The sequence below is a fragment of the Argentina anserina genome, chromosome 4 (assembly GCF_933775445.1).
Source record: "Argentina anserina chromosome 4, drPotAnse1.1, whole genome shotgun sequence".
NCBI lineage: Eukaryota > Viridiplantae > Streptophyta > Magnoliopsida > Rosales > Rosaceae > Argentina > Argentina anserina.
In genome coordinates this window covers 3,529,313-3,601,401 of record NC_065875.1, presented here as the reverse complement: position 1 = coordinate 3,601,401, position 72,089 = coordinate 3,529,313, and the positions used below count along the sequence as shown (strand labels likewise).

Below are 72,089 nucleotides of genomic sequence, written 5' to 3'. Positions count from 1 at the left end.
TGTTGATCAGTAACAGTAAAACTGATTCGGCATTTGAGGTTTTACGTAATGTTTCTAATAACTTCTTATCCAATCTAGGTGATCGACTAAACAAGTGAAGGATTTGCTTTCGGTATTTTGGAACTTACGCTCAGGAAAATAAAGTGAGTAAATCTCACTATGATGAGTCTACCCTAGACAGTGATTCATAATTACGCTTTATTTCAAAACGATCGAACCATGATATGTATATGATATAGTGGGTTGTGTGCGTGTATAAATGGTAAAATCGATACATGTATATAGGTTGCTATATTATATACTGTCATGTTCCTATTTCAAATGAGTTTATTATAACATTGATATATATTTTATTTGAGCATGATTCGTTCGGTTTTTGTACAATAACATGTGAGGATTGTTTTGTACGTGGTTTTAACTTGAGTTATGTTAAAATGTTTTTCTGTCTTCGGACGTGTTGGCATGTCAGAACCTAGCCTTGGCCGGGCAACAGTTACGATTCAGTTAGAGCTCTAGTCTATTTGCCGGTGTACTGGCATGAGGGGTAACATATGGGTTACCGACTTATGAGTACCCATATTTTTTTTGATATTAGGTAACATATGGGTTGCCCAATGTGTGACGGCGTACTGCATGAGGAGTAACAGATGAGTACCTGGGTCTCATGAGTAGGAGTATTATAAATGTATTTGGGTAAATAGATGGGTTGCCTGATTTCTCATGTGCACTTATATTTTTAGATATTAATGGACAATTAGATTGGTCATCCTGTGACTCATGAGTACATTTATGATTTTAATGTTTTCAGTATTCTCCCTTGTTTTTCCATGCGTGTTATACTGTTGTTTTACTCATACGAGCTGCAAACCTTACCGGGTTTGTGTTTACAATCCCGATGCATCTATTCGATGGTGCAGAGGATAGTTCTGCAGGTGTGGATTAGCAGAATTGGAGGACTACTCTGAAGATTTCAAAGTTTTTTTTATTTTATTTTATGGTGAGGATTGAGAAGATTTTACATTCCATTTGATATAATGCTTGAATTATAAAATTGGTTTTGTAATAATCAATTAGACTAAGACGTATTATGAACTCAGTAACGATACGCTGTGACGATAAGATGATTTCGATTTATTGAGATTGTTTTTGAGTTTTCATGGCTTTGAGTTTTATACTTGAAATTTCGGGATCGTGACATTCAATGCCTTTTTTCCTTTCTTTCTTCCTATTTGCTCGAAAAACCCTACTAAACAAATAAAGAAAGTAAATAACTAAAATATATACTAAACTAACAAGTAAAGCATGGGGAAATATGACACAAATAATATATAATTATGCTCCTATTAGACTCATGTTAAAACAACACGTACAATATAATCAAACTATGATAATATTGTACCAATAAACCAGATTACCGAAATGTACATTTTTTTTCCTTCTGGTCCGTTCCGCCGACATTATCAAATACCCAGATTCAATAAACCAATTTATCATAAGGTACATTTTCTTATTTAATGATTCATGTGTGCCGTGAGTTTATCTTGTTATGACTTAATGATTTTCAATCTTGTGCTCATGCTATATGTTCTTCAATTCCCTAAGTACGATTTACATATAGAATTCACCTTTAGTACTATTGTTAACATGTTAGGTAAGTGAGATGTTTAATATGTTAGTAATTACGTACTAAATGACATCCATAGTCAATTTGTTATCTAAAATGTCCTAAGTAATTAAATAAGAGATTGAATCACAAGTGGTAAGATTGATAATTGCATGTTAACTTTTTAATTTCTATGCCCTAAGTAAGAGATTGCATGTTCATATTTCAATTTAGAGATGTCCCAAGTAATCTATTTCGATGTTTTAGAGTTTTCATGACTTCGAATTCGAATTTTTATCATTCTAATTTTGGGGTCGTGACACTGCAGAAGTTGGGGAGTACCCTGTTAAAATAAAACCAACAGAAGCTAGAGTTGATTATATGGTCATTTCAACAATAGAATTGCTGAGTTTGTGAGATATTGTAATTCATGCAACTTTAGCTCAAAGCTAGCCTCTAATTCGCTAGCTTATGTGACCCAGGGCCAGAAAAACTGTAATGACTAATGACAACACCTACCTGAGTATTAAAAAAACAAAACAATAAAAAAAAAACTGAAAATTGAACAAATGATCCATTCTCAGTTGCGAGAAGGTTTCATGCACTCATCATCTGCTGGGGAGGTAAACTTGCTAAGTGGACCAACAGTGCAAAAACAAAATTGTTGCAGCCAGGACTACAATTGGATACATATACAGATTGCAGAAACGATAACCATCTCTTGCCTTTAACGTACGCCAGAAGTTCAATGTACGAATAAGAAACAGGTGAAGGTTTATGGACAAATGGTCACACCTTCCAAGGAAATGTCGGATGTGCCAAAATTCCTATGTTTACCATCGGCTACATTACTGAGATGAAACCCTTGATTGGGGAGCTGGTTGATGAGAAGAGTCTCCAATTGGCAAGCCAAGCTCTTCCCGGGGACAATGAAATAAAGGAAATTAGCCTTTTGCATTCCTTCCTTTGAACGATGTTTGCGCACTCGACCCTCCAAATCATCGGTCTACAACAACAAGTTAGATGCATTAAACCGGCTACTTGGCAAAAGCAAAGTCAAGTAATGAAAAAGGAAACTAGACCGGTTTTTAGTCGTTTACTGAAACAAACCCATCACCAACATCTAGTAAATTATCAACCTGATACTAAATTTACTGGCTAAATTTTGCATTTGAACAACAGAGTTTAAGTGAACAATGTACCTGTCCAACATATAGTTTCCTGTCGGGTCTGAAAATCACATATACACATGAAGCACCTACGGTTGATGGAGGTGGCTGTTCCCTGACATGAATTGGAATACACTGTATATCAGTAAGTTGTGATGTTCTTTCATTGCCAAGCTCAATCAGCTTCTTTTGGCAAATCAAGGTGATTGCACTCTCAACCTCCTTCTGTAAGACCTCCATACTGTTCACTGAACTGGTCCCCTCGAGAATTTGAACTCTAGCACTACTTGATTGAGACTGAGACCTATCAAAATTATTGAAACCCATGGAACAGAACTCTACTAGTTTTGAGTCAATCTTGCCTCCAATTACCTCAGTCACATAAACTGAACGGTACAGACCTTGAGCTCTTTCAATTATTGTTTCAGGAATTCCTTCCTTCTTGGCTGTTTCAAATGCAAGGCTTTCTCTACATATGCCATCCATCAATTTCCAGGTTGGTTTTGGTTGTCCATCAACATATATAGTTCCCATTGCTTTGTGCACCGTATTTTTTGTATTTAGTGGCAAGCTAAATACCCCGTGCAAATGAGTGGATATGATACCTAGACATCCAATTGTATCAAGAGTTTCAACAATACTACCGGCAATACATGTTCCCTTAGCTGTTTCTGTTCCTCGACAAATTTCATCTACAAGTACAAGGCTTCTTTTAGTGGCTGCAGAAACAATAGACCGAATTTCTGCCATTTCCACCTGAAACATTGAAACTAGTAAGATCAGCAGTATGCATTGCTATAACTATTGAGCATCACCCCTGTTGCCAGCATGAATAATTTAGCAAATTAGGAGCAACTGGACCTAGCATAAAGGTACCACATTGCCTACTGATGATAGGCAACAAAAATATAAGAATATGATAATACCGTACCTGAAAGGAACTTTTCCCATCAGCGGGGCTGTCATAAGATTTCATGTGAAGCATAATAGAATTAAAATAAGGAATCGAGGCAGACTGTGCAGGCACCATAAACCCACAAACTCCAAGTAATGCAGCAGCACAAATTGATCGTAGCAGACTTGATTTACCACCACCATTGGGCCCAGTTAAAAGAAACAACGATTGCATATCCACAGTGTTATTTACAGCGCTGCCTTCTGCTACATCCAACCAGTATGGTGATAGACCAACTATCTCCATTCTATTTCCTCCCCTCACTGGTTCCACAGTCTGCGTCCAGTGCTTTTATATCAGATTCAAATTATCAAAAAAAAAAAAGGAATGATACATATATTAATAATGTGGATACACGAGTCAACCAAAAGAAAAAACACTTTGCAAAGACATCATAATGATTTCAATACTACCTCAGACCAACTGGACTCTCCAAGGGCAGGAAAAACCCATTTCCTTCTTCTCCCTTCACTGCCACATATGTATATCCAAAATTAAAGAACAATGCATATCATTAACTCATTAAGCAAGTGGTCCAGGTTGAATAAGAGACTATTTGTGGTACAAAAGTTTCACTTACACCAAAAAGGATGCAAATATGGTGGGCACCTAACATGTTGCTAACAGCTTATAAGCATGTATATTTATCAATCTTCGGTTGGCTAACATCTAACACTTATTTCTTTTATCAACTAACTTTTTTTTTTGGTCAACTCAACGAACAATTGAGAACCTGCAATTTTCTAGTTCAGTGAACACAAATCCAGTACAACAACCTCCAGACCTTATCTCACTGCAACAAGGGACTAAATGTTATCTGAAACTACGTGAAAGAACAATCCACGGAATTGAAGCAAACCAGAAATTTAAAACATCATACAAGTATTGAAGAAACTAAAGCCATAGAGAACCAACCTCACATGAGCAAATAATGCTTTTGCAATAACTAGAAGCATTGAGGCAAAGACAAGGATATTGATCTTTGCTTGTAAGTCAGAAGAAAGTTCTCTCAACAATTCCAAAACCTTTGTCTTTGCTTTTGCACCTGCTTCATGGTACCTAGAAAGAGCAAAAAAAAAATTATTAGAAAGAAGTAAATAACTCAAAAGTAGGGGTCCCAATCAGAAGCACTAATCTCTCATCATATAAGTCGCACACCTAGTTAAAGCATCCTCCACTTTCATTGTAGTAAACCACTCTTCTCCAACCTTTCTACCTTTGGAATCTATAGCAGGTTTAAGCTGCTTGATTTGTTCTTCCCCAGGGGTGCCGGCCCAAACAGCAGGAGCAAATCGTTTTCCCTTAAACCAAACAGCTTCATGTTCCCTTGCATATAATATTTCTCCCTTCGGGCCTCCAAGTGGAGCTGTGGTAGCCTTTATTCTAGTTACAATGGGCATGAAATCTTCAGTGACCTGCAAAATGAATTTGTTTATGATGTGTGAACATGAAAATATGTAGAGTGGTATTTACCTACTGACCAACTGACCAAGGTAACCAAGGATTTATATTGCCACTCATCATTGGACATAAAATCATGGCCTAGAATCAAATATAAAACCTTCAAAAAATATTCTTAACTTCAACAATTGATATTAATCCAAGGTTGAGAGACACAAAATTTATGGTCACCCGACCAAGTGAACACATATGCGTACGGAATAAAGTAAAATAAGTACAAGGACAAAAGTAAAGATATATTATATTTGAAGACAAGAGAATACTAAATCATATATAAAATATGTTAATAAAAGAATGATGATACTTATAAAATATTGAGTAGACACATGGGAAGAAAAGAACTTAGCGTGTTTTTTTAAGAATTATATATTTTATAAATTAAAATTAGAGACATGCAACATTGTCATGCACAGTTGATTCTGGAGACTTACTGCTAGGGATAACGCCTCAGCAGCCTTCTCCACTTCTGCAAATGCCTCCTCTATGTGGATTCTCTTTATACGACCTTTCCAAGAAGACTCCATATCCTCAAAAAAATCACTAGGAACAACAGGAAAGGAACTAAGGTTTTGATCATGTTCACCATCTAGTGAGATCATTTCACCAATTCTCTCAGAAGCACTTTCACATTCATTAACCTGGCCAAAACACATTAGTATTATAACCATATATAACAATGACTTCAGATCTATACATAAGAATTAGAACCATGATAATAAAGTTATACATTCTTCAACCATTAAAATAGTGTGCTTTCCTTCTGAAATTACAAAAATAAAGGATATACCAGGTTTTTTTAAATGCTGCATGCTCTATAAAGAAGTTGGAAATGTAATTTTGTATAACATGTTAAAACCTATTAAGTTTAATGTCGGATATAGGATGTTTCATAGATCTAATTAGTATTCTGCTATGACCACATTCTACAGTATTCGTAACCTAAGATGGAATAACACAGAATTTGAGCAGCAAATTAAGCCTCCTGTAAACTGACTGTAAGAACATAATGGATAGGTACATATATAGTGATTATTGAAGCTTGAATACTATAATCTCATGGAAAACAAAGCTTCTACTTCTCAGGAATCAGGAGTAACGGTTCAACTTACGAATGGCTCTACTTAAACTGACTGTTGTCAACAAGGGACGCTAAGAAGGAAACAAAACATTAAATAACTCAACCAAATGGCTCTACTTACGAATGTCTCGAACTCAATTTTCAGCCCAGTCGCCACCCATGTAGGATCCATCAACAACTTCAAAATCTTACCCAGCTCAGGATTTTTATGCATGTGCAGTATTTCATCGAGAACATTTTTAATTCTGCAAAACTCTATATGATTGGCCTCCCTGAGTTCCAGAAGTTTCACCAGCTGAGGAATACAAAACGAAAGGATTATAGATTATGCAAATACAATCACACAAAGAGAGACCACTGCATAAAATGCATAAATATGTGTTTGTGTTCAATCAGGTATGCCTATTCCTAAAACATACATCAAACAGACTGTCACCACATCAATCTTCTTTTCTATCTCTATTACATTTATGTGTATTAAGATGCAATGCAAAAGAATGTGATTTTGAGCCATATCTCACTAACAAGGTGAGAAGATAACCTTTGCAGGTGAAACACAAGTAAACTCAGGAATTGAGCAAGTAATGCTGCTCATAAGCCTGCATGTTGCTGAAAGAAATATAAAAACACTTGTCAGAAAACTATCACATAAAATATTATTCAGGGACTGGATAAAACAAAACAGGTTTGACAGAGAAATTATATCACAACTCACCTTGAATTGTGGAAGATATATCATAAGAAGGAGGATTAAGAAGAAGATCTCTAACATACCTGAAAATCAGGGACCAAAAAACCTAAGCAAACATGTATAAGAACAAATTGTATACAAGCAGCCACACAGGCATACCATAATGTGAAGCAACTAGAAGATTAAAATGCTTGGCCAAAAAATAAAGAGCAGAATAAAAATTATCAAACAGTGATGATATACACAGCGTGCACAAAACAAGCATGCACACACAAAACCCTCCAAAAAAGAGATGGTATAGTATACTGGTTTAAATAAATGGAACAGAAAAGAATAAAAAATTGCACTTACAGGGCAGGTAGGCCTGAGCAGTTTGAAGGAAGCAACACCTTCAACAAACAAGGAATTCCCTCCGTTGGTATGGCACCTGGAAATATATAAAAACATAGATGATATCAAACTAAAACATGAAAGTGTCTTCCTATCATGAAACTATTATCAATCTGACTGATGAAAACTAACCAATTTGAGTAGCCGTTCCTAGGGATAAAGGGTGGGGTCTGTTTTCTGAAGACACAGTGACATTCCTAAATGCGACTTCATTATCAAGGCCATATAAATCTTTAACCTGAGATTGGCCAAATTAAAAACATACGTACGTAACATATCCATGCAATTATTTCACATATATGCTAATGAAACGAAAGTAGGATCCGCCAATTGAGAATGAAAAAAGTTGTTAACCTTAGACAAAAGCTCAGACACAGGATTGCCTTCAAACCATTCAAAATGCCTACCACTACACTCTCCCCATAGAAGGCCACCCTCACCAAATTCACCCCAACGACAGGTGCCTGTAATGGAGTCTCTTGATAAAATTAAAAGTCAAAAAAATACCAAAAAATAATAGAAGCACAAAATACTGACTATATAAAATGACTAAAAATAAAATTTTCATATACAGATTGAAGAGAACGAAGAAGGAAATTGTCATATAGGGTTCCAGAAAGCATCTGCAAGGCAGAAAACCTTCAATGGCATACAGTAACAAAAACATACTTAAGAGGTACCAATTCCAACATTTTCACACCATCTATCAATTCCAACAGAAAGGTGAAAACCTTCAACTAATATTGGACACCATCTACTTATCCCATACTTAAAGAGTTAAACACCAAGAGACAGAAAGGCAATCAATAATAGTATCGACATTTTCCTACATATAAAAAGAAGTTTAGATAACCTGAGAAATTGTTCCTCAATGATGTATGCAGGAATAAATGGTGGTACCGACTAGTACGGAGCTTAGCAACCAAGGCTTCTTCAGTCAAACCATCCTCTGACGAATAAGTTTTCATGGTTTCCAGTACAAAATTGATGCAATAACCTCTTGCCGAACGAGATATTCCTGCCACATATTTTACAAATATTTATACGCATGTCATAGTTATACTCAGAGAAACATACAGCCATTGATTACTAGGCAAAACAGAAAGAAATCAACTTACATCACTGATAAAGTGACACCATTTTACTTATTAATATTTTAGCATATAAGAACAAAAGTTCCACGAAAAAGGACACATAAATCTGAAAAAAATAAAAATCAAGGCTTATAGTTAATAACTAGTGAAATAATTTTTTGATGTAAGAAATATGTTCATACCAACTACAGGCATTGGTTCTGGAAAGTCAAGATCGTGATCAACCCCAACAAGCCCGAAAACATAAGGACTACCAGGATGTGCATGCCTGAAATAGTCATGAAACTCAGATATGTTTCATGCAGTCATCTACAAAAAAAATCGAAAAGATAGACTTCTTCCTACAGATAGAAACTATCACACATCCAATCTCCATTTTTCTAACCATTTATGACATGACCGACAATCATGACAACATCTACTTTCCACTTCAACAAAAAAAACACTAGATTAAAAACATAAATTAGGTGGCACCATTTTTGAATTTAACGGAGAGTAACATGTATCAAGGGGTATTCAAAGGAAATGTGACCAATGAGAATTTTCAAATATTCAACATCACCCAGAATGAGAGTGTCAAATCAGAAGAGAGCAACATATGCTTCCTAGTTGGAGTATGGGGTGTGTGTGTCCCTTTCTCCAGAACAGAAAAAAATATATAAGGTTAATCACTTGAAAGAAATATCTAGAAAATCATGTCACATGCTTTTGTCATAGATGTTCTGTTTCTTCTCAAAATAAGTATACAACACAGATAGTTCAATGAACAAGTCGAAGATTAAATTATAACAAGAGTTATCGACAAGCAAATGGAGCAATTACCCAGATATAAAACGACCTTTACGGGAACGCGCTTGTGTTGGACCCTGAACTTCTTCCACTATGCACTACATGGACAGATGAACCAAATGTAAACATTCAACAAATCAGACTGATGATAGAAATAAAGCTCTGGCATGCTTGCAAGTTGCATGACACAAATATGACTAGAGAAGACGGTAAATGCGCTAAACCCAATACTGAATGTAATGATAACTGCAGGGATGAAACCCAATGCAGCATGCCTTCAGTTTTGCACAGGTGAACATGTACTATACAGGGCTTTAAGACTCCAGTCCACCAATGAAACACAAAATGATGGAGGCCAGAAGCAAAAGCTGAAATGTACATTCCACGATAGTATGTGGATATATTAAACAGAATCTACAACACCAATTTTGAATTTCATGACTACAAATAATAAAAAGTACATATCAATAGAAGACAATACTCACCACTGAAAACCCATTCCGTGTCAGATCATCTAGAGTTTGCCGAAGATTCTGCAAATCACATGCAAGGAAACATTGAGTCCCGAATACAGTAAGCAGATGGTTTTGGACTTTTGCACACTATATATCTATTTACACAGACCAATTTGTAACAATTAAAAAAGAATGAGCTATTCAGAATGTGTGAGCAGAACGAAACATAAAATGTACATAACTATAGAAGTTCATACCACAACTGGGCATCCAGCTCTTGGGATACTATCTGAACGCAGACCCCCAAAAGGATTCAGACCTGCATATTCAACCAATACACAAGCATCTATTCCTAAGGCTTCGTAAAAGTCACCAACCTGGAGGAAAAAAATATTGATTAATTTTAACACTAAACACTCTGCATCCACCACTAACTTGAAATAAATAAACATCTAATGAAAGCTTATTGTCATCAACACTCCCTAGTCAATCTACACTCCATTCTTAATTGCTTTAATATAACTGTCCTTTTGATCTCATAATACTCTCCCCTTTTCCTTTTGACCACCAAAATCAGAGTGCATCATCAATAGTTGAAATGATGAGTTACACGCAAGGACTGAAAACTAAATAAAAGAGTGTAGATGACTATTGGGCAGTCTTAATGACACTATATTAAGAAAATCAAAAACTGAAAGAAATTCAATTATATTTGAAATGTAAACAATTCTAAATGAGAAAAGGCTTCTAACAAGAAAGAGAGCTGATAGAGAATAGTTTCATACCCTGCAGAGCAAAACTTCATGTGGAAACTTTGACTTGAACTGCAAGATCTCCCAATTGAGCGTTCCCTCTTTCAGACTAAAGCAAAGAAGTTTTACTCGGTGAAATTTTACAAACAAACAAACAAACAAAAGGGTATTTTGCCTAGTCTAAGACAACTGCCTTTTATTCTTTCAATTCAAACAAAGCCAATAAACATCAACATCAGAGGGAAGGTAGCAAGCACTAATGGAGACCATTTCAGAATGTAAACTTGAAAATTGTTTATATCAGAATGTACTTTTTTAAAAGATGCAGTACCCTTGAGACCAATTCCAAGACTTTCATTTTAAAGTGACATTTTTTACATCAATGTACCATCTTGACGTGGAAAGGCAGATAAGCTAACTGTTTTCAAATACATTAACCAGACCAAGCCTTCTCATTTTTAAACTTCAAACTTGAAAACATATCAGGTATGGCAACCACTGGTGTTTTTCATAATCCCCAAACCATTGTAATACTGTAATAGTGTGATTTGAAGAAAGTTTACTTTCGTTTCATAATGTTATGAGTGAGATTCATAAGAATAGCCGAGTAGCTATAAACAATTTAGTAAAAGAAGATCTGACCTCCCATTTTTTAAGTTGACATCCAAGCCTAGCAAATTAGAATAATCTAGCCTTTTCACCAGCTGGACAGTTGAAGGCTTCCTGCACATCTGCATCCTCTGGAGATGAAAACAAACACAATGACCTTAGAAATCCTAAGCCTGATGAAAGCCTGTAATGGAAGAATAGAAACTTGTCTGAGTCACTTGTTAAAGTATGAAGTACCAACCTCCTTCCACCACAGTATGTTAGAAACAGCTCTTTCATCCACATAATTAGACAAGGCACTGAGTTTCTTGGTAGTTTTCCTGCTTCCCCGTAAAACTTTTTGTTCTTTGAAACAAAGAATCCTCCGAAACTGTCCACTGTTTACATTTGTAAAATAACAAAATTCTTAATAAAACATTTACATAATCAAACCCTCTTTTCCCTTTACATTTCCTCTGTTTCCAACAAAATGAAACCACCGATTCGATTCAATTCAATTCTTTTACTTTCATTTCTTTCTGTGTTACATAGCTATTAAAACCGCGAACCATTCATACTTTTTCAAAGATACTATCAAAAATCAACAGTAACAAGAACCCATCTTTCAAAATCGTCATAGAATGAACCAAACTCAACTATAGGCAATCTTATTTCCATCAGAATGAATAAAACAAAGTCTCAACCATTATTCAAACTTCCAAAGAAAGTATGAAACTTTATTCAAATCCAAACTATAAATTCAACTCGATGAGGCTACAAACAGCAATAGTGCTAGAGAGATAGAGAGAGAGAGAGAGAGAGAGTACATGAGTATCGGAGAGGGGGCGACGGAGGTGCATCTACGAGGAGGAGGGCGGAGAAGAAGAGCGAGAGGACGGCAGCGAGGGAGAGCAACGACGCCGTTTCGAGTGGCCAACCAATACATAGAGAGGAGGTGGTGGGCGGGCGGTGTATACAGGCTTGTTTAGAGAACTAGAGGATTAGATTGTTCGAAGTGTTTTCAGGGGTTAAAGCTGCGAGGCCTGACGTTTCTGGCGGGAAGCAGCAGAAGAAGAAGAAGAAAAGTGAGAGACTTTTGGGGGACTGAGCGACTTGTGTCGGAGAAGTGAAGAGACAAAGGACACTCAGTTTGGCTGTGTTCGCCTGCGGTCATGTCCATGTACGCTTCACCTGTCCAAAAATACAACAAATTTTTTCGCACAAGAACATCAAATTGGTACTTTTTCTCTTTTTTTTTTGTTACACAAAATGGTGGACCGTTAGTCAACCATTCCGGGCCTAGAGCATATCAAGGATTCAAGGTGAAAGAGAATTTTTCAATTTGGCGTTTTTCACATGCGGATGATCGAACCTAAAACCTCTTTACTATCAAGAGTATTTCAACAGCATTTGCCTAACAAACAGACCTATAATGTTTTTCACCACTAGACCAAAACCCATGAGTTACCCTTTTCTCACTTTTGTGACCACGGATATCTTTTTTTCTTTCCTCTTTTAAATCCCTTTTTAGAAAAGTGCACTTTATGAGTTTTTGGATACCACGTTTCAAAACATCAAACTTTATGTAGATAAAATTTCGGATACAACAATATAGGACTAATATTGTAATAACCCTCGTTTTCAAACAATATTTGAATTGAATTGAATTCTATAAGTTAGGAAATTCAACTAAAATGAAATTGGTTGTTTGCAAACTTTACGAAACGGAAACGGAAACGTTCCGAAAACGTTTAATAAGAAAACGTTACGTTTCCGAACGATTATATCGACTTTTATTCCGTCGATCGGTTGCGAAAACTTCCTTCACGAAAGTTGTAGAGCTCGTCGATACGAGTTCGAGAGTATGTGACGCGTTCTAATCGGACGACGTACGTAAAAGTTATTAACGACGGAAGTTAGTTTCCGATTTTGGGAATGAGTATAAAAGGAATGTTTTAGAGCTAGGGTTCCCATAATTGGAAACCCATCTCTTCGGCCCGCCTCCCACTTCTCCCTTTTCTCTCTCTCTCTCTCTCTCCCCGACCTTCACTCTCTCTCCCCGATCTCCGGCCTCCACCTCTCCGTGGCCTGCACCGCCTCGCCCTACGACGTCGCAAGGGCCTCCGCATCGGACCCCCGAGCTCGTGACGCCGCCTCGCCGCCGGGAAGCAGCGTGACACACCGAGCCCTGCTCGATTCCTGTAGCCGTTTCTCCGGCGGAAATCCGACGTCTCCAAGGTCAAATCGAGGTGAGGTTTAGTTAGGTTGGTCATTGTGATGTTGTTGATGTATTTTTGGATCGATTTGTGGCGTTTTGGTGGGAGATCGGCGGAGGGGGAGAAGAGGAGATACCGCCGCCTAGAGGCGGCGCGTGAGGAGGCTAGGGATAGCCTAGGGGTAGTCGGAGGCCGTAGGAAGGTAGAGGAAGAGGAGGGGGAGAGTTTGGAGGCGGCGGTGGCGTAATACGCGCCGTGGTTAGCCTCGGCGCGTGGGCCCCACGCGCGGCCCGCCGGAGGTGGCGCGTGCGCGCCGCCACGTGCGGCGGTGGGAACAGTTTTGACAGAATGGTATTTTGGTAATTTACTGTGTACGGTAAATGTAAATGTAATTTTTATTTACTACGGTAAATGTAATTAAATTTTACCTTCGGTAAATGAAAATATAAATTACTTTCAGTAAATGTAAAAAGTAATTTTGTAAAAGGGTAATTTAGTAAATTTTATTTACTAAATTTGTATTGACATTTAAATCGTACGTATACGTACAGAAATACGTATTAAAATTTATACGTACAGAAATACGTATATAATATTTATACGTACAGAAATACGTATATAATATTTATACGTACAAAAATACGTATTAAAATTTATACGTACAGAAATACGTATATAATATTTATACGTACAGAAATACGTATTAATATTTATACGTACAGAAATACGTATTAATATTTATACGTACAGAAATACGTATTAATATTTATACATACTGAAATACGTATGAATATTTATACGTACAGAAATACGTATATAATATTTATACGTACAGAAATACGTATTAATTGCATATTTGTACAGTATCCGGGAATAGTAACAGTGAATAGTACCACTGAACAGTAACTTCGTAAAACCGAAAATTGCTGAACAGTAACCGATTATTACTGTTTCGGCATTTAAAGGTTACGAAACGATTCTAAATTCTTTTCTTATCTTTTCAAGGTGATCGTTAAACCGAGGAAAGGAATTATTATTGGGAATTGTGGAATTACGCTCGAGTCGTTAAGGTGAGTAAAATCTCACTGAATTACGTATCTACCCTCGTGGTGATTCAACATTTTTGCAAGTGTGTGTTTTAAATGAATTACAACATGTATATAATTTAGTGGACTACATATATAATGTATAATGGTGATAAGTACATAAATATATATAGTTCATTAAATTACATACTGTTATTAAGTCATTAAAAATAGTCATTTCGGTGACGGAAAATTGTGCATGTGCATGTGATTTAAGTGGTACAATATGGTGAGAGATTATTGTACAAAATTTTCAGGTGTTTATGAAATATGACATGTATAGGATATAGTGGACTATGTATATATAGTATAAATGGTAAATAAATACGAATATATATAGTTCGCTATATAATATACTGTTATGATTTTTCTTGTGGTGATATTGTGAAAGTTTTAAAACGTACAATATGATGAGTGATTATTGTACATGATTTTATCACGGAAAATGTGAAATATTGTGATTTGTCTTCGGACGTGATGTGAGGTACAATATGATGTGAGATTATTGTACATGTGAGGCAAGTCGGAACCTAGCCTTTGGCCGGGCGAAGGTTACGATACAGTTAGAGCTCTAGTCTGTCTGCCTTAGTACTGCATGTGAGGTAACGGGTGGTTATCTGCTCATGGGTACTCATTTTTATTTTGGATGTTGGGTAGCGGGTGGCTATCCAATATCAACGGTGTATTACGAGAGGGGTAACAGATGTGTACCAGCGTTCTTGGTACCCGTATTATAAATGCATTGGGTAACCAGAAGGGTTACTTAATTTCCTCATGAGCGTTTTATTTCATATTTCTTTGGGTCAACCAGATGGGCTGACTTTTGACTCATGAGGGCATTTATATTTGTTGTTTTTTTTATCTTTCGCATATTTTGATATGCGAATTATATTTTGATTTTACTCATACGAGCTATAAGCTTACCGGGTTTGTGTTTACAATCCCGGTGCACCAATTCGATGGTGTAGGGGATAATTCCGCAGGTGCAGATTAGTGGAGGTTGAGTGACGACCACAGAGGCTCGAAGTCGTTCGGATCCTACTTGTGGTGAGATTTTAGCATGGATTCGTGTGTGAGGATTTGTGTAATTTCATTTGTGAGGATTATTACATTTCCATTTTGTGTATGGATTATAATTTGGGTTGTAATAATTGGTTGTCTGAGTTGTATTGAGAACTCAGAATTGATCCGCTGTTACACTTTAATGATTTCGATTTATTTGAGATTATTTTGTGTTTAACGACTTTAGAATTTCGAGTTTTTAAGCTCGAAATTTTGGGGTCGTTACAAATATAGCGTCTCATAAGCATGAAAAACATGTGACTTAAACTTTGCCCTAGGTGCCTCATGTCTTGGGGTCATGGAATATTCTTGGCATGAGATCCTTTTCCGTAAAGGCAGGGTAGAATCTGAGATTTCAAGACCTGAGGCGAGATCCAAAAATGGTGCCCTCGTGTTTAGTAAAAAAAACCTATAAATAATATAATATTGAAATTAACCATTCATCTAAATTCAGAAAATCATAATAATTATTTATATGTATCAATAATCAATTACATTGGGAGAGAGATAAAACCATTTAGAAAACTCAGATACCATGTAGAATATGACTCTTCTTACATTAAATGAAGATTATAGTTTTAAAGTGCAAGCATATAATTACAAGATCCTCATGATTTGCATAACGAATATACAAGATGTTATTAGCAATATACATTTAATGACTTAATTCCAAGGCTTTGATTAAAGGAGGAATGCGTGATTATGATTTAACATATTGCATATATATGTATTCCTATGTATCCCTCAAAAAAATTGGGCAAGGTTTTGGGGCCAGAGGTGACCGCTGCTGCAGCCTCACCTCAGGTCCGGGGCTGGGTAAAGGTTTGCGTCGTGCACGTCAAAGACTCATTGATGATACTTCTTGCCCTTTTGGGTCCGAAATGCGATCACTCGTCTAATTAGACAAAGATTAATTTCCAAGTGGGTTGAAAAACCAAGATATGCTAGGTAATGCTCATATACCCGATGCCAGATTGTGATAATTCTGTTATCATATAATCAGATTAATACGCTTGTCTTCTGATTTGTGATTGTGTTGTGTGAGTGTGTCGTTATCATATAATATGAATGTCGACGTTAATCTCAGAATACCGCGCCATACAAAAGGTGGTATGAAGAAAAAGAAGGGAAGAAATTTCCCACTTATACATCAATTATGGTCTTCAATTCTTGTAGTAACCAAAGAAAAGCAGACCAAGGGGGCATAGAATTAACTCATACTTTTTAGAGCTAGAGTGCTTGCTAACATGATGTACGAGAAATACGGCTGTAAGTAGGCTCGAGCCGCTTTTACTCGGCTCGTGTTCGGCTCGCTTTTAGCCCGTTCGGTTCGAGCTTGTAAAGTTAAATGAGCCGAGTTTGAGCTCAATATTAAGTCCGACCTTGAAAATGAATCGAGCTTGAACAATAAATATTCGGCTCATTTGACTCGTTGAGCTCGCCAGCTAGCTCAGGCTTGTTAAAAGCTCGGCTCGTGAATAAACCTTTACTCTTGAACTTTTATAGTATATATAAAGTAGAATTTTTATATAAGAAATAATATTAAAAAATAATATTAATTCTAAAGAACTGAAAGACTTATTTCTAGAATAATTAGTTAAAGACTTTAAGTTCAATAACGAGTTTGATTTATTATTTTTAGTTTATTACAAATATAAAGGATTTTGTGTGATACTATGACATTAGATTTAAAAAATTTCTTTTTAATTTCTAAATTTTAAAATTTTAATTTCATATGATTCAAAGCCGCTCAATTTGAGTTTGACCTCATCTAATAAAATGAGCCGGCCCGAGCTCAGCTCGAGCTTTTACTAGAAGTAGAGATTGATCCATGCCTAGGCGTCAAGCCGTGTAGGACTAGCCACTATAGCGACCCGACTCTCTATATATGATAATTGGTTGAAGACAGACTAGTCATCTACTACAGGATTCTCTGACCAATAGAGATGGAAATCAACCGCCTCGCCCCCTCTCACTATCTTATAGCAGACAACTATTTCAAGCCGAGCCGAAGTTGAACATGAAACACAAAAATCAAATTTTGACCCGGTTCGAACTCGATCGAATGAAAACGAGCCAAACATGATCAACATATTATTCAGCTCGGCTCAACTCATTTATACCCCTAACGAGAAATAATACAAAAGTATAGAGCAAAATAGAGAATATCTCTCTAGATTGATGGGAGCTAGCTAGCCTCTATATATAGAGAACTACATACTACCTTTATGAATCCTATATATTGAATAAAAAAACGAATTACTACATGAGACTTGATGTTCCTATTTTCATAAATTAAAAGTGATTTGGCTTTATTAAAATTCAAATTCAATTATGTGGCTAAGCCTGTAATTAAGCCATGAGGTTTTCATGCAAGGAAAAGGTGGAAACATAGTAGAGATTAGACATGCATATATGAGATGTTATCCTCTCTTCATGTATTAAGATCATGAAGAGACGATCCTTAATTAGTAGATTTTGGTCGCTCAATGACAACGGTAACAAAAGGAGAAGAGGATATTCACCTCCGATTAGAGTTGGCAAACGGGCCGGGCCGGTCCATTTTAAACAGGTCAAAACCGTGTTTGTGCCGGCCTATTTATTTATCGTGCCGGGTTCGGGCCGTGCCATTTGCTTAAATTTTAAGCTCGGTCCGGTTCCCGGCCCACGGCGCAAGCTCATGTCGGGCCGGGGCCGGACCCGTGTCGGGCCAAGAAGCGGGTCGGCCCGGCCCATTAGCATTATATGACAAAATTAAAATAAAAAATATTATGTACTTTGAATGTTTGTTTTATATAACTATTTAGAGTAGTAAAATAAATAAAATACTACAACACATTTCATAATCTTATTTTTAAAATGTTACGTCTCTCAAAATAATGACGTTTTATTCAGTATTTTGATAATATTTGTGCAATATTGTAGTTAAAATAATGAAATAATCAATATATTTTAATTAAAAAAATATAATATTTAAGTTTAATAATGATAATTATTTAAATATTGATATAAATAATATAAAATTATGTGTTTAACGGGCCGGCCCATGAATTAATCGTGCTCGGGTCGGGCCGGGCCCATGGGCCAAAATATATCGGCCCGGCCCGGTCCATTACAATAACGGGCCGGGCCAATTTTTAACGTGCCAGGTCCGGGCCGGGCTCGGGCTTTTGGGCCCATTTGCCACCTCTACATCCGATTATAACACAATCAACAATCGTAACAAAACACCAATCGGGGAAATAATTAGTAGGGCTGTCAATTTCGACACGACCCGATAATACGACTCGAAACCCGCACGAAATAACGCGGGTTGAACCCACACGATTAAAAAGCGGGTCAGCGGCAGGTCAAGCCGCCATGACCCATTTAATAAACGGGTTAACCCGCTAACACGAAATGAACTCGCATGACACGTTTAATAAAAGAGTCGAACTAAATTCTATATAAAATACACGTACACAAGCTATTTAAAATGGTAATATTATATGTATATAAAAGTTTAGTAAGTTTTTCTCATTTTGAACTAGAATTTTGGGTAATACAATGAATTTTTTTATTTGATTATTGTTTTAGTTAGTTATCTTATCTAAAACGACAAATATATTTATTAAATGGGTTAAACGGGTTGAAAAAGGGTAACCCGTTTAATAAATAGGTTGAGTTTGAGTTTAAATTTTTAACACGATTATTAAATGGGTTGGGTTTGGGTTTACATTTTATAACACGCGAGACACCTTGACCCGACACGACCCATTGACAGCCCTAATAATTAGGTATTATGGAAGAAAAAGGTGGAAACATGATATAAATTAGAGATATGAGATGTTATCCGATCCTTTTCATGTATTAAGATCATGAAGAGATTATACCCTTAGGCCTTAGTAGATATTGGTCGCTCAATGACAAGGTATTAGAACACCATCAAAAATCGTATACAGTACACTAAAAGGGGAAATAACTTAATTTTGATTGAACCAACACAAATGAATATGGACGATTTTTGTGCAATTGTTGAAAATATGCCTATAAGCTCCGTCCATAGAAAAAGGGGCAGACGAACTAGATGAGAAGCCATACGATACAATGCTAAATAGTACCACTTCCCTGGAGAGTGCATCACATTTGTAGTTAACCGGACAACGTACTAGTAATGAAATGAATACACCCAAACCATTATGTCTCAAAGTCCCAGGAAACGATACTGCAGACAGACTTCAAATTTCAACACTGTCACTGTGCATCCAAAAACTTATGTTATGACGTTACATAATAGCACAATTAGTAACCAAATTTGCTGTAGCAAGACCGGCCTCCAATAGACGAAATGCTTGGTACCATTTTCTCTGAAATTAAACAAGTTAAAAGAGAAAATTTACATTTATTAACAAGTTTCTGAGCTTAATTTAGTAACATTTGACATCAACTGCATGTCTAGCTATAATGAGATGAAATCGATCAAATATACGTACTCACCCTCTGAGGTGTAGGTTGAACGTAATAACTGTTATAAATCACCGTAGAACTCTGTGGCTGCGGAGCCATTGCCTACATTAACAAGAACCAAATCATTATCAGCGATAGTAAGAACTCATATGAGTTTACACTTCACAGCATGATTAATTGAAATTAAATAGTAAAATGTATGCACGAAGAACACGTACTCATATATATAGATGGGATAATCAAGATAACCCCAAAGGATCGTCCAAGTTATCCTGATTAGTTCTTAACTTGATCTATACTAACTGATCGAAGAACACGTACTCATATATATAGATGGGATAATCGCTAATATGTCAAGTTAACCCAAAATTAGTTCTTTTGATTAAAACAACCTAATGAAATTTTGTATTATTACTAATTAAGCACATCTGAATCAATAAAAGTTTTAGGTAATAAATATAAGCAGTACGTACGTGAAGAAAAATATTTTTAGTCAAATTATATAACGAAAATGAGAAATTGATATTTGAAGTTCATCGATCATAATGTTTGGTCTAGAGTGCTCATAACTCAAGAATGACGTACTCCCAAGTCCCAATTAGAACAAAATGTTGCTGATGAAAAAATGATATATATCAGGAAGAAAATGAAAATTATGTAAGACCCCATCAGCTCTCTACTAGCTAGATGGTTCTAGGCAAGATTATGATCTACTTAAATATTCTAAAATATATTTACCGGATGACTTGAACAAGAAGGAGGAGGAGGAATGCATCTTTTGGCCCGTAGCAATATATGATTATCCAAGAAGTATGAATGATGGTGATTAAAATTCCAATTGCGATAGCAAACAGCACAAAGATCATAAGTGTTGTGATCAGCACCATCAAAGCACGCGACGCAAGTAAAGTACAACCCACAGAGGTAGACGCTGCACCCCCGGCACATCACACACCTTGCTTTGATGATGTAGTAGAAAGTGAGCACTTCCTCGAAGTCCAGGCCACCGTCGCGGTTGCGGTCGAGCTTTTGAAGAAGTTCGGGTCGTTAAGAATCCATTTGTGGCCACTTTGTTCCAGAAAGTCGTTGAACTCGGAGAAGCTGATCCGGTTATCAACGTTTGTGTCCATGGATTTGAAGAAAGACCATGCTACTGCCATGGTCGTAGTATGCTAAAGCTGCTGCGTGTAGTTGTTCCATTTCCATGGGATCTGTTTGTTTGGAGATCAATTTCTGCTGTAGCTTGAAGGAAGGAGCTGATATATATGGTCGAAAATGGGAAGATATATAGTTTGATCCAATGAAATTGACTAATTTATGGTCCAGAAATCGGCCATATATAGTTGACTATATATGATCTAACAAGAGCTTTCTGCTTAAATACTCGTCCTTCGATTAATATAAATCAAACTCAAATCGAGCAGAAACTTAATTTGAGAGGAATATATTAGTAGTAAAGGAATTAGACAAACGTATCCAAGTTTTAAGACACGGAGTACTAAAGATCAACCAAACTATAGGAACTGTTGAGTACGTCATTTGAAATAAACATTGAAAACAGATCGACAATTTCTAACAAAACGAAGCGGTAATATTGAACGAGCATTACGAAGTAGTATGCATATATATAATTTATATATACATATATATACAGAGCCCTTCGGATTATGTTTTTAATATTTTAAACTAAAAAAAGATCCCACACGTATATATATATATATATATATATATATATGGAGGCCCTTTTTTAGTTTAAAAAGGGGTATGTACGATCAGCATCTTTAAGTCTTTAACTTGAGTTAAACATGTACGCGAACCATTCGCAGTATAGTAGGAAGACTTAGACATGGTCCATTACACAGAAAGGCAAAGAACCTGGACGAAAGTTAATTAAAGATGCTCTTTCATGGCTACTTAATTGCATCCATCAAGTCAAGTCAACTCCTTCTTCTCAACCAAAAAAACAAATTCAACAGTTTGTTCTCAATCAAACACAGTGTTTAATTGGTCTCAGCAGAACCACAGGCCACATCTTCCTTTTTCTCTTTTTGTTTTTCATCTAGATATAGTTTTTTATGGGATAAAGATGTAGTTGATTTGATCCATATATAATCAATTGATTGTTTTCTTTTTTCTTTTCCATGTTGGGATTTAATTAATAAGAGTTACAATAATTTAGTTAAATTATTGCACGCAATAGAGGTAATGCGCATATTTTAATGCAGGTTTCTAATTTTTGCGTTGAATTACATACAATTTTAGGGTTCTATTTAGGATTACTAATTCCTGCAGCTTCATAAACTGTATTATGCATATAAGTCGAGATAGACTGAGTTTTCTCGAAATTTATACTTTCAAATATTGGGTTGCCAATTCATTTCTTGGTCATGCAAAGCTAAGAAAGTCGACACCCACGTAAGGCTATAAACGGTTTCAAAACAGTCAAAAATAGGTGAAACCGTAAACCGAACCGTGTTATTTAAACGGTTCGGTTCTTGTATTTTTCAGAATATGAACCGTTTGGTTCGGTTCCTAACGGTTCCAAAAAAAATTGTCTTAAATTTAAGACTGATGTTAGTTTGAGCATATCATACTTATATCTGGTGACAAGAAATTGGGAAAGATTGATAATTCGAGACAAGATAATTCCAAACCAGGGCATAGTCTCTGTCCTCCACCAAATGGAGTATAACTAGTACTTTAGTTTAAAGCAATTTCTCCCTTTTGCAAACGGTTCCGGTCCCAAAACGGTTCCGAACGGTTCCAAACGGTTCATATACATTTTAGATTTTAGAACCGAACCGAACTGTTTTAAAAACGGTTCGGTTCTACTGTATAACTATATTTTTTTTTCTAGGAACCGAACTGAACTACTGTTAAACGGTTCAGTTCCAACAGTTTCTTCAGGAACCGGAACCGATTAACAGCCCTACACCCACGTACTCTCATGAACTTCCACACTCAATTAATAATAATACCGTGTACCTCTTCAATTCTTAAAAACCCCAAACCCTAATTATATTACCTATTATGTATCACATTTTCTAAATTTGATTCCCTAGCTAGCTTCATTATTATCCTACCTCGCTGGATGAGAAGTCGTCGGCCTGATGACCACCTTATGATTATATAGAGATCGTTCAGCTATATATGTCGGCAATCGATCGACCATCTGATCGGTGTTATTTGGAAGCAAATGATGTGTGAGAGTGATGGAAACACTTTTTTTTTTGATACAGGAAACAGTATATTTTTGTTCTTGTCGTTTATTTGGAGAAACCCATAATACCATACTTGCTTGATTGAAACAATAAGCAAAACGGGTATGACAGGAAGATTAATTAATACTTACATAAAAATGAATCTCAAACGATGAAGCTCAATTGTAACCTCAATTTTGTATCTTAAACCTCGTCAAGCTGTAAATAACGAAAAGGGAAAAGAAAATTGAAGCTCAAACGATGAAGCTCAATTGTAACCTCAATTTTGTATCTTAAACCTCGTCAAACTGTAAATAACGAAAAGGGAAAAGAAAATTGAAGCTCAAACGATGAAGCTCAATTGTAACCTCAATTTTGTATATTAAACCTCGTCAAGCTGTAAATAACGAAAAGGGAAAAGAAAAAGGACAAAAGATTTATTTCCATATTATCTTTGGTTACATGCATGGAGTCATTGAAGCGGAAAGGAAATGTATGATCTTTGAACCTCTAGCCCTCTACCTTCATACATTTAATGGCGTGTGCAATTGAATCCTCTAATGGCTGTCTGTGATCAATTCTCCATTGATCGTTTTATTTTCCAGCAATCGTAAGCATCAATTAGACACCGAATTTGGTCTCCAACAGTAAACCCTTTTAATTTGCAATGATACTTAGCTACATGATTGTACAATTAGCAGCCACACTTGCAGCAGCAAGAGACATCTCAAACACGCGAAATACTTGGAACCAACTATGCTGCAAATACAATGACAAAAGAAATTTGAACCACTTTAATTTGGTTTTGTCACCTTTGTGTTGAAATTATGTCATAAAATCGACAGCACTTACCCTTTCAGGTGCAGCAGCAATGTAGTAATTGATGTTATTATAGACTGCTGGAGGTGGAGGTGGAGTCATTGTCTGCATTGCATTACCAACTCTAACATCAATGAATTATGCAAAATAAGAAAGCTCGTACAGACAATTAAATGAAAATTAATCAGCAAGTGCATAATTTCGATCTATAGTAGTGTTGCTACTTATGTTAAAGAAAACTTTTCATTCTTTTTACTATCTAGCTTGCTATTCTATCACAGTTATATATATAATTAGGCCGTACCTTGTTGAGGTCTGGTTTAACATACGGAGAAAGGCCTCGTTTGGAACGCAGAAATACATGATTATCCAAGAAGTAGGTGTGGTTCTGGTGGTGATGGTAATTCCGTTTGCGGTAGCAGGTAGCACAAAGATCAAAGGTAGAATGATGCTCATGAGTCCCGTCAAAGCAAGCAACGCAAGTGAAATACAAACCGCAGAGGTGTATGCCGCAGTGGTACCCTTGGCATCGAATGTACCTCGTTTTAATGATGTAGTAGAAAGTGAGAACTTCCCCAAAATCAAGTCCTCCATCGCCGTTGCGGTCGAGTCTCTTGAAGAAGTTTGGGTCGTTAATAATCCAGTTGTAGCCGCTTTGCTGGAGGAAGTCATTAAACTCCAGGCAGCTGATTTTACCATCCCCATTGGTGTCCATAGATCGGAAGAAAGACCCTGCCAGATCCCGAAGATGTTGAGTTCCATTTTCGTAGTATGCTAGAGCTGCTGCATGTAGTTCTTCCATCGCCATAGCTAACTACTATAGCTAAACAGAACGATATACCAGCTACTTGATAAGCTAGTTAGCTCGATCTTTGTTTGAATGGAAACCCAAAATAAGGTACTGATCGATGCTATGTATAGTGGAATTAGCTGGATGAATGCAGCGTTAGGTAGGTTAATAATGACAGAAATCTATAAGCATAAGGAGGCATACAGTAGTTGACATATATATTCGAGTCACAGAGACTTCTAGCTAGCTTCACAATAAAGTATTAACTAATTGGAAATGATCTAGCTGAATTGAATGCATGTTGTTATTCGATCGATCAAAGAAAAGCCTGAAGACACAGTCGAAGACAGAAAATTAAGCTCTTTAACATGGCTATAAGGCCACTTGTATCAAGTCAATTCCTCCATCTCACCTAATTAAGAAGTCAACTGATCGATATCGTTGCGTTACGCAAGTCGTCGTGAAATTTCTTAAACGGTACAAACTCATCATACACTGATACGCGGAATCAATCGTCAAGTTGGAAATTAACATGTATACAGATATCCCCTAATAATTGCCCCAGCATGTCTTTTATACATTTTTTAATTTCCTTATTTGGATATCTTAAATCATGAGGTAACTTTTGCAGCTGGTGAATCATCTGGGGCAAAAATGTGTTACTGCATGTTGTTTTGCAGCATAGGTTTTGATCGATCGGGGTTTTGGCATGGTTTGAGCAGTGGTCAGTGGGATCGGAGACGGTGGGCAATAATGAGCTTGTTTCAACGGAGCGTGACAATGCCAGCTTCGGCTTGTCTCAAGTTAATCAACACATAGATCAAGACTCAGTTTAGTCCAAAAGATGACCAAACCATGTCCAAGCCTTAGCTCTAAGACACCAGTGTCATTAACTCTTTATATCAAGCTGGGAAGAGAAGACGAAGACTTTTGATGGGTGATTATCCAGCACGGTTCGTGAAATAAAAGCATCCTCTCATCCTCTTCTGTTTTTCATGGTGACGATCACACGCGCCTAGTCAAATCCATAATATTGTGGTCTTCCGTAAGGTGGTTTTTATCTTTGAGGTGATTATTTTACTAGCCAGGTCATCAAACAAATAGGACTACTAATTTCTAAACTTGTTACACAAAATAAAGTTTTTTTATATAGATAACACACATATAGGATAAAACAACGGCCATAAAACTACTTACATCAATACCGAACTGCTATTAAGGTATCAAGATAGTATAGTTGAATCTTAATGTTCGATAAATTAATAATTTTAATAAAATAATATTTTTTTCCGGTCTCGACTTGGGACAAGTGTATATTACTATGAATCTCTCTAAATGCATAAGTTAATAATTTTTTTGAAATCTTTTTATGTCCCATCAAATATATAAAGTAATAATTAATCTAATAATATTTAAAAAATAGCTAAAATGATTATAATTGATTAAATATTTAAAAGAAACAATGAATATATTTAATAATACAAATTACAAAAAATAATATTTAAACTTACAATTTTAAAGTTATTAGAGTTACTTTTAGACTTGAAATTATACCAAATTTAGAAAGTGAATAAATATATAATCCTACCTAAAAATAAACATAAGAGTATCAAACACTTGGTTGTAGTAGTGGATAAGATCTAGTGCAGTTTAAGCAAAGTCTCGAACCCGAGACCTTGTGAATGCAGCACTGAGTGTTGGGAGAGCTATCCCCTCCATTCTGAGGTCTTCCAGACTCGCGGGTTAATCCCCATCAGTTCTCAAAGAGGACTGGATTGGGGATTCCTTCAAGTAACTGAAAAGAAAAATTAAACATAATAGTCAAACTAAAAGATTATCATTAATTCAGCTGGAATAACAATGAGCTCTCTACAAAATAATAATTTATTAATTTATTAATAAATAAATAAATTATTCATCTATTAATAATATAATAATCATGTTAATTAAATTAATAATTTCTTCCGATTTTGATATTATTCATTTATAAAGGTTTTACTTTAATAGACAAGTAGTAAGACCATTAATTGTCTTCATTGCTAACAACTAAGTTTGAAACAACAGAGCCTCAAACAAAACAAACAAAAACACATAAACAAGGTTGATTTGCAATGCACAAAATAAAATCTTACAAGATAATAAAATTGAATAGGGCGGGATCATTGAAAAACAGTATAATAAAAGTGCATCGTATTTCTCCCTCACTTGAGAATGAAAAAACAATACGCACGGCTACACATTATCACATACCATACACTACGATTGTTGTAGCCTCACCTACTGAAATTTATATGATAAACATACATCACAAATAGCCTAGGTGAATATGGTGATCATCAGTTAATCACAAGTTCACGACTAAATCCTTGAAAAGTTGTATTTGTACGTATTGCTGATTTGCTCAATTTAGAGAATCACACACTGAGACACAGAACCGGTAACAAAACTTTTGACCAAAAAAGAACTGGTAACAAATATATTTCCCAGGGCAAGTGCCAGCTCCGTCGCCTTGATTTCTTTCTTCCCTGCACTACTTCCCTGAAAACATATCCATACATGAATATATTGAAAGAAGGATAGAATTCATTCATTCGCAAGCACGCTTGGGGTGCGTGAATGTTAGCTCTCATCAACATTTTAATTAGTTAAAAATTGAGGAGAGTGATGGAGGAAGATAATTACATGTTTAGGCTTTGGATTCATGGGAACTAGAGCGTTGGATGTGGAGCCATTACTCGCCTCCGGTTTACTGGATGTGGAACTGCTTGGCTTTGGTGGTAGTTTAGGAGGAGAAGAAGAATAAGCTTTTGCTTGTCTTGTAGTTACTGTACTACTGCCACTGCTACCTTTTTCATACTTATTGATCCAGAAAACTCAGTTACCTTTAGCTGCATTGCATATTGTAAGAAGAATCGCATTGCACTTATAAAGCCTAATTATAATGAGTTTATTATGCATGATCAAACAAGTGAACTCATGCAACAAATTAAACAATTATATATGGAATATTTACCTCATTGTTAATTATGCTTGTTGCTTATTGATGTAGCTTCAAGCTCAGAGCTTCCCTCCTCTTGGCTTCTGGCAGAAGATAATTATCAAGGAATTTTTTGTGCCGGTGATCATACTTGCCGTCAAGATAACAGGAAGCACAAACGTTGAATGTATGGGTGGAATTATCGTAGCATTTGACGCAAGTGAAATAGCTCTTCCCTTGATGAAATTTTTGCAGTCCCCATTACAGAATGGTCTCCCACTATAAAGTATGTAGAGGAGAGTCATCACGTCCATGAAATCCAGATCCTCTCTTTCTTCCTTGTTCAGCACATCAAAGAAACTTTGGTTGCTCATATGTGCGCAATAATCTTCATTCGTCTTCATGTATTTTATGAAATTTTGCCGGCTCACTCGTCCTCTGCATCACGACCCATCTTCTGGAATAGAAGTTCTAATGCCGTATGTCATGTCTTCCGACGCTTCACGGTAATATGCTAAGGCAGTTTGTCGCAGCTCCTCCATAGATGACCAAACGGCAAGATTTTATGGTTGTTTCTGGAGTTGATGAGTAACTAGATAGTGAGGTTCACGTACTCTCATGTGGTTTATTGTTTTATACAACTATATATACTGTAGCTAGGTCGTAGTTTCTAAGCAATTTCCTGAAACTTGAAGAGCACGAATAAAGCAAGTCCTGTCTCTATTGAATTCCTGAGTCTCCATCGCGTGCATTCAAGGGGAGCAAAGTAGATTCGTCTTCTTCAATGTGGAAATATATGCAGGTTCCTTTCATATTTTTTTTTTTATGTTCATTTTCTAAACTTCTTTTAGAAGTTCTTGTTTTTTTTTTTTTTCGAGAATGAAACTTCTTTAAGAAGTTCTAGGGTCGACATATTAGTGGGAGTTTGCTTTTGACCTTAACAAAGAAGCGACACTGTACTAGTGTGGTGCGTTCCAAATGTTTTGAAAAGTCTATAGCTTGTTTAATTACGAACCTCAAGGAGTTGCTTAAAAAATCATATGCATGGTTGGTCTCTCTTACTATTTAGATTTGGAATGCCACAAGCTTTTCCCAAGCAAATAAATTTAGTGAAATTACTATAATATGCTATGGTTGTACAATCTCGTTATTTATCTGAAAATGCACAATTAATGAAATTCCTTCTTTCATGTTCTCTGCTCTAAATTTCAATAGACCATAATTTTCAGCACTACTCACATATATGCGTTATAGCTATGTAGAAGTCACATTCAGATTTAATTCGCACAATATATATAAACTTCTTAACGATCAAGTACTTCATAACAAAAGCTATATATTAAATATTACAATTTGTTTTTTTAATGAATGAGGCCTATCTATGTAGGAGCGTGGCAGCCCTGGCTCATATTACTGATATAAATAGAGTCCAATGGGGGACGTATGCATATATCCCTAGAAAACTCATAGCTTCTCTTTTTGAGAAGATCCTGAATAATCATAGGACGCTTTTCAAACCATATTTCATCAAAACCATTCACATTAGCAAGAGGGGAAAGTAGCATACCTTCTACAATAATCGACAATCCTTCCTATTAGAGAAATCAGCTTCATCCCCCTTGAGGGCATTAGTGCGAACTAAGCAGTCAAGTTCCACCACGAGGTCTTTCCATCCTTGTTGTATCGCAAGTAGCAGTCCTGCTCGAAACGATTCAGCTTTGGCATTGCATAAAAGGAATTGGCCGAGCCACCCTGCTTTGCACTCAACAAACTCATCTCTAATAATTCAATACCACCGATACCACCATCCTTTCTATAACTACCATCGACATTCAATTTCAACTGGAAGGTTGTCACTGGTCTCTTCTTTCTCGTACCACTACGTCCATGATGCTTCTTATAGTCCTCGAGGAGCGACAGAACTCTATTGTTCATGGCACTCAGAAACCAAATTGTTCCTAGCACACCATAATTCCCATAGAGACATCAAGAAGAGCTCTATCTTGTCACATTTTAACACTCTTAGCATATCGGCTCTAGTAGGTAAAAATAAGATCCCCTCGAGGAGGCGCCATGCATGCAACTTCAACTTACGAGGAACACTAACTCCCCATATTTGCCACTCCTATTAACAGAGAATGAAGATGATGCCTAGTCTCCAAATTTTTCATCAACCTTGCAACATGTTTTATCAAAATTCCTTTTTTTATCAAAATTCCAGACAAGTCGGTCGACAACTTGTTTTGAATTAGGAGAATTTCTTTGGGCAAGATTCGTTAGGTACGTGGTCCGATAGTGGACACGATCTCCTTTCATAGTTTCATTTTCAATCAGAAAATGATTGATTAGCAGCATGGCCTTTGATGTGCGTGAAAGTTTAACTTTCTGTCATATTGGCATGCATCGGGATTATTCTGTGCGCTGCAATTTTGTATAATAAATTTCGATTTATCTCTTGACAATGGCTTGAACAGTGTGGGCCGGAGGTTCCGAGATTGTCATACGGCGTGACCGTTTGATCACGAAATATCAACATTATACTCATCAGCGATCTACAGTAAAATAATTTTGAATAAGCAACCAGGTAATTAACATGGCACTAGCTAGAAGATGTATATATTATTTGCTACCACCAATATGCATGCATTATATATCACTAAATCTATACTATTAATAATTCAAACACATTTTGTCAATTAAAATATACATGAAATTACTTAACGACTTTTATAGTATATATTAGTTTCAAGTTGTTTTAAATATTAGAAGGACATTGTAGTAAATGAAAGTAAATGCAAAAGAAGTTGGTAACTACCCACAACTCTATTAACTTCTTATTTATCTCTAACCTTAACCGTTGTTGGTATTTGTTAATTATAAAATAAAATGAAAATCACATTTTAGTTGTAATAACCCTATTTTCAAACAATATTTGGTTGATTTGAATTCTATAATTTGTGGAATTACTTCAATATGACAACTGGTGGTTCGCAACTTTTCGAAATGAAAATGAAAACGTTCTCGGAACGTTTAATTAGAAAAACGTTACGTTTCCGTAACGTATATATCGACTTTTACTCCGTTGATCGTTTGTGAAAACTTTCTTCACGAAAGTCGTAGAGCTCGTCGATACGAGTGCGTGGATATGTGACACGTTTGAATCGGACGTCGGAGGTGAAAGTTATTAACGTCGGAAGTTAGTTTCCGAATTTGGAAACGAGTATAAAAATGGCATTTTTGTGATTAGCGTTTCCATTTCAGGAAACCCCTTCTCTCTCCACTTTCCGCCTCCCTCCCCCTTCTCTTTCCCCGATTCGCTCTCTCCCTCCCTCAAAAATCCAACTCCGGCGATCTCCCTCACCGCTCGTCCGTGTCACACACCGCCGGCCTAGGAATCTTCGCGCGACCCTCCGCAGCCGACCCTGAGCTCAACATGCCGTCCCACGCAGCGCCGGAGCTCCGCCAGCTACCCCAAGATTCGGCAGAAACCGTCTCCTTCCTAGGCGCATCTCCGGCGACTCACCGGTGGTTCTAGAGCTTCGTCGAGGTAAGGGTTTTACTTGATTGATGGATTGGTGTGGTTGTTTGTCATTTTGCTGAGGTTTTGATGGTGGATTGTAAGAGGAGAAGCAGAGGAGGAGGGGGGAGAGATACCGTCGCCTTAGGCGGCGCGTGAACGGCAATGGAGTGGTCTAGGGATGGCGTGAGACCGTGGGGAGGAAGAGGGGGAAGAAAAGGGGGATTTTGGGGCGGCGGTGGCGTGCTACGCGCCGGCCTTAGGCTTGGCGCGTGTGCCCCACGCGTGGCCTGCCTGAGGGGGCGCGTGCACCCCACGCGCCGCCACGTCCGGCGGCGCATGAACAGTGACTCCGACACAGTAAATTGTAAAATTTTATTTTTACGTACGGTGAATGTAAAAAGTAATTTACGTACAGTAAAAGTAAATTTTATTTACGTATGGTAAATGTAAATGTAAATTACTTTCAGTAAATGTAAAAAGTAATTTCAGAAGGGTAAATCAGTAATTAATATTTACTGAGACAGTATTTACATTTTTGAATGGTATTTATACGTACAAAAATATGTAAACAGTATGTACTCATACATGAATACGTAATGGATGTGTATTTGTACAGTAATACATGAATAGTAAATACGTGAATAGTACTCAATGAATATTACTCAGTGAACAGTAAATTCGTAAAACCAGAAATTGCTGAACAGTAACAGATTATTACTGTTTCGGCATTTAAAGGTTTACGAAACGTTTCTAAATACTTTTCTTATCTTTTCAAGGCGATCAATAAATCAAGGAAATGAATTATATTCAGAAATTGTGGAATTACGCTCGAGTTGATAAGGTGAGTAAAGTCTCACATATATATATATAGGTTGCTTTAGTAAACTTTAGTAAATTTTTACTACCCCCAGTTGTAATAACCCGAATTTTTAGAAACTAAATATCGAGTATTTTCAAAGTGTTAAATTTGTGAAATTAATTCAAGACGACAATTGGAGGTTTGCGACATTTCGAAACGAAAATGGAAATGTTCTCGGATCGTTTAATTAGAAAACGTAACGTTACCGCAACGTATAGATCGACTTTTATTCCGTCGCTCGGTTGTGAAAACTTCCTTCACGAAAGTCGTAGAGCTCATCGATACGAATTCGTGAACACGTCATGGGTTCGAATCGAACGTCGGACGCGAAAGTTATTATCATCGGAAGTTCGTTTCCGATTTTGGAAATAGTATAAAAGGAAGGAGAGGAGATTAAAAATCAGAAAATCAGATTTTTCTAAAAATCAGCTCGGGTACTGTTCACCCGAGCTCGGGCACTGTTCACCCGACCCAAAAACCTTCTCCGGCCGATTTCTCCACCATCCGACGTCGCCTCGTGTCGTGCCACCTATCAAACTGACGGGCTTGACGAGCTCCATCTTTTGGGCTATGCCTTGCACTCCGGCGACAACCACACACAGTGTAGCAACCGCTGGAAGTTACTGCTGTGGGGGCGCCGCCTCCTCTGGCCACCATGGCTCGAGATTCTTGGGGGGTTTTTGCTTGTCTCAGTCCCAACAACATTCCCACAAAAGGAATCGAGCCAAATCGAAGTGTAAGTACCCGAATCAAAATTTCAATTTTCTAGGGTTTGTGAATAGTGCCGATTTCATGTTGTTCGTTGTTTGGACTGTTTAGACTCAGATTTAGACCTTGGTATCAACTAGGAAGTTGTTGGAAATGTTGTTTAGGTTGTGGTGGTGAAATTTGGTGATGATTGGTGGCGGTCGGTGAACAGTAACACTGAATGAATAGTAACTGTGAATAGTAACTCCACATGAATAGTGATCTGTCACAGTAACTGTGAATAGTGATATGTAACAGTAAAATGTGAACAGTGTCATGGTAAAACAGTAACTTGAACAGTGTTTTGGTAAAACATTAACTATGAACAGTGGTTTAGTAAAAACAGTGATTAGTAAACATGAACAGTGTTCCGTGAACAATGTTTTATGAACAACATTTAGCTGTGCTGAACTCGTCACCTGATATTTTAAGTATCATTTTCTAAGCATTTATCGTGCTATTAGGTGAGTGACGAAACGCGTGAGGAAATTACTTTCAGGGTCGTGGAAGTTGCACGCAGGAAAGAAGGTGAGTAAAATCTCACTTATTTATGAATCTACCCTTGCGGTAATTCAATAGTTTGCAAGAGTTTTTAATATTGAATTACGACACGTATACAATATAGTAGATTACATATATATCGTATAAATGGTAATAAGTACATATATATATAGTTTGCTATATTATATACTGTTTTGAATTCATTGGAATTGGTCATTTCGAATGACGAGAATTAAATATTGAGCATGTGATTAGATTTTTATACAATATGAGGTGTGATTATTGTACGTGGTTTTAACATGAGTTTGTTAAAATGTTTTGTCTTCGGACGTGTTTATGAAATATGACATGTATATGATATAATGGATTATATATATATTGTATAAATGGTAAATATGTACATATATATATAGTTTGGTATATAATATACTGTTAGTCATTTCGATGATGAGATTTATATATCGAGCATGTGATTTTGATTTGTACAATATGATGTGAGATTATTGTACGTGATTTTAACATTGAGATTGTTAAAATGTTGATTTGTCTTCGGACATGATTTTTGGTACAATATGATGTGAGATTATTGTACGTGATTTTAACATTGAGATTGTTAAAATGTTGATTTGTCTTCGGACATGATTTTTGTTACAATATGATGTGAGATTATTGTACGTGATTTTAACATTGAGATTGTTAAAATGTTGATTTGTCTTCGGACGTGGTTTGGTACAATATGATGTGAGATTATTGTACGTGTTTGGCAAGTCGGAACCTAGCCTTTGGCCGGGCGAAAGTTACGATACAGTTAGAGCTCTAGTCTGTCTGCCGTAGTACTGCATGTGAGGTAACGGGTGGTTATCTGCTCATGGGTACTCAGATTTTTTTGGATGTTGGGTAGCGGGTGGCTATCCAATATCGGCGGTGTATTACGAGAGGGGTAACAGATGTGTACCAGCGTTCTTGGTACCCGTAATATAAATGCATTTGGGTAACCAGAAGGGTTACTTAATTTCTCATGAGCGTTTTATTTCATATTTCTTTGGGACGACCAGATGGGCCGTCCATTGACTCATGAGTGCATTTATATTTGTTTGATTTCTGGATTTTCGTATATATTGATATGCGAGTTATATATTTTCATTTTACTCATACGAGCTGTAAAGCTTACCGGGTTTGTGTTTACAATCCCGGTGCACCAATTCGATGGTGTAGTGGATAACTCTGCAGGTGTGGATTAGTGGGAATTGACGTACCGCTCAGTGGACTTGAAGTTATTTATCTCCAGCTGGTGTGAGGATTTTGTGTGAGTATCTTGTGAGTTTGTTGTGAGGATTACACAATTCCATTGTTATAATATTGAATTATAATTTGAGTTGTAATAATCGGTTTGACTGAGTTGTATTTTGAACTCAGAGATGATCCGCTGTGGCATTTTAAATGATTTCGATTCGTTGAGATTGTTTGGTGTTTAACGATTTTGAAATTTTGAGTTTTTATACTCGAAATTTTGGGGTCGTTACAGTTGGTATCCGAGCCTAAGTGTGTATTTGGCGATTATCAATATCATCCGGGAGCGATGATCCGACTGCAGGCGGGCACCCATCACATGCTCCTCGGTATTGATATGTTGTCGGGTACGCGAGAGTGTTATGAGCTATACCTTATGGTTTGGTCCTGTAGAGAGTATTGTGACGATACTCCGATGATTCACCTTTTTCTGAAATTTCATGATTGATATTGGTTGGATCTATTTTGTCAAATTCGAGACTTCACATGTATTACTGAGTGTTAATTGTTGAATGGTGATGAATTTGGAAAAAGGGCCGTGAACAGGGCCGAGGACGGACGAGAGGTCGCGGCCGAGGTATGGTTGCAGGCCGAGTCCGCAATGTGGAGAACCTTTACGAGGAGGCTGCTCCACAGGCAGAACAGGTTGACCTTGCTGCTGTCGTTAGAGACGACGATAGTCGTGTGTTAAGTTGATCAAGGACTTTAATCGTTTGTCAACGTCTTATTTCATAAAGGCTTGGATCATATGGTAGTGGACCACTGGATCGAGGGCATCATAATCTACTTTGAGATGATTAAGTACCCTGAGGAAGAGAAGAAGATGATATCGACACTTATTAGTGATAGTTAGGTAGAGGAGATGGTATGATTGACTTCTACATCTATATGAAACTCTTTATGTGCACTTCGCATTTGGAGTGTTCCTCGAATTGGAGACAATGAAAGGCTTGTCCTATTGTGATTGGAAATGGAGAGTTCTCTGCTTATCTAATCGTGATTCCGGATCATACCTATGATGTGATCATAGGAATTGATTGGTTGAGTACGCAGTACAAGGTGATTGATTGTTTTGACATGGTGGGTTCATTCGTAGACCCAGGAAACCAGAGTTTCGTATCTTTGACTCGAGGCGGATAATGCCATGAGAGCTTGAGTCATGACATTTGTTGAGTATGTGGATCTGAAGTAGCTATCACAGACATCGTTGTGATATCAGAGTAAAGCGAGACGTTTCAGGAGATAATGTGTTATAGCCCTTATAACGAAGACGCCGTATAGATGGGGCAAATGAATTCAAAGACTTAATGACTGGTGCGATCAGCTTAGAGAGGCTACAATACTCTCTGAGTTTGACATGCGATCCAGATACTGGAATGCTAACAGGTTTGAGTATATAGTTTCTTATCAGGGCAGAGAACTATCAAGGAGTCTTGATAGAGAGCGTTGACCCTATATTGAGGGATGTTCAGTGTTTAAATGTTGAGGACTAGATTTTAGTTATGCAACTAATCTAAGTTGAAGCCTAACAAGGTTGAGATATTATGTTCAGGTAAGAAATGTGTAGACCATAGGTTGGAGGTGGTTAACGAAAATTTTCGTGACTAGCATCTCTAACGCTATTGTTAACAGAGTGGTAGGGCGTATGATACGTCCATAAAGTGGTAATACAATTATTGAATTGAGATTCACATTTTGTCGACGTGACATTCCAAACTTGTTTTGGTTCGGCTATAGACAATTGATGTTATGCATTGTTCTTGGGTGAGCAAGAAATATAAGGTGATGGAGAAATCTCAATGTGACAATATGAATTAATTATTTGCTAGATGAGCATTTAAATGAGAACGCTGATATTTTAGGATTAAATTATTTTGGTGTTGAAGATTGGAACTTCACAATGCCACAGGTCCAAATGAGATGCAGTGGCGGTGAAGTAACTCTATTGAAGGTAAGGTATGAGATGACCTTAGGTTAGTGGTGTTTTGACGAATTTTTCGTGACAAGCACCTTCCAACCGGTAAAGAAATGGTTGAGAATCAGATTTTCTTTTCAAGTGCAAGTGGTGTTAGTATTCGAGACTTAGATGCTCTTTTTCCCTCTATGCATCAAATTATTATTGTTGGATAAGGAGATGTTGACTCAAGTGTTCAACAAGGGATAAATTTTACGATAAGAGAGTGATCAATTATATTGCTGCTTGCATAGGAGATTTTTGGCCGAATGCGTTGGCCATGAGAGTCATGATAAAAGTAAAGAAACAACTGTTAGAGTGGTAGTGCGGCAACAATCTTGGGTTAGTCTGGAGGAGATGGTGGACCCAATATCAGGATTCAGTTGTTGAATTGTTTACTGAATTTATTGTATTACGACTGTGGGAAAAATCAATACTATAGATGATGCCACTGGGGCGTTGTGTGGGACCATGTGTCATACATTTGAGGTATGCATGAACCAAGGGGTATGGTATATCTCAGTTGTGGTTGTGTTTATTTTGTACTGTAATTCCACCTAATTTTCATGTTCCACTATCGGGAGATAAATATTTTCTTTACCTGTCCAGCGACTTGAAGCAGGTAGCTGTAACTTCTTTTCCGACGGTAAGCTTTGGTGATGGTGGTAGGATGCGTGATGCATCTCTCTTGTGGTGGTGGTAGAATTTTCTACAGCCTTTTGCGTATATTAGTCGATTCTCTGGTGAACTGTTTGAGAGTAATTCTTAATCCAAGGTGGTGTTCTGTGGTGGTTGTGAACTCAATGAGTTAAGATTTCTTTATCGTGTTGCCGATACAAATATGGTACTTGAGTGGGTATCATGCACGACAACTTTTTATGGTTATAATAAGATGATCATGAAAGGGGATTATTTTGTTGATTGGAAGGAATGGTAGGTTCGTTATTCTAACGATGATTTATGGTGAAGTCATGAAGGTATTGTCGTGATAAAACACGTTTATTTGAAAACCACTATGTGTGATGTAAGTAGTAGGCATGTGTTAATCATTGATTTGACTCATGTTAGATGTTGAGAGTTTTGACCATGCTTAGTGGTAGGAGCTAACTCATGACGTGAGGATGTTCTGTCAAATCGCAAGAGAGTGGTGAACTAGACAAAAGAGGGCGTTGACGCCTCCATGCTGAAAACATCATTATGTTTCGGGAGGATGATTATATTTTGAGTAGCTCACATGCGACTATTATTGTTAGGACATGTGACAGATTGTCTGATGGAGGAAGTTTGAGGTAACGGAAGATAGGTTGAGAGCTTGTATGCTGGATTTTAAGGTAGCTGTGAAATCATTTGAGATTGATTGAGTTCGCCTACAACGACAGTTACCATTCCAGCATCGGCATGGTACCCTATGAGGCACTTAAGGTAGACCATGTCGATCACCTACCTGTTGGGTCAAAGTTGGGTGTAGTGAGATTTGACAAGAAAGAAAAGTTGGCGGAGGTATGTTGGGCCTTTGAGATTCTCGAGAAGGTGGGAAAACTAGCCTTGCCTACTAGCATGTCGGACGTTCACAATGTCTTCTACATTTCCATGTTGAGGAAGTATGATCCTGATGTGTCGCATATGTGATCGATCATAACACCATTGAGGTGAAGGAAAATACCACTTTTGTTTTGAGCCGGTTTGTATTTTGAATAGATCCACAAAGAAGCTTTGGAGGAAGTGGAGCTAGTCAAGGTATTGTAGAGCCATCATGATAAAGGTGATGCATCATGGAAGCTAGGGTCGGATATGAAGACGAGATACGCAATATGCATGCATTATATATCACTAAATCTATACTATTAATAATTCAAACACATTTTGTCAATTAAAATATACATGAAATTACTTAACGACCTTTATAGTATATATTAGTTTCAAGTTGTTTTAAATATTAGAAGGACATTGTAGTAAATGAAAGTAAATGCAAAAGAAGTTGGTAACTACCCACAACTCTATTAACTTCTTATCTATCTCTAACCTTAACCGTTGTTGGTATTTGTTAATTATAAAATAAAATGAAAATCACATTTTAGTTGTAATAACCCTATTTTCAAACAATATTTGGTTGATTTGAATTCTATAATTTGTGGAATTACTTCAATATGACAACTGGTGGTTCGCAACTTTTCGAAATGAAAATGAAAACGTTCTCGGAACGTTTAATTAGAAAAACGTTACGTTTCCGTAACGTATATATCGACTTTTACTCCGTTGATCGTTTGTGAAAACTTTCTTCACGAAAGTCGTAGAGCTCGTCGATACGAGTGCGTGGATATGTGACACGTTTGAATCGGACGTCGGAGGTGAAAGTTATTAACGTCGGAAGTTAGTTTCCGAATTTGGAAACGAGTATAAAAATGACATTTTTGTGATTAGGGTTTCCATTTCAGGAAACCCCTTCTCTCTCCACTTTCCGCCTCCCTCCCCCTTCTCTTTCCCCGATTCGCTCTCTCCCTCCCTCAAAAATCCAACTCCGGCGATCTCCCTCACCGCTCGTCCGTGTCACACACCGCCGGCCTAGGAATCTTCGCGCGACCCTCCGCAGCCGACCCTGAGCTCAACACGCCGTCCCACGCAGCGCCGGAGCTCCGCCAGCTACCCCAAGATTTGGCAGAAACCGTCTCCTTCCTAGGCGCATCTCCGGCGACTCACCGGTGGTTCTAGAGCTTCGTCGAGGTAAGGGTTTTACTTGATTGATGGATTGGTGTGGTTGTTTGTCATTTTGCTGAGGTTTTGATGGTGGATTGTAAGAGGAGAAGCAGAGGAGGAGGGGGGAGAGATACAGTCGCCTTAGGCGGCGCGTGAACGGCAGTGGAGTGGTCTAGGGACGGCGTGAGACCGTGGGGAGGAAGAGGGGGAAGAAAAGGGGGATTTTGGGGCGGCGGTGGCGTGCTACGTGCCGGCCTTAGGCTTGGCGCGTATGCCCCATGCGTGGCCTGCCTGAGGGGGCGCGTGCACCCCACGCGCCGCCACGTGCGGCGGTGCATGAACAGTAACTCCGACACAGTAAATTGTAAAATTTTATTTTACATATGGTGAATGTAAAAAGTAATTTACGTACAGTAAAAGTAAATTTTATTTACGTATGGTAAATGTAAATGTAAATTACTTTCAGTAAATGTAAAAAGTAATTTCAGAAGGGTAAATCAGTAATTAATATTTACTGAGACAGTATTTACATTTTTGAATGGTATTTATACATACCGAAATATGTAAACAGTATGTACTCGTACATGAATACGTAATTGATGTGTATTTGTACAGTAATACATGAATAGTAAATACCTGAATAGTACTCAATGAATATTACTCAGTGAACAGTAAATTCGTAAAACCAGAAATTGCTGAACAGTAACAGATTATTACTGTTTCGGCATTTAAAGGTTTACGAAAACGTTTCTAAATACTTTTCTTATCTTTTCAAGGCGATCGATAAATCAAGGAAAGGAATTATATTCAGAAATTGTGGAATTACGCTCGAGTTGATAAGGTGAGTAAAGTCTCATATATATATATATATATATATATATATATATATGTTGCTTTAGTAAACTTTAGTAAATTTTTACTACCCCCAGTAATCTTTATTTTTTTGCATCTAAGTTGATTTTTCTCCGTTTTAAGGTGTGTTATGGCCTTTAAAAATAATGTTTTTCAAGTTTAATACCCCCAGTAGAAGTTTACTACCTCTAGTAAACTTTAGTAAATTTTTACTACCCCCAGTAAACTTTATTTTTTTACATTTAAGTTGATTTTTCTATCAAAATTGCTCATTCAACGTTTAGTTGTGTGTACCAATCATCATGGTTTGTGCATCCACTTATCAGATTTAGTTAATCATAGCTCAAAAACTACCTAGAGACTGGAGTACAACATCCTAATACGCACACACTATGAATTATAACGTCATAAAACTGAGCCTTGGTAGTAGCTTGAATTTTTCTGGCAGTCATATCAAGAGCAAGTGTATAACCTTAAAGCAATGTGACTGTAACTAATCAGATTCCAACTCAAACAAGATCATCTCTTTAACATCAAATTAGCACAACATTCAACCAACTAATCTCTTTTAAGATTAAAAAAAAACAATTACCACCAACTTAGTCCATGGCCTTACTCTGAGGAACGTCGCAAGCTTTCTTGACTATAATGACGGCCAGCTCGACCTCATAGTCCAACGACTTAAGAGGGTGAGAGATTTTGATTGTGCCTCCATTCTCCAAGTAAAATAACGTCGGTTCGAGGAATATCAGGGGCTCCTTCACAGATCATAACAATCAAGATTGGAAATTGAAAAGAAAAATGAGATGCGGAAAAGAGAAGAAAAAGAAAGGGGCCTTGGGGACGGCGTTGCCAAGCTCTTTGGCATGGGCGGTGTAGTTTCTGCCGACAACGATGATCCTCGTGCCTACTTGAAGAAGCCTACTTGCCATGTTTTCACTCCGACGACGACAATACCACTCATATCCCAAATCACATACAACCCAGATCAAACTTGAAGCCAAATTTACAACATAATTAAATAAATTTGACACTGATTTTGCTAAATCACTAACCTTCAATCAAATTTCCAGGACCTATTGCTTGATTTTGATTCTTGCCCAAAATCGTGATCGATGTCATTGAGAGAGAGAGAGAGAGAGAGAGAGAGAGAGAGAGAGAGAGAGAGAGAGAGAGAGAGAGAGAGAGAGAGAGAGAGAGAGAGAGAGAGAGAAGAGAGTGAAGAGACGGCGGAGAAGAGAGAGTGAAGACGAGGCTTTCAATGGTGATTCCATGTAATTCATCAAAGAACATAAGGGTAGGAACTAGTATTACAAAAAGTTCATTTAACTACAATATCTAACGCTACAGTTGAAACACAGGCTTATGCTTCTAAAAGGAGGTATTGAGGAACTTATGCTTTTTGAGCTTAAAAGCCCCGGCTTCTTCAAGCCGCAGATGATAAGCCAAGTTATCAAACGGAAGAGCTAAGCTTAACTTATAATCACCTGTGTAAAAAACCTTACCAAACACAGCCTATATCATCCATCAATTCATTTGCCCATAGAATGAACAAAATTTGATTTTCTTCAGAAAAATGTTATGTTTAAATAACTTAAAATAAATACTTAATAAAAAAATGGTAATGAGTAATTTAATTTACATTGGTATCCAAATAGGTTATGAAAATTGAAAATTGTCCGTTAGGCACTATTCTACAATTTTGCATGCATTATATATCTATGTCTACTCCTACCGTATATGCACTAATTAACTAATTATTTTAGCCATCAATGACCTTTTATGATTTATTTTAACGGGATGATTTATGATTCTTAACGCAACATTACTCCTTATTAATTATATTGGATGGATCACTCTAAACTTACTATATAATTTTTTTAGGAGAATGAAGTGCAACAGGCGCCATCCACAATGGTCAAACACAAGAGATTTGTCACCTCTAAAGGCTCTAATGCAAGTTAAACTTAAACAAATAGATATGTAAAATGCGCTTAATAAATAAACCAAAATATGAAATAAAAAAAGTCCAAACAAACGGACAAATAAAACTTGAAGTAAAAACTAAAACCATAGTAATCCCCTCTATTAAAATTAATTATAGTGTGTATCTTACCAATTGTGGTGCAGCATAAGCATAAGGAGGAGGACCTTTTTTGGATTGTAGCAATATGTGGTTATCCAAGAAGTATGTGTGGTGCGGGTGGTGATCGACGAAATTCCTACTGCGATAGCAGGCAACACATAGATTATAGGTGCCAAGATCATAATGATGATGATGGTGACGGTAACGATTATAATGAGCTGATTGAGCTCCTCCCTCAAAGCAATCTACGCAGGTAAAATAGAGGCCGCTAAGGTACTTCGAGCATTCTCGACACTGGAAGTACCTTGTCCTGATGATGTAGTAGAAGGTAAGCATTTCCCAGAAATCAAGCCAGCCATCACGGTTGCAGTCGAGTTTCTGGAACAAGTGTGAATCAGTAATGAACCAGTTGTAGCCTTTTTGGTTGAGGAAACGGTTGAACGAGCTTTGGCCTGCACCGTGTATAGCCATGGATTGAATGAAAGACCGGGCTGAACTCTGAAGCTCTTGACTGGCGTTGTAAGATGCTATAGCTGCTCCATATAGACCTTCCACTGCCTATACCAACAATAATAATTAAACCAGCATATTAGAGAAGATGAAAGGCCTAATTAATCAGATCGAGTAATCAAGTAGCTAATCGATCCATAGTTCCATATAATATATATATATATATATATACTGTTCAATCAAGAGTAGTGGAGATTTCTTATAAACTAAATGCTCGCTTTCTGAAGTAATGATTTACCAAGTTGCTTTCTGGTCCTCTTTTGTAATATAGCAATATGTGATTCTGCAGGAAAAGTGGGTGGTGGTGCGTAAAGTTCCGACTGCCATGGCAAGCAGAACATAAATCAAAAGTAGAGGAATTGGCTGCTTCAAAGCACTGGATACACGAAAAATAGAGCCCGGAGAGGTACATGTTGCAGCCTCGACCTCGACACCAGTTGTACCCAGTTTTGATAATATAGTAGAAAGTGAGTGCTTCTTCGAAATCCAGCCCTCGGTCACCGTTGCGGTCGAGCTTTTCAAAGAGTTCTGGGTCAGTAATGATGCTGTTGTAGCCTGTCTGACGGAGGAATTCATTGAACTCCCCTCGACTGATACGGCCATCATCGTTCGTATCCATGGATTGAAAGAACTCCCATGTCTTTCCCCGAAGTTCTGGCGTGCAATTGTCATAGTATGCTAAAGCTACTTCACGTAATTCTTCCATATTCATGTCTGTGTCTGTGTGTCTAGGTAAAGTAACTGCTAATAATTTTGTGGAATTTTCTGGCTACAGTCATATAATGTATGATCAGAAGGCAGTGGTGCTAGCTGTTGATCGAGCTTTATATATATAGACAGACGGACTTCATGTGGTTGAATACAATTTATATATGAACACCCGTCAATATCATATCTACTTGACAGAAAAAAATAGAGAGAAAAAAATAATAATCCAGACATCCAGTAGTATATATGTATGTTACAAGGACGTACCCTGTATTTTTCATACACCCATTTTAGTCAAAATGTTGAATACTACAAAAAGGAAAAGTAGAGGATCGGAGGCTTTCTCTTACAAGGACTTCTCCTCATTGTAATGCATGGTTTAGATTTGATACGAATTTTTTTACGGTTTCTAGTAATTTTAATTAATTTGGTCGACGCGTTAGGGTTTATAGTATATACATACTTGAAAACAAATGATCAAGACTCCGCTTACTTTAAGTGTACGTCCAAAAGATGGCCGGGACATGGTCCAAGTCTCTTAAGACACCAGCTACTGTCATTACTCCAATACAAGAAGACCAAGACTTCTTCTGATGGGTGCTTATTCAGCTAGGGTTCGGGGAATGAAGTATCGAAGTAGGTGCTGCAAGAGACTGAGCTTCTATAACACCAATTAAGGTGATCGAGCTAACTTGAACCGTAAGAGAAACGTATTAATCGGTCATGACGTGCCACCTACATATTCAGTTCCTGCCGGCCTGCTGAAGGCAGAAGTGAGAAATAGGTTGATGTCACTTCAATAGGGTTTGTTAGCAATAAATATTGGCCAACCTAATTTTTGGTGGAAGTGATCATTTGCTTTAGAAATCACATATGTACTTTCGCGTTAGGTGCGGCAATCCTCTTGGTCAGCTCGATCGTTAAAAACACAAACAATGGCAGTAAACTGAGCAAACCGGTCTCATGAACCAGTATGCCGGCCGGATCAATCTGCAGGCTAATCTCTCATTTGAATTCTTGTTATCCAGATTTATTTTTAGTCTTGTTATTTAGTTTTATTGATTGAGAATAGAGAAGAAACATGACAGAAGTTTCATTCATCTCGCTGAGTACTCAGATATATATCATTTCCCAGTCTTCATGGTAGCCCGCGCCAAGTGATTTATATGATCGATATATACACTCGGCTCCTGTGGAAGGTGGTGGTCATTTTCTAAAACTTAGTAAACTTCTACGACGTAATGTGCAAAAACCGCAAGGGACCATCCAAGTAGTTAGTTAGTTTTATCCCCTTCTTATCTATCCTGATAAGAAGTTCCGAACTCGATCTTGGATTCCCCCTCGCAGGCCACAACTGAGTTAATAATCGAGCTTACGTACTGCTCGAAGAGCAATCAGATATATATATGGGATTATTGCTAATTCAAGTCAACCCAATGAAAATTAGTTCGTATACTTTGATTACAACAACCGAACGACATTTTGTACTTAAGAGCATCTCCAACAACTTCTCCATAATTTCTCTATTATAGAGAAGTAAAATTCAAAATCTTCATAATTTTCCAACATCAACTCTAACAGTTTTCTTATTTTGAAGATATGTACATTTATTATTACACGAATATATTATACAACTAAAGCAAATTTATAAGTATTTTATATATTCAGATCTACTTTCATAATTTTCTGCATTTATTACTAATCTTTTGTATTTAAGTTTTCTTTTCTAGTCCAATAAATTTTGAGAATTTGTGTTTATTGTGTGTTGGGATGTGTGAGAATTTATTACAAATGCTATCTCCATTTTTTTGTATATTGCTGCAAATTTGGAGAATCAACCATTCTTTTTCATCAATTTCTCTATTTTGGAGAATGAGATACAAAAGCTGTTGGAGTGGAAAAATACAAAAAATCTGCAAATTCCCTCATTTTTTCTCTAAAATGCCAAAATTGTTGGAGATGCTCTAATACTAAGCACATCTGAAGCAATAAATTAGATACAAGAAGTGAAGAAAATTAATTTCAGTCCAATTAACGAAATGAGAAATTGATATTTTGAGTTCATCAATCAGAATGTTTTGGTACGTAGTGAAGGGCTCACAAGTGTGGATTGTGGAAATATATGCAGGTCCCTTTGAAAGACAGAATCGCCTCACGTAGCATGGACGATGTTTATATGCAGGTCCTTATCGTCTTTGGTTTTCTGTGTTCATTTTCTGAAACCTCTTCAAGAAGTCTTATGTGCGTTTTTTAATTCGAAAGACATAGGTGTCACTCTACTTTATAGCCATAACAAAGAAGTTGTAACGACACCAAAATTTCGAGCATAAAAACTCAAAATTTCAAAGTTGTGAAACACCAAACAATCTCAATGAATCGAAATCATTTAAATGCTACAGCGGATCATCTCTGAGTTCAAAATATAACTCAGTCAAACCGATTATTACAAACCACAATTTATAATTTGACATTATAATAAATGGAATTACATAATCCTCACAAAATCATCTCAAGTGAATCCACACAAATCCTCACACAAGCTGGAAATAAATAACTTCAAGTCCTCTGAGCGTTCCGTCGATTCCCGCTAATCCACACCTGCGGAGTTATCCACTACACCATCGAATTGGTGCACCAGGATTGTAAACACAAACCCAGTAAGCTTTACAGCTCGTATGAGTCAAATAAAATATAACTCGCATATCAATATATACGAAAATCCACAAATCAACATCAAATATAAATGCACTCATGAGTCAATCGACGACCCGTCTGGTTGTCCAAAATATGAAAATAAAAGCGCTCATGAGAAATTAGGCAACCCTTCTGGTTACCCAAATGCATTTATAATACGGGTACTAATGAACGCCGGTACACATCTGTTACCCCTTACGTAGTACACCGCCGATGTTGAGCAACCTTCTGCTACCCAACATCCAAAAATATGAGTACTCATGGGCCGATAACCCATTTGATACCTCTCATGTAGTACTCCGACAGACAGACTAGAGCTCTAACTGTATAGTAACTTTCGCCCAGCCAAAGGTTAGGTTCCGACATGCCAAACATGTCCAAAGACAAAATGTTTTAACAAACTCCATGTTAAAACCACGTACAATAATCACACCTCATATTGTACAAATTAATCAAGTCCGAAGACAAAATGTTTTAACAAACTCCATGTTAAAACCACGTACAATAATCACACCTCATATTGTACAAATTAATCAAGTCCGAAGACAAAATGTTTTAACAAACTCCATGTTAAAACCACGTACAATAATTACACCTCATATTGTACAAATTAATCAAGTCCGAAGACAAATCAACATTTTAACAATCTCCATGTTAAAATCACGTAAAATCATAACAGTATATTATATAGCAAACTATATATATATATGTACCTATTTACCATTTATACAATATATATAATCCACTATATCATATACATGTCATATTTCATAAACACGTCCGAAGACAAAACGTTTTAACAAACTACATGTTAAAATCACGTACAATAATCATTTCCTCATATTGTACAAATCAAATCACATGCTCGATATATAATTCTCGTCATCAAAATGACATAATCACGATAAAATCATAACAGTATATTATATAGCAAACTATATATATATGTACCTATTTACCATTTATACAATATATATATATATATAATCCACTATATCATATACATGTCATATTTCATTCTTAAAAATTCTGCAAAATCTTGAATCTCCGCAAGGTAGATTCGTAAATATGTGAGATTTTACTCACCTCATAAATTCGAGCGTAATTCCACAATTCCGACAGTACCTTTTTTCCTCGATTTAACGATCACCTTGAAAATATAAGAAAAGAATTTTAGAATCGTTACGTAAACCTTTAAATGCCGAAACAGTAATAATCGGTTACTGTTCAGCAATTTCTGGTTTTACGAATTTAATGTTCACTGAGCACTATTCACTGAGTACTATTCACGTATTCACTATTCTCGTATTTTTGTATAAATACTCATCCATTACGTATTCATGTATGTGTACATACTGTTTACATATTTCTATACGTATACATACCATTTAAATGTAAATACTGTCTCAGTAAACAATAATTACTTATTTACCATTCCGAAATTACTTTTACATTTCCTGAAAGTAATTTACATTTACGATATGTAAATAAAATTTACACTTACCGTACGTAAATCTCTTTTTACATTCACCGTACGTAAAAATAAATTTTACAAAATTACTGTTTTCAAATACACTATTCACCCGCCGCCGCACGTGGCGGCGCGTGGGGTACACGCACCACCTCCGGCAGCCCGAACGTGGCGCTCACGTGCCACTCATTGTGGCAGCGCATCCCCCAAACCACTCCTTTCTTTCCTCTCCTCCTCCTCACGGCCTCACACCGCCCCTAGACTACTCCACGCCCCCACATGCGCTACTCAATGCGACGGAGTCTCCCCCCCTCTCTCTTCACTCCACCCCCCTCCGATCCACAACAAAGCTTCACCAAATCAACAAAACAATTACACCAATTCATCACACATGCAAAACCCTTACCTCAACAAGCTAGAGAATCACCGGAGGTCGCCGGAGACGGAGCTCGACTATGGCGATGGAGTGCGGGCCTCGGGTTGGATCGTGAAGGCTCACGACGGCGCGAGGAGGTGCGTCGACCTCGGGGTCGACTGCGGAGGGTCACACAACACTTCCTGGGCCGGCGGTGAGAGTCATGGAGGCCGGAGTTCGCCGGATCGAGTCGGAGAAATTTCTGAAGGAGAGAGGGAGAGGTTTCGGGGAGAGAGAAGTGAAAAATGAGAGAGGGAAGCGCGGGGTGTGGCTTTCCAGAAATGGAAACCCTAACTCTAATAATTAAGTATTTATACTAGTTTCCAAAATCGGAAACAACTTCTATCGTTAATAACTTTTACGTACAACGTCCGATTAGAACGCGTCACTTATCCACGAACTCGTATCGAAGAGCCCTACAACTTTCGTGAAGGAAGTTTTCGCAAACGAGCGACGGAATAAAATTCGATATTCACGTCGCGGAAACGTAACGTTTTTCTAACTAAACGTTCTGAGAACGTTTCCGTTCTTGTTTCGTAATGTCGCAAACAACCAAATTTCATTTTAATTGAATTTCACAACTTTATAGAAATTAAATCAAACCAAACTTCGTTCCGAAAAATCGGGTTATTACAGAAGCTATAATCCCCGAATGTTGCTTAAGAAACCGTAAGGTTGATCTCAATTACTGCCTAGATGTTGAGTATCAGTTGGTAAAGCAACCTTGCGAAAGGGTGTATTATATTATAGGCCTCACTGTACAGTGCCAATTTGTTCTGTTTTAAGGTGTACTGCTGGTGTTACTATATTATTACGTAGAACTATTAGAAGATATAAGATATGAAAAAGACTTGGATGATGGAAGAAACACAAGTGTGCTACTAGACAGAGGAAACCGTTCATGCAGAAAGACGGGATATCACAAGAGATTGGCTTCAAATTAAAACAGAAGCCTTACCCGCTACCTCATTTAGATATATGTACATGTCGACCTCAAATGTTCATATGAAGCTCTACCAACACAGCACATACAAAAGTGATTTAACAGTTTCCACGACTACATATGGCACAACAATATATTAAGCTTAATTTTTACATTGACAAACAAGTTATATTAGTTCTATTGCTGCTGGTTTTGCTGTCTCTGTTGGGAAAAATTGGGCTGATTCTGCGGTGTGCCCTGAGGTTGTACCATATTAGATTGGAGATTCTGAGCATTTTCAGCCATGTTACCAAAAGAACCTTGTGAACCATGCTGCTGCTGCTGTATAGGCATCATGCCACCAGTATTTGTGGCTCCCATATTAAACACTGCAGGCAAACAACCCAACAAAATATGAGCAACTACACATTGTTAACAAAATACGAACAGGCACCTGATTGCATATGTAAATTAATATCAAAGATAAAGGATTAAAAATATACTTTGGTCGGACAAGATCTGGGAAGCGTGACTTCTCTGGGGATTGTTGCCTGGCAATTCAAACTGTGGCAAAAGATCAAAGTGATATTCAGTTGTCATTCTATCAATGATTGTCTAATACATGATGTCAAACAATTCATATCATCAAAATAGAACAACCATCATTAAGTTACACAATAACGGATAAGATATACAGAATATGCCAAGTGAAAAGGTCACACACACACACACAAACATCGATAGCTTCTGCATTCTTATTTAAATTTGTATTAGATCAAAAGTTCCCTGAACACTCCTCATACTTTAATATGGTTCCAACAAACCCCAGAAATAAATTTCTAATTTACAGATTTACTTGTAGCTTGGTGTCCCTCAGCAGTGAAGAGGCAAAGAGTATCATTATCAACTGGAATGCAATTAGAAACATAGAACTTGGCCAGAATTTGAACAAAAAAATGTTCTTTAATTAGTATGTTCTCTACTATTTAGAAGAATTTGGTTCTAAATCCTATAGGCCTCACCTACAATGAAACATGATTATCTACATTCGATGTTTCAAGAGTATCTCATTCGATGCTCAAAGACATTTAACCCTTTCAATTCACCCATATTTTTCTAATTAATTCGCCAAAGCAAAACAAAGGATATATTGGCAGTACCTGCATTCTTGGCAGAACTGATTGTGAAGACATTGTTGCTGACATGTTTGGTATCTGGAACATACAGGATTAAAGATCAATAAGACGGTGACTCAGAAGAGAATAGAAGACAGCATTTTCAAAGAAATGGAAACAGATAATAAAACTTGAGTTACGCTAACATTACACTATATCTTGGAATCCAAGCTTAGTACTAATGGGGAGAAATAGGCAATGCAAGCTAACATCCACTTTGCACCATGATGCAATGAGAAATTACAGTAGATGAAATAAATTGTAAAAAGTGGAACAATGAATAAAAAACAATTGACTAGCCATTTGGTTTGGTGTCGTCTGAGCAGCATTAAACAATGCACTATTAGCAGCACCAGAAAGGTAAGGTCTGCTAAAGGCCTACTCTCCGAGAGCCCAAACTAAAATTGATTACGTGTGGTTAAATGATTGGTCGATTTTGAAAAGGGAGGACACGGAGATAACTGCTTCAACGTTAGGGTGAAAAAATGGTTTTCGGTAATTCTCGGTCTGACTTTCTCGTTGACCACCCACACGTGAGGATTCATCCAACTGCGGAAGAGATCTGTAAATTTCCCCAAATTCAAATATGAGGCCTGTAGGATGAGACAAGTCAGTAATTGTTTCATATTTTTTTTGTGATTTTGCTCTCAATAGAATGTTGATGTGAAAGGAGAACACCCAAATTATTTATGTTGTTATATTGGGTACGTTTTACAAAAAATGAGGCCATATATTTGATTTTCATTGAGTGAATGATAATATTTTTGCGATTTTGCTCTCTGGGTTAACATAATACATAGCTCCTTGTGTTGGATCAAGAAGTAATGTTTAAGAAGAAACGTGATTCTGCCGATGGAAAGGCCATATGAAAGGGAGGGGCGATCTGCAAGTGGTTGGTAAGTCGGATATTTTATTGCCCATTATTTTTTCTGTATATTTGAGAGTTATAATTTAATCGTAACACAAATGCAGCCCAACGATGTAAAGAATTTGATTATTAGAAGATACTTTTGAGACTATGTTGTTCGATCGATCATGTCAATCAAAGAGTTGGGCACCAGAAGGCATCAAATTTGCCCATGTTTTATGCTTTTGTTTGATATATTAGTTGAGATTGTTAATATGTGTTAGCCCATTCACCCTTCCCATATTGGTTCATTTAAAGTCCGATCCTCTAGAGTGTGAGTGACTTGTATTCTCTAATTTTGTAATTATGCTCCTTATATATTTCTTCTTGTTTTTTATGCTTAATCAATAGTTTGTTCTCCCAGTGGTGGTGAATAGGCTTAGGTCAATTGGGTTTTCAATCTTAGCCTTGGTTTTCCCTTGCTTGCTACTGTGAGTGATTCTTTGAATATGAAATTGTGTCATTCTTCAGTACTCATTATATTCATTTTAAATTTTGTTTTGAGTGACTTCTATACATGTCTTGATGTTTTCCTGAGATTATACTTCTCTTCAGGTTGTGCCGTTTTCATTGCATTATTTTTGGAATTAGTCATATGAAGGTGAGGTCCTTGTTACTGATTCGTCAAGATATTTGGCCATTTGGGTGTTTGGTTCTTCAATTGCTCTTCATTTGCTGTATTTCCTTCTTTTTTTTTCATGGAGTTTTTATCTTGATTCAACTCATTCAAGTATACAATTTTGTCTTCAACAGGTTTCCTTATTTTCATATCATTCTCTATTTTATTTGTTCTTAACCTTATGATTGTAGAATTTGATCCATCAGAGAGGCTTTGCTTCATATCAATCTCTCATCTGTGGTTGAATCTGTGTTAAATGTAGAAAAGGTTACATCTTTGGCGTATTTGATATGAGTTGTGAATAGGGTAGTTGTTGGTTTATTGAATCTAATGTTTGAGATTGTGTTTGGCTCAATTTTTTGTGCAGTGAGAGATTGTAGTGCGTGTATAAATCAAAGTTTTGGTATTGAGATTTATATTGTGGGAGATATCATTGGAGGCGAGATCTGTTGTGAAGGGGTTTTAGTTTTGTACATGGATTGATTCTGAGAAGGTGTAGAGGAGGCCCCTGAGTGACTCGGCTCGATGTGTATAAAGGCATGTGTGACTGGTTAATTTAGTAGAGAGAGCGAGCAACTCGGCTGCCCCAGTATCAAGGCCTGCTATGCTGTCTGCTCTATGTTTCACATCTACCATCTTCTCACAAGTCATAGCAATTAGGAAATGTTTGCAATATGTATATGGCATTTGGCCCAACCAATAGCCTTGCCTTTACACAATTTTGTTATACTGTTCAGGAGAAAATGCTGTGAATTCATTCTATAAATAAAGATCAATCCAGCTCACATAATTTCGTCACGATTTACTGTCCCCTGGTTTGTTTTTGTTCAACCAAGAAAGATGAGAAGTGTAACACAAGAACTTGTTTAATGTGCTAAGAATACAACAAGGAATGCTACTCTTTTTTAATGATTGCGAGCTCCTGTATTTAGTAATACTTCCACAGGGAATGAACAATGGCTGCTAGGATTTATAGCTGAATTAGCCAATAAGACATCACAACATTCATATAACAAAATGTAGATAATTGCACAACATGAAATAATTTGGCCACATGGACAAGACTTTTCGGACTGTTTGAATCACCGGTAAACTAAAAAAAATGCTAAAAGTCTTAGCCATCTCTAAGACTACGTGATTTTTGCCTATGAGTGTGTGCGGTCAAATTAGGGCTCGTCAACGGGCCGGGTTTGGCCTGGCCCGGCCCATGAGTGGCGGGCTCGGGCTGGGTATTTTCAAAAATATGAAGATCCAAGCCCGACCACCTAAGGCGGGTCTTGCGGGCTTTTACGGGCCGGACCTTACGAGTTTATATTAGAAAAAAACTATAATACTCTGATTTAAGGGTTTGAAACAATAAAAGAATTATTAGAAAACATCCTAAAAAAACACAAATAAATTCTAATTTTGAAATATAGTCGATCGACACTAATAGATATGATAGATATATATATTTAGACACCCTGTAAAAATTTCATCCATTTTGAACATGATTTGACCGTCCGTACCAACGGTCAACAAAAAAAAAGGCGTTTTCACATAATAAAACCACATTGACCGGGGCTTTGCCAAATAGATTTCTTTAGTGCGACTGCGCACGACAGGTAACAAAAATTAGGTGATTTCAGACATGCAAACAGCTTTCGGCGTTCGCATATTTGTAATATGTCCTCCCTTAGGGCATATTAGTGGTGTTTTCGATTTACCGGAAATTCCGACAGTCAAACGAGATCCGAATTGGATGAAATTGTTACAGGGTCACTAAATATATATACTGATCACATCGGCTGGTGTCAATCGATTTCGAGAAGTTTCGTTCATATAGTCACTTCATAATGTGCTAGTTTTATTATAAACCTAATATAAAGGTTATGATACATTAGTGGACACTTCGGCGATCGACAACTCCAGTTCGAAATATGGTCGATCGACACCAATAGATGTGATCGGTATATATATTTAGGGAAATCATAAAATTTTCATCCGTTTTGGACATAGTTTGACCGTTCGTACCAACTGTCAACTAAAAAAGGCGTTTTGACATATTAAAACCCCATTGACCGGGGGTTTGCCAAATAAATTTCTTCAGTGCGACTGCGCATGATAGGTAACAAAAATTAGGTGATTTCAGATATGCAAACGACTTTCGGCGTTCACATATTTGTAATAGGTCATCCCTTAGGGCATATTAGTGGTGTTTTCAATTTACCGGAAATTCCAACAGTCAAACGAGGTCTGAATTGGATGAAATTTTTACAGGGTCACTATATATATATATATATATATATATATCAATCACATCCACTGGTGTTGATCAATCCCGAGAAGTTTCCTTCATATAGTCGCTTCATAATGCGATAGTTTTATTATAAACCTAATATAAATGTTATGATACATTAGTGGACACTTTGGCGATTGATAACTCCAATTTGAAATATGGTTGTTCGACATCAGTAGATGTGATCAATATATATATTTAGGGAACCAGTAAAAATTTCGTCCGTTTTGGATATTGTTTGACCGTCCGTACCTACGGTAAACAAAAAAAAGGCGTTTTGACATATTATAATCCTCATTGACCGAGGCTTTGTCAAATGGGTTTTTTTGGTGCGACCACACACAATTAGTGACAAAAATTAGGTGATTTCAGATATGCAAACAGCTTTCGGTGTTTGCATTTTGGTAATGGGTCTTCTCTTATGACATATTAGTATTGTTTTCGGTTACCATAAATTCCGACGGTCAAACGATGTCTGAATTGGATGAATTTTTACTGGATCACTAAATATATTTACCGATTATATTGACTGGTGTCGATCGATCCCGAGAAGTTTCCTTCATATAGTTGCTTCATAATGCGATAATTTTATTCTAAACCTAATAAAGTATGTACGTATAATATTTTATTATTTGGTAGGTATTTATGGGCCGCGCCTTGCTGGGTTTCGGCGGGCCGGCCCCACGGGCAGGGGTGGGTTTCACACCTCTAATCTAAGCCCGGCACTCTACCCACATAAGTGGGTTTTGGCGGGTTTTCTTACGAGCCGGGCCGGGTAAACGCTAATCGGGCTTGCCGGCCTCAACGGGCTTTTCGGATCCGCGGGCTAAATGATGAGGCCTAAGTCAAATAGCGGAATCCAATTTCGCAAGACCCCGACAAATGAGGATTTACTATTTAAAAATGCCTCTTTTTGTGATGACTAAATGTTCTGATGGTTAAATGATATCCAAATTAAATAAAATTCTGATAATTTTGCCTCCATATAGTCATTTCATAATGCAACACCTTTATATATAACATAAATATTTTTTAAAAATAATTTAATATAAAATGTTATAATACTTTAGTAGACAATTCGGTGATCAAAAGCCTAAATTATTGATATGGTTAATCAGAGCTTCAGATTTGAGCAGTTCATATTTTTTTGCATCCTGTTAAAATTTCATAGAATTTGGGTCTCTTATGACCATCCGAACATCCGGTCAACCGAAAAATAAACATTTATCCATCACATTACCACATTGACCAAGCACTTCGGAAATAAGATTACGGATTTCGACCACACAAGATGACTCACCATAATTATTTGTTTGAGAGATGTAAAACAGTTCCGGCCTTCGCATCCTGGGAATAGGTCCACTCTTAGGGGGTGTTAGTAGCTAGTGTTTTCGATTTTTATGACGTGCGGATAGTCATATGATGCCAAATTGGATGAAAATTTTACAAGACCCCTAAATATACTGGAATATTTGACGGTCTGATTGATGTCTAAACTTCGCCTTCATATAGTCAATTCATAATGTGCCACCTTTATATCTGACCTAATATAAATGTTATGATAATGTAGTGGACAATTCAGTGATCATAAAGCTAAGTTACTGATATGGTCAATCAAACCTTCAGATGTGGGCGTTTCATATATTTAGGCATACTGTTAAAAAAATTATTGAGTTTGGGTCTTATTTACCCATTCGAACATCTGGTCAATTGAAAAATAAGCGTTTATCCATCGCAAAACTGCATTGACCTAGCAACTGAAAATGTCTTATGCTCAATGGACACTGTAAATATGTTCAGTACATTTATTTATGCACGTGGGCAAAATTTCATATGATTTGAATGTCAAACGAGGCCCATTGAGACCAAATTTTGACACATCGCCCACGTAATAGTTAGGAAGACATTGGCTAGCCCCGATCGTCAACCTCATTCCCGTAACTCAAAATTATTTCAAGATCCACCCATTAGTGTATAAGTAGGTGCCTTGTAAGAAAGCATTGAATTAGTGTTTAGTGACAATGTTTTGTTATTTTTTGCTTTGAACGTTACCAAGCCATATCGTTAGAATCAGAACCTCAATGCGATCCTACCGATCCACTCTTCATTTTCTTGAAAGTTTAGTATGCACATGAATATTGTATTAGCCACTTATGACTGAAGAAGTGGAGTTTCAGTTTTACTTAACATTGCCTAATAACAAAATAGTAGAATAGATTTGTAATTAGTTTTCAGCATGTTATGTTTACTTCGTATATTAACTGATCCTATATTATTACCCCACCCTCAACATGAGGCATAAGCTGCCAGAACTTGGAACAATCACATATCAATGTCATTATGGCCATTAGGTGCAAGAATCAATAGCACAACACCAGTAAAATAATATAGGTGAAAGCAACCACAGATAATTGCACACATTGGATCGCAATCAGTATATTTAGTCTTAGAACTAGTTGTTGTTCTTTACATGATGATAATTAACGACACTTACAGAAATTAGATAGACATTGTCCGGATACCATGCCATATATCTAGCAAGACAATTACAATATCAGAGTAATCTAAACCATTTGTAGTTAACACTTGGAGATTTTGCATTCCATTTAAGTGCACACCAGCTAACAGATTTTGCATTCTTGGGGAACCATGGTATCCATGAAAAAATGGAAACTTGTGAACTTTGCTGATATGGAATTTTGCTCAAGGGGCCAACTTTATTGGCTTGTGGGATGTCACCTTCGCCTCTATCTTCACCATCATCTTCTATTGATGCATGTGTTCTTTTTATGCAATAAAAGTTTAGGTTCAAAGATGTAGATAAAGGTGTTCTTTGAATACCTTCGCTACTGTTGAATACTTTATAAAAAGGGGGGGGGATTCAGATTGAGATTGTTATGCAGGAAGTACAAAACAAAATAGTAACATAACATAACATTGACACAGTAGAGAAATCTCACATTTTGCACAAACCTCAATGTCAATAACAGAAAATCCACACCATAATCCAGTAACACATTGTTGATCCACACCATAATCCAGTAACACATTGTTGAAAAATTGCTCTAAAGACTAACAGTTCAAGAACTACAATGAGTAAAATATACATGTAGTAAAAATTGGTAGATTCTGTGATCCCATTGAATACCATCATCATGCTAACTACATCACCATATACTTCACATTGCACAAAAATTTCTAGAACCTTTTGCGGTGAACCTGCGTAAATAGAAAAGTACAATAAGATGATGAAGAGATGTATCAAGATGCAAATTAGTTGGCATTGCATTCTTTAATTTATACAATAATAGGTAAGAGAGGCAATAAGAAGTTATTTCCTAATCTCTTCACAACATATGATTGTATATTGTAATGCAAATTTTTCACATGGTACACAAAGTAAATACAAAAGTGATCTTTCTATCTCCTGACGAAATTAACTGCAAGTTGAATTCTATGTTTCATAGAAGACAATTCTCAGTAATCAACAAAAAACCTTAATTAAGTACCAAGTCATAGGCAACTATCAACCATATGTTCACTATATTATTTTCTTATTCTCATGGTTAAAAACTGACCGAAAACCATTTCATCAAAAAGGTTAGGGTGTAAACATATCATTCTATAACCAATATTTGGTAAATGATACAGGTGAAGGATAACCCATCTTGCTGTGTTTACAATTTTGATTATTCTAATTCACACTCAATATTAAATCCACTATTTAGTAAATGATACAGGTGAAGGGATAACCCATCTTGCCTTGTTTACAATTTTGATTATTCTAATTCACACTCAATATTAAACCTGTGTAGCACATTAGAGATATTCCAATTTAATCAAAAACTTGGAACTTGCAACACTAATTAGATACTACTCCAATCAAAAAACACTTTACATTAGCTTTTGACATGTAACAGTGATTAGAGATAAACATATATAGCAAAGGCAACAAGCAACCATTTGGCTAAGCAAAACATCAGGAACAAGAAATTGCATCACAAAAGTTACAACAGTTTGAAATTTTATCTAAGCAAAACAACAGGAACATCTAATACCATCAGGCTAGGAGTTAGACATGATTCATTGACAATTTCATCAAAATGATAGCTCCAAAATAAAGTTAAGCAAGACACCACCATCAGTCTGATCCATACAAAGCCTTGGCCAACAATAACAGTATCCCATATATTCAACAATCTAATACATACATATAGTAGGTGTTTCAAAGACCTAATAATCGTCAAATTGCAAATTCTAAATGGCAATTAAACAGTTTTCAAACATCCGAAATGGCTAAGAGTTAGACATGATTCAAGCGTCCATCAACATATTCAATTTATTATACCTCTTTCTCTAACTCTAGATCAACTTTGTTTGAACTCTGATCATTTTCACCCAATGACCTGAAATAATTTTCCAAAATATATTTGAATTGTTTCAATTGTTATACAACCCCAACTAAACCTTGAATAACAAAAACAAAAACATAAATGGATTATGGACAACTCAATAACAAATCTAGAACACCTCAAGAACAATCATTTACCTAGTGCTGCTAGATCCCCCGTCACTTTCGTATGAGGTTTCAAGACGGCGTCTCTTTTCTTCTTCACTTGGACGGAAAATATCAGAATCTCGTTTCTTCCTCCACATCTTTCTCTGCACTCCAAATTTGGGAAGGCATGCGGGGACCAAAACAAATAAACGAATTGGCTCGAATGGGTTGCAAACGATTTCTTGGGTATGCCTGCAGCAGAGTTTCCTTCACACGGCGATGCCTATAGATTTCTCTGCCTTCCTATCATAAACCCTCTTTCTTTCTTCCTAGAAACTGGTTTTCCAAAAGGAAGAGGCGCAGCGTATCACAACGCTTAGGGTTTGGAGGGCACGTGCGACATTAGGGGTGAACGAGATAGTAAATTTTTTTTAACGCAAAATACTGTTCAAATACGCACACAGACGACGTCTGCGAACTAACGGCGAGCGCTCGGAGAGTGAGCCTTTAATAGACGTTGCCCACCAGAAAACTGGGTAAGATGACGATTCATTTGACTTCCTGGGTTAAGTTGATTTTGACCAATGCCATGTGAAACGTGTCCAGAAGGCAACTGCCTACCCTGAAATTGCTAGTGCCCCATTGATGGAGAGAATTGCATTTGATGTTGTACATGTAACTAGACCAATAACAAAACTTTATTATTGTAACCGATGATATAAATAATTCTAGAAAACAACATAAGTTCTCTGACTGTTGATTAAAATGCTTATTTCTTGCAATGCCTGTAACTATAAGAACAAAGGATATTGGAGGAGTGAGGAGAGAGAAGAGTATAACATAAATTTATAACAGGTTCATGGCCAACAATCTCCTGAAAAAAGAAGTACAAGACGAAAGAAGGTAGGCAACAAACTCACCGACTGAAACTTCTGTTGCTGAGCCTGTCCCTGCAAATCATGCATCTGCTGCAATGAACTCTGCAAATCCACTTGAGAGTCAAAGTTGTGTTCTAATCACTATCAATGTAATTTATTTAGCAAATGATATGAAAAGTATAAGAATATTATTTGGGTTCCTAAATCATAATTTTTCCACTTCTAACTTCCTAAAATGCCAAAAAGGCACATAGGCTATTTAGAATAATCCATACTTGTCCAAGTCCTTGCAACGCCGATTGCCTAAATTGTTGCTGAGCCAGGAGTTTCTGTTGATGTTGAGGTAATTGCAACAATTTCTGCTGGTGCTGTTGCTGTATCTGATGCTGTTGCTGCTTCTGTTGCTGTTGAGGAAATGGTGTATTCATAATGTTTGTACTAGACCGTGGAGAGTTGGCATATGGTAACGGAGATGTTGTTGTGTTATCGAAGTTTGTAATACTCGTGCCACAAGGAGATGCAGCTCATCTACCCATAAGTTGTGATCCATGAACTTGCTTTAAAAAAAAATGTCCGGGTGAGACCTACATGATGCAATACTATTATACAAACCTATACACTGGAATTTACTATATATTAATTTGACAAACACTGTTCATGCCACTCTTGCTAAACTCACATCGAATTACAGTTTTGCACTCCGTTTCTATTAATTGCAATTGTTAGGGGTGGGCATAAACCGATTGTAAATGGATAAACCGACCGAATCGAACCGAATATATGATTTGACAACCGAATCGATTTCAAATGGATTGAAAAATGGATTCAAGAAGTTCAAAACCGAAATGAAATGGTTCGAAAATGGTTTCATAGGTTGAACCGACCGTTTATAAACCGAATCGACCGAAGTAATTTTTATGTATTAAAAATAATAATAAATTCGTTATAAGTTAATAAAGTTATTGTTTGCACATAAAATAACAAGAACTAAGTTTGGTGCAGTGGTTCCTTGCCATTCTCTACACCTAAGAGGTAAGGGTTTCGACTCCCACCTCATGCAAATTTTAAAAATTTTGCAATTGGGTCGAATTATCAGCCCATTTACAATGAATTCGGTTAAAACCATAACCGAACCCGACCCGATTCAAAATTCGGTCAAACCGAATTGTTGGCCCAACTCATTCAAATATGGTTTCGGTTTTTGTTTTGACCCAACCGATTGAGTCGGTTTCGAAAATGGTTTGGGCCAAAAACCGACCCGAACCGAATTTGCCCAGCCCTAGCAATTGTTACTCGACTATGTGTAAAAATTCCCAATGATCGACACGCGTCATAATTCTTCTCAGTCCCAAAACTTCTGGCGCTCACTCTCCGTTTCTCTCACTGTTCTCTCCAGTTTCAGAGACTCTCTATACTTTTGATCTCTTCACTTGTGAAAGTATATAAACTAGGTTAATTTTTTAGGGTGCATGAATAGATTCAGCAAATAAGTCTTTTTGATTCCTCTATTGATTATAGCATGGTTTTTTTGGTTGGTTGTTTCAGTTTGTATAAAAGCCGTTGATGGTCCAAGAATCCTAAAGCTTCTATGACAATCTAACAATCTGGGTTCGTTCTTCAAAATCGGTTACAAATTTCACTCATCCTAGATAATGAGTAAGGTTCTGTTTTCTGGTAAGGGAATTCTTCTCGGCCTATCATATGAATTCATCAAATTGTGTGAATTTTAGATTTTGTTGTTTGTATGATTAGATTGATTTATTGTTCGTTGTAGATAAGAGAAAGTTTTGATAAAATTGAAGTTAGAAGAGAAAGTCTTTCAGACCATGATATGAGAGCTGCAGAGGACCATTCAGAGAAAGTTGATTAACAGACTTCTAAGTTATGAAGACTTCTTCTTATCAAGGTATGTACACTTTAGTTTCATCAAAGATTTAATTTGATTTGTTTCTCATTCTAATGGACTCTTAAATATATCTGAATTTACATGTCTTTAACTTTCTGGATTGTCTCAAGTTTTTTGTCTACTTTGAATTGAAATGGACAGGTCACTAAATTAATAGTTAGTATCATATGCAAATCACTCTGAGAGAGTTATTTATAGTGCACATCATAGGAGTCTGTTTCAATACCTATTATTGGTAATAGTCCATGATCATAGTAGGTTATATGACTTGAGTATAGCTCATGTTATATTGACAACACAAAGGCTTTACTTATATCTCTAGGAAGCTTACAATTACTTTTATTTCCAGTCTTTTATGGTTCGTCTTTGCATCTGTTGTTTAGTTTACATCAAGTCATCAATTAACTAATAGATATGCTAAAGTTTCAATTAGTCATCCATCGTACTAATTTATATGCTAAAGTATAAGAACATTTGATCTAATATTCTTTTAGTGTATGATATTTAGATATAGTTTTTGCATCCCTTTTTCCAATGGTTTATCGATGTTAACCGGTTGTTTTCATTTTTGGCTTTTCCCCTTTATGATACTAAGATTTTGCAATCCGGTTAGAGCCTTTATATATATATATATTCGTTGCTTACCATTAAAGTATCTTTCTTGGAAAACAGTTTTCTGAAAATCATGTATCAGCTGCCAGTAGTATTTAACTTACATTCTCTTTTTTCTGTACTCGAAAAATGTGTGAGAAAAGAGGAGCTCAAGCTATTTGAGTACCAAAGTATGATTTGCGCGCTTGTTTGCTTAATCAATTTTCAAGTCAATGAAAAAAACTCAGTAATTCCCACCTTCCTAAAACATTTTTCTATTTGTCTATTTTGCTTTGATGCAATGTAGTAGAGTCGAACCTTATTGATTCTGCATCACTTTCTTCTTTCTCTACTTTTGATCAAGGTTAGTACCAATTTCTCAGTTCTGTGAATCTGTTTGATTTTCTTTTCAGAAATCTGATATAGTAAAGATAAAAATGGTTATCAAGATCATTAAGATGGTGCCATTTCTTTTGCAGATAATGCCTCCATAATAGGGTCATTTATTAAGCTCTTAGTGATCACTATCAAATAATAAACATAAACATATATTGATGTTGCGGGGAGATGAAATCAATGTTAGCTTGTTGATACTGAATTTACTAACTATTAAAATGAAAGTGAAGGGACTAAATATATTGACTATTGAGTTCTAATTTATAGCTCTATCTCTATACATTATTACCGTAAGCATCTGTAGACACATGAAATTTAATTAAGTAAATTATCTTCATTAAATGATTAAATTGACAAAGAACCCGACAAAATTACACACGTGGCCCAAAAGTCAGCAAAGTTGGTGCAGATTCGAATAAAACTTGTGTCAGCACATAAACGGATGATCGTAATCGTAGCTACGTGATTCCGACTTAAATCGAAAATTGAATGTCGTTGACGATTCGAAATGTTAATTGGACATTTGATTAAATTAATAAATTATTTAACGGCTATAATTAAATCAATTATTTTATGTTTAATTTTGTTATGAGAATAACTAATTTTGAATTAATCAGAAAATACATATTAATTTAATTATACAATTAAAAAAATCATTATTTTAGTGTCATTAAAATATTTTACAAAATAGAAACCTTTACACTATAAATACCCCTTCAACATGAAGAAAATGGGGACTTGAGAAGAAGAGAGAAAATCACTTGAGCAAGATTACTCTCGACAAATCCCGAAGTATACATCAACGGAGGTTACAAAATTGTGGTGGAAGACGGTTTGAGTATCGGTCCCATTAACGGCAAGTTCTTGAAGAAGTATCATGCTTGAAAAATTAAAAAGTATGCTCCAAGTCTGCAATAGCTTAAACTGCATAAGACACACAAAAAAACAAAACAAAACAAAAAATGCTCCAAGTCAGCACGAGCCTAAACTGCATAAGACAAAAAAAAATGCTCCAAGTCTGCACGAGCCTAAACTGCACGAGCCTAAACTGCACAAGACACAAAAAAAAATAAAAAAAAACGCTCCACGCCTGTATTAGCTTAAACTGCACAAGGCACAAAAAAACCATTGAACTATGTGATGACTTGATTCCTTCTTTAGAAGGATACGTAGGCATCTTGAGAATAATAATTTTAAGTTCAGTCAAATAAAAATATATATATAAGGGTTTGATTGAAAAAAAGAGAGCAAATCCTAATCATTCAAGTCAGCTGTCACATCCAGGTCAAACCCTTGAATATGCTCCGACGTTCTTCAAAACTGGTTCATAACTTCTTTGCCTCTTCAATCTCTATTGCAGTCAGTTCTGGAATGTCTCAGATTTGACACTTCTTCTTTGACTTGAAGCTGCTCCGACGTTCTTCAAAACTGGTTCGTAACTTCTTTGCCTCTTTAATCTCTGTTGCAGTCAGTTCTAGAACCTCTCAGATTCGGCACTTCTTCTATTCTAGATTAACAAGTCTTACATCGTGAGGAAAACTCTTGAAAGCCGCCATGCTGAATGTGATGCGTAAAGCCTAACACGCTTTTGTTGACTTCTGTCAAGTCTATGAAATGAAAGCAGTCAAGCGATTAGGTCATTTACGTTCTTCAAACTCCTGAAAATCATCATGTTCGATGTGTTGCGTAATGCCTAACACGCTTTTGTTGACTGCTGTCAAGTCTATGAAATGAAAGCAGTCAAACAATTAGGTCGTTTACGTTCTTCAAACTCTTGAAAGTCGTCATGCTGAATGTGATGCGTAAAGCCTAACACGCTTTTGTTGACTGCTATCAAGTCTATGAAATGAAAGCAGTCAAGCAATTAGGTCGTTTACGTTCTTTAAACTCTTGAAAGCCGCAATGGTGAATGTGATGGGTAAAACCAAAAATGCGTTTATTAAGTGTTGTCAAGTCTATGAAATGAAAGCAGTCAAGCGATTAGGTCGTTTACGTTCTTTAAATCCGCCAGAAATCAACATGTTTCGAAAGCAGTCGAATAGCTAGATTGACCGCAACTCTCATATTATTGTCTAAATCCTACAAAGAAAAAAGAAGAAGTCAAAGTTGACAAAAAAGTCAAAGTCAGTCAGGAAAAAAATGTCAAAGTCAAACCAATAAAAACGGTCAAAGTCAGACTTAAAAATTAAAAAAAAAAGGGAAACGAATTGCATTAAACACAACCGCATTCAATCATGTATTTCTTTCTCAAACCCGATCCCCCTTTCTCTCTCTCCATCATCTTTAACTGAGCAACTGCTCTGGTTTCTAAGGTAGTTTTGAAAGAAAAGAACATACCTAGAAATGGCAGTTGCATTCCATGACATCAACTCGGCTGCTGGCTTGAAGAAATTGGACCAATACTTGCTCACCTGCAGTTACATCACGGGGTATCAGGCTTCCAAGGATGATATCACTGTCCATGCTGCTCTGTCCCAGCCCCTATCATCCGAATATGTGAATGCGTCTCGGTGGTACAACCACATTGCTGCACTTCTTAGGATTTCGGGTGTGTCTGGAGAAGGTTGTGGTGTCACAATTGAGGGTTGTGCTCCCATCGCAAGGGAAGCTATTGCCACTCCTCACGCTGGTGATTCCAAGGCCTCTGCTGCTGAAGAAGATGATGATAGTGATGTGGATCTTTTTGGTAAAGAGACCGAAGAAGAGGAGAAGGCTGCTGAAGAATGGGCAGCTGTTGTAGGCGTCTGCAAAAAAAAAAAAAAAGTCTGGCAAGTCGTCAGTTATGTTGGATGTTAAGCCATGGGAGCGAGACTGAAGGAGAATAAGTGAGTGAGAGAGGTGCAATGCTACCGGAGATGGACTGCTGAGATGAGGCAAGGAGTGTAGATGAAATCAGCCAGTGAAAATTCGGAACTTCTAATTCTCTTTCTGTATATTTGTTGCATGATGCCATTTGAAGCAAATGATCCTAAAATGGAGTCTCATCTTGGAGATGTTGAAGCCACTGCACTACGAGAAGGATGAAGTTTCAGATATTTAACCAAGGAATGAATGTCAAGATGATAGAACTATGTCAACAAGCAACCAAATTTCTAATGTTGCTCACGATATCACTACAACATATGAAGCCGAAACAAATGCAGAGAAAGAGAATTCAGAAACAGAACAAAATGATCAAATGGAAAAGGGCACAGAAAGTTGATACTAATTTGGCAAAAAACAATATTGTGGTTGTACATGATGAAGATGATCATAAGATTAGTAATAAAGCAGACACTGTTGGAGATTGTAAGTCAGACCAAGAAACCACACTTGTTGAGCTTGTTCATGGCTCTCTCGAGATATCAAATAGACCAAAGTAAAAATGTATCAATGCATGTGGAAGCATCCAGACCTGGGAAGGGGTATCTACTATGTTGTTCTTTATTGAAACGGTGTATCAAGCTACAGCTCAACGTGATTACAAGAGAGCGGCAAACTCTGGTTAAATACAATGGCTTTGCCCCATTTCAAGTCACTGGACAAATATCTTTAAGCAAAATGCAGATGGGATTAGTCATGATGGTGGGGATGAAAGACTGAGTGCTACATTAGGAATGAGTGATGGATTGTCTCTCCAGAGGAATACATACTCATTGTCTCCACCACTACTGACCAACTACAATATGATGGATCCATTAGTGCGTGTACCAACAGTCAAAGAAAGATTGATTTAACAAGCTACATCAAGTGATGGACAACAAATTGTGCTACCTATCAAGATGCATCAATTCCATTAATGTAGACCGAAAAGGAAAGCACAAGGAAAAACAACGTGGCCAAAATAAAAGTTGTGGTACGAAAGAAACCTTTAAACAAGAAGGAATTTTCCCGAAAGGAGGATGATATTGTTACTACGTATGACAAATCTTATTTGACAGTTCATGAACCTAAAGTGAAGGTAGACTTGACTGCATATGTGGAAAAACATGAATTCTGTTTCAATGCGGTTCTTGATGACCATGTTCGCAATGATGAGGTATATTGGGCTACTGTAGAACCAATTATTCCCCTCATTTTTGAACAAATAAAGGCTACATGTTTTGCTTATGGTCAGACAGGTAGTGGAACATTGTAGTGATGCCAATGATGAATTTGGATGGAAAAATCTTCAAAATTAAATCCATCTGATTAAAATATATGATAGAAAAATTACTACAAAATTTACGGAGCCTCGGAAGCTAGCTTCACAAATTCTTCAAATCAAATTGCATACTTCAAGCTGCGCTTTCGGCACGTGACGACGACATGTCTGCAACACGACTTGAAGGGTGGCATTTGTAGACACATGAAATTTAATGAAGTAAATTATATTTATTACATGATTAAATCGACAAAGAACCTGACAAAATTACACACGTGGCCCAAAAATTAGCAAAGTTGGTGCAGATTCGAATAAAACTCGTGTCAGCACATAAACGGATGATCGTAATCGAAGCTACGTGATTCCGACTTAAATCAAAAATTGAATGTCGTTGACGATTCGAAATGTTAATCGGACATTTGATTAAATTAATAAATTCTTTAACGGCTATAATTAAATCAATTATTTTATGTTTAATTTAGTTATGAGAATAACTAATTTTGAATTAATCAAAAAATACATATTGATTTAATTATACAATTAAAGAAATTTATTATTTTAGTGTCATTAAAATATTCTACAAAATAGAAACCTTAACACTATAAATACCCCCTCAACATGAAGAGAATGGGGACTTGAGAAGAATAGAGAAAATCACTTGAGTAAGATCACTCTCGAAAAATCCCGAAGTCTCTCAAGTCCACGAAGATCATCAAGTCCACGAAGATCATTAAATCCACAAAGAATCGTTAAGCCACCAAATCGCTCGTTCTTTATCAAATCTAAATCCAAACTCAAGGCCACGAAGAATCATTAAACGGCCAAATCGCTCGTTCTTCATCAAATCCAAATCCAAACTCAAGTCCACGAAAAATCATCAAGCGGCCAAATCGCTCGTTTTTCATCAAATCCAAATCCAAATCCAAATCAAACTCAAATTCTCAAGATCAAGTGCACGTCACCCTTGAGCCAAGTCATATACGGAGATAGAATCAGAGGAGTTCACAAAGATTGTAACCCCGCGCTTGATATTCAATAAATTACATTTTATTTGTACACTTGTCTACATTCTCTTATTGGTTTTCATATTCTCGTTCCTACAACGTCTAATTAATTATCTATGATTATTGTTGTTTTGTTTCTACTTTTCAGTTCTCCATCAAGAATAAAGTACTGAGTTTAAGTGTTGATGTTGTTATGTCAGAGTCTTCAACAATGTGAATTTCATAGGTATATACCAGTTCTTATGCATTCAAAGAGTTATGGATTCTATATTTAGGAAAAATATTTTAGAGAATGTTTTTATTTCACAAATCTCTATGGGTTCTAAATCAGTATATTGCAGCTCTTCACTACAAATTAGAATCTAGAATTCGATATGAATTTAGTTTCTGTATTTCATTCTTTGCTTAATAAGTTATGTATTTTGTTTGGTCAAATATTTTGTATTGTGTTTTCATATCTTTCTTAATCAAAATTATATCTGCTCTTCGTTATCTATTTTGGGAAAGGTATTTATTAATTAGGTTGAACGTTTCCGCAAACATGTTTATAATGAACTATGATTCCTTCTAGTTGGGATTTTGTAAGCTTCAGGGTGTGATGTTTGATGGTCTATATTACTTCTTTCGTTGTTGTGATCAGTTACCTTTTTTCATATGAAATGAGTGTTTGCAGATCTCATACAAAGGCATGTTGAATTTTGTATTTACTTAGCGTTTTTGAAGATTACTGATGAAGGTACTTGCCGTTGCCGTGAGAATGCTTGGATTTTATCTCTTATGAGGGATTTTACCTCTAAGGCAACCCCTTAGAGGGCGTTGCAGTGAGTAGTAGGAAATTCCTTCTTTTTATTTGATTAAATTAGTTTAGAACCCGCTGCAACGCGCTGGCACTCTTGTGAGTTCTATTACAGGTGAAAATAGCTCACAAATGTCCGGGCCTAACTCTTGGAGCTAATTTGGGCTTTTCAACAAGGATTGTGATTTCTCAGTTAAAAAAAGGATTATAATTTCTTTTTTTTGTTGTAGGAGAAAGTAATATGACAATAGAGAGTTAATTGATATATGTATTATTCATTAATAGGTGTCTTTATTTATAGAAAATTACAAAGCTAAAATCATAACAAAGTATGATTACTATGACTAGATGTAATTAAACTTATACTAAATGGAATGGTAAATCCTTATCCTATTATGGAATAGACCAAGGCACAACTAGAGGGATTATCCTAAAACACTTTTAAAGAAATTTATCTATATTCTACTATTAATAAAGTAAACAGGGTTTGTCAACCAAAACCCATGTGAAAATACAACTTAACCATTAGGATAAAGAACATTTTTTTGAATAAATTTAATATATTATGTTGAAATAGATGTAAATAAAAAGAGGATAAATAAACAAGATTATTTTTATATTAATTCCAAAAAATACCCTGAAATCTCTCTCTAACTTCCTCAACTCCCACTTTTTCCTCAACACCAGTCACGTCTAGTAAATATTTTGGTGTAGCTATTGCCACCTCACGAGATACTTTGTTCACACTCTTTACTCATTTCACCCCACATTTTAAATTTTCTTATTTCACAAATTTTTTTTCCAGGCGTGTCCTTATTACCTTATATGACATATCAAATTTAGAAAAAAAGTTTTTAAAGTTAATCTTACAAATTAATTTACATCAATATAAAATGAATAATGAACTTTCCAATTACGATTCTAGAAATCTAATTCATATATTTATTCTTCAAATATTTCTTTTTTATTTTTACAAAAAATATAACTAACAAAAAATTCATAGTTTAACAACTTTGAGTTGTAGAAAAAAGTCATAGAATATCAATTTTGAGCAATGAAAAGAATATTGATTTTGGTGTTAAATATTTTTTTCCAGATATTCACAAAGTAGTATAAAGATTTTATTAAGTTGATAGTAATGATTTATGATTTGAATAACGAATTACGTATAACTATTGAAAAAAAATTAGATTTTTTCGTTAAAATAGAAAAATATTTTTCAAATTCGAGTGAAAAAGATTAATATTTAATGAAAATTTAAATATATTTGTATACATATAAGTAATGATTATGTAATTTAGAAAATTGATGTACTTAATAATTATTTTACACATGAGTAATATAGTTTTTCAATAATTGAAATATTTGTGGCGTGAATAAAAAAGTTAATGGAGTGACAGTAGATGCATCCAAAATATTAGAAACATATTTGCACACACAGTATGTGCGCGTGCTTTATTGCATGTCTTTTATACATTTTTTTAATTTCCTTATTTGGATATCTTAAATCATGGGGCAGCTAGCGAATTAAGATAAGCTTGCATGCAACTTTTGTAGGTGGATCATATGGGGCAAAATGTGTTACTGCATGTAGTTTTGCAACATAGGTTTTGATCAATCGGGGTTTTGGCATGATTTGAGCAATGGCCAGTGGGATCGGAGACGGTGGGCAATAATGAGCTTGTTTCAACGGAGCGTGACAATGCCAGCTAAAGGTGTAAATGGGCTGAGCCGAGCCGAGTACTGGGTTGTTTATGTATGGCTCGTTTTCATTTGATTGAGTTCGAGCCGGGTTACAATTTAATTTTTTTCCTTCATATTCAAGCTCGGCTCGGCTTGAAAAAGCTCGATCTGGGCTCGGACCGGCTTGAATCATTTGAAATTAATATTTTAAAATCAAGAAATTCAAAATTTGATATCATATCACCATATAAAATCTTTTTTAATTAAGAAAGAAAGGAATAGTAGAGTACCTGCTTGTGGCTCCATAACGAATTGAGTTGTTTGTTTCATTAGGGTTTCGCCATTTGGAGTGGTGAAATATTTATGGCACTGATCGAATTATGGCTCATAGTAAACACTATATATTTAGTGTACAATAAAATTAGAATTTATTTAATTATTATTTATATAAATTTTAAAAATTATTTCTCATATAAAAATTATACTATATATATATATATTATAAAAGTTATTAAGTTAAGCTTAATAAACGAGTCGAGCTTTTCACGAGCTTGAGCTAGCTCGCGAGCTAAACGAGTCGAACGAGCCGAATACTTGTTGCTCAAGCTTGGCTCATTTAGTTCTACGAGTTCGAGCCGAACGGGCTAAAATCGAGCCGAACACGAGTCGAATACGAGCGGCTCGAGCCTACTTACAGCCCTAATGCCAGCTTTGGTTTGTCTCAAGACCATGTCCAAGCCTCAGCTCCAAGACACACCAGTGTCATTAACTCTTGATATCGGGAAGAGAAGACGAAGACTTTGATGGGAGATTATCCAGCGCGGTTCGTGAAATAAAAGCATCCTCTCATCCTCTTCTATTTTTCATGGTGATGATCACACTCGCCAAGTCAAATCCATAATATTGTGGTCTTCCGAAAGGTGATTTTAATATTTTGAGGTGATTATTTTACTAGCCAAGTCATCAAACAAATATGACTACTAATTTCTAAACTTGTCACACAAAATAAAGTTTTTTTTTAGAAAAAAATTCATCATTAGTATCTAAACTTTGGTGGCCAAGTAAATGTGGTACCGAAACTTATGAAACTATCACTGTGGTACCCAGTCTCATTAGTTATTATCAACGAGGGGTCAAATGCCATTTTCCGGCACGGAGCCGTCAATTTAATCACGTGCGAGGCACGTGCTCATTAAAAAAAAGACATATTCGACTTTTCTCTCAAAATCGAGTCAAAAGGAAATCCCCTCCCTCTCAAATGGCAACGTTTCAACTGATCGAAATGGCAGATCTAATTCCATCAACACCTCTACAAAGATCTAACACCGACATCTTCTGCGACCCTCTCGACTCCCACCCCCTCTGGTTCAAGCCCTCCCTCTTCTTCTCCCCTGACTTCGACTCCGAGGCCTGCATCTCCAACCTCGGCACCTTCGTCCCCTTCAACACTCTCTGATCCGAGCTCCAGTCCTACCTCACCTCTCACAACCATGACCTCATCAGCCTCATCAACTGCTACTACACTGACTTCGTCAACCTCACCATCAACCTCGTCGAGCTCCGCAAGAAGATTGAGTAGTTCTGCGGCTCCGTCCAGGGCTCGCTTGTGGTGCTCACCAATGGATTGAAGCAGAGATCTGAGACTGCTGAGGCTCGAGAGATCTTGGAGCTTCTTGTGCGGAGATGTGAATTTGGCATAAAAGGAGGTTATTAGCAATGGGACTACCGAGAACAACACCATATGATATTGATTTGCTTCGCACAAGGGGTTTTGGTGAGTTTCTTGAACATGTACTTGAGCTCCTTTCATCATGCCCTGCCGATCACTACTACAATAACTCAATCATACAACACATATCAGACAACAAAATGAAGGTAACCGCTTGTCTCATGACTCGATTCTCTTTATACAACTAAACTTATCACCATGTGTTGTGTTATCAATGACTTTTCATTTTTTAATTTCATCACACAATACATTTGAAATTTGTGTGTTATATAGAAATCTTCATCAAATTTTCGCAAAGTGCCAAACTGTAGAGACAAGAAATTCAAATTACTAGTTGCATGACTAGTGTTTTTTACAACATACAATATATGTTTTGTTGTTTGAATTAACTCATTTTACGTATAATTTGGTCTGACCATGTTCCAATATGTGTTGGGGATGCCAACTGAACTTGCTAAAAAGTTTGTACAACAGAATAAAATCAATAAATCTTGTCTTGTAGAATTAATCATTTATACAACTTTTGTGTTATGTGCTTATGTTTTAGAACTTTCAACATGTTCTTAGGGAGACCAAGTGCATTTGATTGTACAACAAAAAATGAATTTTGTCTTGTATGAATAATCATTTATACAACTAATACAATTTTTGTGTTGTGTGCTT

The 72,089-nt window shown here is 36.6% G+C and overlaps 4 protein-coding genes, 1 long non-coding RNA gene and 1 pseudogene across 9 annotated transcripts; 1 reads left to right on the top strand and 5 right to left on the bottom strand.

Moving 5' to 3' along the window:
- Positions 1–2,155: 2,155 nt before the first annotated feature.
- Positions 2,156–12,094, bottom strand: LOC126791944 (DNA mismatch repair protein MSH1, mitochondrial). Of its 5 annotated transcripts, XM_050518444.1 has the most exons (23): positions 11,853–12,094; positions 11,288–11,423; positions 11,080–11,177; positions 10,471–10,546; positions 9,943–10,062; positions 9,716–9,763; positions 9,264–9,328; positions 8,624–8,709; positions 8,201–8,365; positions 7,702–7,811; positions 7,480–7,585; positions 7,309–7,384; positions 6,982–7,040; positions 6,808–6,875; positions 6,388–6,561; positions 5,620–5,826; positions 4,886–5,142; positions 4,643–4,786; positions 4,461–4,520; positions 4,141–4,198; positions 3,704–4,003; positions 2,806–3,528; positions 2,156–2,609 (listed from the first exon to the last, which is right to left on the bottom strand). In XM_050518444.1, exons 1-23 carry the CDS (start codon positions 11,969–11,971, stop codon positions 2,379–2,381), a joined length of 3,486 nt encoding a protein of 1,161 aa, XP_050374401.1. In that variant the 5' UTR covers positions 11,972–12,094; the 3' UTR covers positions 2,156–2,378. The 5 variants fall into 5 exon arrangements, with proteins under 5 accessions (XP_050374401.1, XP_050374402.1, XP_050374403.1 ...); XM_050518445.1 differs by lacking the exon at positions 4,461–4,520 and having other exon boundaries at positions 3,704–4,015; positions 7,702–7,823; XM_050518446.1 differs by lacking the exon at positions 4,461–4,520 and having other exon boundaries at positions 7,702–7,823.
- A 7,177-nt stretch (positions 12,095–19,271) lies between these two features.
- On the bottom strand, positions 19,272–21,344 carry LOC126791950 (uncharacterized). The gene is made up of 3 exons (XM_050518455.1): positions 20,573–21,344; positions 19,865–19,936; positions 19,272–19,734 (listed from the first exon to the last, which is right to left on the bottom strand). Exons 1-3 carry the CDS (start codon positions 20,780–20,782, stop codon positions 19,654–19,656), a joined length of 363 nt encoding a protein of 120 aa, XP_050374412.1. The 5' UTR covers positions 20,783–21,344; the 3' UTR covers positions 19,272–19,653.
- Positions 21,345–23,477: 2,133 nt separating this feature from the next.
- Positions 23,478–24,947, bottom strand: LOC126791949 (uncharacterized). Its single transcript, XM_050518454.1, has 3 exons — positions 24,158–24,947; positions 23,887–23,958; positions 23,478–23,793 (listed from the first exon to the last, which is right to left on the bottom strand). The coding sequence occupies exons 1-3, from the start codon at positions 24,659–24,661 to the stop codon at positions 23,713–23,715; spliced, it is 657 nt and encodes a 218-aa protein (XP_050374411.1). The 5' UTR covers positions 24,662–24,947; the 3' UTR covers positions 23,478–23,712.
- Positions 24,948–41,969: 17,022 nt separating this feature from the next.
- Positions 41,970–43,438, bottom strand: LOC126791948 (uncharacterized). Its single transcript, XM_050518453.1, has 2 exons — positions 42,872–43,438; positions 41,970–42,681 (listed from the first exon to the last, which is right to left on the bottom strand). The coding sequence occupies exons 1-2, from the start codon at positions 43,343–43,345 to the stop codon at positions 42,136–42,138; spliced, it is 1,020 nt and encodes a 339-aa protein (XP_050374410.1). The 5' UTR covers positions 43,346–43,438; the 3' UTR covers positions 41,970–42,135.
- A 5,380-nt stretch (positions 43,439–48,818) lies between these two features.
- Positions 48,819–63,647, bottom strand: LOC126792031 (mediator of RNA polymerase II transcription subunit 8-like; annotated as a pseudogene).
- LOC126791951 (uncharacterized) lies at positions 50,658–52,331 on the top strand. Its single transcript, XR_007671889.1, has 2 exons — positions 50,658–50,914; positions 51,912–52,331. It is a non-coding gene; the product is annotated as an uncharacterized LOC126791951 (long non-coding RNA).
- Positions 63,648–72,089: the final 8,442 nt, after the last annotated feature.

Excerpts from the sequence above, each read along its gene's own strand:
- LOC126791944 (XM_050518444.1), bottom strand. The coding sequence starts at position 11,971 with ATGTATTGGTTGGCCACTCGAAACGGCGTCGTTGCTCTCCCTCGCTGC. Across the intron at positions 10,063-10,470 it reads ATGAAGTTTTGCTCTGCAGG|GTTGGTGACTTTTACGAAGC; the intron begins GTATGAAACTAT and ends TTTTTCCTCCAG. Across the intron at positions 4,787-4,885 it reads GTGGAGGATGCTTTAACTAG|GTACCATGAAGCAGGTGCAA; the intron begins GTGTGCGACTTA and ends TGCTCTTTCTAG.
- LOC126791950 (XM_050518455.1), bottom strand. The coding sequence starts at position 20,782 with ATGTGCCGGGGGTGCAGCGTCTACCTCTGTGGGTTGTACTTTACTTGC. Across the intron at positions 19,937-20,572 it reads CTTCTTGTTCAAGTCATCCG|GCAATGGCTCCGCAGCCACA; the intron begins GTAAATATATTT and ends TTGTTAATGTAG. Across the intron at positions 19,735-19,864 it reads TTCAACCTACACCTCAGAGG|AGAAAATGGTACCAAGCATT; the intron begins GTGAGTACGTAT and ends GTTTAATTTCAG.
- LOC126791949 (XM_050518454.1), bottom strand. The coding sequence starts at position 24,661 with ATGGCGATGGAAGAACTACATGCAGCAGCTCTAGCATACTACGAAAAT. Across the intron at positions 23,959-24,157 it reads TTAAACCAGACCTCAACAAG|ACAATGACTCCACCTCCACC; the intron begins GTACGGCCTAAT and ends AATGCAATGCAG. Across the intron at positions 23,794-23,886 it reads TTGCTGCTGCACCTGAAAGG|CATAGTTGGTTCCAAGTATT; the intron begins GTAAGTGCTGTC and ends TTGTATTTGCAG.
- LOC126791948 (XM_050518453.1), bottom strand. The coding sequence starts at position 43,345 with ATGAATATGGAAGAATTACGTGAAGTAGCTTTAGCATACTATGACAAT. Across the intron at positions 42,682-42,871 it reads GAGGACCAGAAAGCAACTTG|GCAGTGGAAGGTCTATATGG; the intron begins GTAAATCATTAC and ends TTGTTGGTATAG.